Source organism: Amborella trichopoda, chromosome 5 (assembly GCF_054954075.1).
Source record: "Amborella trichopoda isolate Santa Cruz 75 chromosome 5, AtrichopodaSantaCruz75HAP2 v2.0, whole genome shotgun sequence".
Taxonomy (NCBI): Eukaryota; Viridiplantae; Streptophyta; class Magnoliopsida; order Amborellales; family Amborellaceae; genus Amborella; species Amborella trichopoda.
In genome coordinates, this window is record NC_142340.1 from 6,422,205 (window position 1) to 6,494,293 (window position 72,089).

The 72,089-nt window shown below is 33.6% G+C and overlaps 1 protein-coding gene across 1 annotated transcript; it reads right to left on the minus strand.

The window, feature by feature from the left end:
• Positions 1-24,285: 24,285 nt before the first annotated feature.
• Positions 24,286-41,827, minus strand: LOC18443531 (protein BUD31 homolog 2). Its single transcript, XM_011628475.3, has 4 exons — positions 40,802-41,827; positions 34,226-34,345; positions 33,541-33,728; positions 24,286-24,548 (listed from the first exon to the last, which is right to left on the minus strand). Exons 2-4 carry the CDS (start codon positions 34,317-34,319, stop codon positions 24,393-24,395), a joined length of 438 nt encoding a protein of 145 aa, XP_011626777.1. The 5' UTR covers positions 34,320-34,345; positions 40,802-41,827; the 3' UTR covers positions 24,286-24,392.
• Between the last annotated feature and the right edge of the window lie 30,262 nt (positions 41,828-72,089).

Below are 72,089 nucleotides of genomic sequence, written 5' to 3' on the forward strand. Positions count from 1 at the left end.
AGATTACTTGAAAGTACGTGTGTGCGAGGGTGTGTATAGTACTTAAAGTGTTGGCACGAATCAAATCTTATATTCATATAGTATGTAGAATAAAAACTAAAAATAAAATGGCGCGTTAGATCTAGATCAAATAGTAAATGGTTTATTTGATCTAAATTGTATGGCTAGATGGGAGGAAGTCTAGAATTTCCATACAGTAGGAGAAGTATAGAAACATTTCCTTTTATTGTTTGCATAGAGAGAGAGGGGGGCATTTACTCAAATATAGTCATTCATTGTAGTTTAAACATATGGAACCATCTTATGTGAAATCTAACAACTTGAAAACATCATATATTTAGAAAAAAAAGTTTTTTTGAATTTTAAGCTTAGTCAATAGAATTGATACAACTGCCCAATCTCATATCCAATGATGAAGATCAATGGTGACCTTCATATACCAAATATAAACGGTCTCATTACATACTATTCATATGTCTTTTAAATAAATGAAAAGCCTCCCATGGTACCAGTATCTTATAACTGGCATTGTTGTTGGAAGTTGGGCTTTTCCTTTTATCACTGTAAAAAGAAAGTATATATTGTCTATCAAATTAATATGGAATATATATATATATTGTAATCAATATATATGAGAAGGGTAAGTACAATATCTTGTATTTATGGTAAGTTTGGGTATAGTATAGGTATCTATGATTTATTTCTATTTTTTCTCCTCTGTTATTTGTCTATAAAAGATGAATTTGTACATTTATATGATTAATGGACACTGAGTCTCTTCAGAGAAACCCGAGACTCTTCACAATCACTAGAGAAGTCAATGAACTTACAAAACTAAAATATCAAAAATAATTGGAAGTACACATTTCCTTGCTAAATCTCCTAAAGTACTGAGTAGTATAACATAGTTTTATTTGAACTATCACTCAAAGTTCAAATCAATTTTTTTTTTTTAATCAGATACTGTGAATTTCATTCACTCAAAAATAGATTACAAGGAGGTTCAAGAAGAAAATGTTGTAACCACCAATGATTGTTGGTGTACACCAACCTTTGCTAGAGCATCAGCTTCCATATTTGCCTCCCTCAAACAATGAGATACCTCAAAAGGACCACTACTTCAAATGAAAAATATTTCATAAAAATTGAAGTATAATCTCCAAGGAGGATTCATTTCTCCTTTAGCCCAAGCAATGATTTTGCTTGAATCAACTTCAATCATCTTTTCACGCTTGAGATTCTTTACTATCTTTATGCCTTCCAAAAGAGTTCTTGCTTCAACTTCATTCACTGGAGTATGTCCGCATGGCCTCGAGTAGGTGAATTTGTAGTCACTGACTTAGAACTAGAGCGGAGCAGTCCGAGTACCCTATAGAATCTGGACTTGGACCTTACCAAACTAAAAATATTACTTTTATGAGTAATGCTTCACAATAAACATTCTTTTTAGATTGATTTGAGAAATCGGAAACTTGTTTAAATTTTTTAAACCACTAAGATTTAAATTTTATATTTTTTTTTTCTAATTCGCTAGTTCACGCATCAAGTTTCCATCAAACCATTGTTATTATAAGATAAAAGTCGGCTAGTAGTATAAGAAGCATGGCAAGAAAATGTTTTACTAGTTACACCAAAGTCCTGAGGAATTTTTAAATTGTCGTCTTAATGTTTCATCTTTGGAAAAAGTTATATGAGGTTCAGGATTAAAATCATATTTCTCTCCACTATTTCAAGGTGGGCTTAACTTTGATTGTTTAGAACCTCGGCTTTATACAAAACTGGACCTTCATAGTTAGGGTTGAACATAGATTTCTCAAGACATCATCAGGATTCTGACAGTAAAGCTATATTTTGTGGCAAAACTTAGAGTACTAATACGATGTAAGGTGGACACCTTATACTAACCACATCCTTTCTTTTCCTAGGTTTTCCAGATTTGAAACTGGAAACTGTGGGCTTTTGTGATAAACTATTTAATATTTTACCTATATCTTTTGGGTGTAGTTTCCATATGGTTGCAACCTTAAACAACCAAATTAAGGTGTACCCACACACATTGCATGAGAAGCAATTTTGTTGTCGAAAATTCATAGGTTGTTGTGAAAATGTGTTTTATCTCTAATTATAAAAGTTTTATATTTAAAAAATAGTTCAAATCAAGCAGATTTATAAAATGCATGAAAATCTTGAAAATGGATGGTCCAGATAATGTGTTGCGAAAATGTACTATTTTGAAATGATCAATGAGATACATTTCAACAATCAAAACAACATTTTTTGAAGGATTTTAGTGATACACTTTAATTCTACATTTTAAAATTCAACCTTATATAAATGTTCTCCATATCTTTTAGTTTAATTTCAAAATATTCATCAAAATACACATGAATTCAAATAGTTGAAATAGTGTAAAATGTTACCTGCTAGAAAGTTAGGTATATCTTGATGAATTGGTCCCGTTTTTTTCTTTTTTCTTTTTTTATAATTTTTGTCGTACTCTTGAATTGCCATGTTCTTCTTTTAATTACGTAAAGTATTGCATAATTCAAAACGGTTTGAATGATTTAATCATCTTTGCATTATTTTAATGCCTAATTGCTATGTCGCACTAAATAAGCACCTTTGTTCTATCCTTGAACATTTCCATGCCACAAGATGTCGTCATTTCCTCACAACGAGGAGCGTCCTACGTAATGAGAACCCAAAAAAAAAGAGCAGCCTGCTTAATATTGTGACACCAAAATTTGAGAAGATTAAGTAAATGGTAGGCTTCTAGACACAAGTTGCACCTTAGAGCCCCTTCATAAAATGTTGTTTTTGCACCATAAAATTTTTGAATTGATATCTCGATTTTGATTATTATAGATTTGGAAAAAGAACATAAATTTTTAGATGTAGTTTATCTTGTAACACAACAACTGGACCATCTATTTTAGGTTTTTACACATCCGCCAAATCTTCATCATTTTTTGGAGCTTCAAATTTCATAATTAGAGGAAAAAATATAAGCAAATGTATATAATGAGATCATTTACTTTTGATACAAGAAGGTCACAATCGTGATTGATTATGAGATTTGAAATTGACTGTTTGAGGATATGTCATTATTTAGACTCAAATTCCGAAATAAAATTTATTGAATGTTGTGACATACTTTTATCTATTAGATTTCACATCTAATAACTAAAATTGATGGTATCTCCTTATATCAAAAACAAATGATCTCATAATATACAATCCTAGAACAACATGTTCCATAGGGGTTTGAGGTCTGACATTACTTTTTTATCACATAGCGGAGTGCTCAATATGGAAACTACCCTAATTTGGGGGGAATTTTATTTCCATAGCTTAAGATAAATTTCCTATTGCTCTTATAAATGACCAGATCAGCAATTCAAACCTTGATTAGTGCTCTTTTTGTGTTTATTTGTTTATGATAATTTCTTCTTTGCACAGGAAACATTTACAAGGAAATATATAATGCCTACTACGGACATTAGTTGTCTGTGGAATATAATCCTCGTTTTCAACGAAGGATCTATGCTCTTCATCCACTTGAGCTTAGAAAATGGGCTAGGTGGCCAACCATGCTTGGCCTAGCTCTGAAAAACTAGGGGTTTGAGCCGCAAAATGTGGCTTGAGAGCCAAGGCCAAAGCAGGGTCAACCTGGACAAGGTTAGGCTCAAGCCCCTACTACAGGGACCAAGGACATGGTTGGGCTAGGACTAGCTAGGTTACTTGCCGGCCCTAATCCCATTAGTTGTTGAAATCTAGAAGTTTGAAGAATTGTCTATGCATCGTTTGAAATTGTGTTTTAGAATCCAACAATCAAGCTTGGGAATTATTGATCCAGAGTGGGAATCATCCCGGACCGACAAGGTTCCGAGAAGATATCTTTTACAGCCTTATCCCTTAAAAACCCCCTTTCAGAATTTTTTTTCCTTTTTCTTTTCTAACACTTATATAATTCTTTTTTGAGTCCCCCTAAATGCCCACCTCATAACCCTCTATTTAAATTTTATTGTAAATTTTTATTTTTATTATTCTTCTATATCACCGATTCATATTGATCCTGCTTGCCGATCCGATACCGGTGCTCGAGTGGATGATCCACCCCACTTATCCAAATTTTGAAACGCATTTTTGAAACTGAACGCGTACTTTTCTTAATAATTGAGGTTGTTTTAGATATTTACGCCATAACCGAGTGTACTTTCAGAGCTATTTTTCCCTGTCAGCTTTTTATTCACTCGGTGGGACACAGGCCGAGTCAACTCACTTGTATGGCGGCGGGGTGCCGTTACAAAACGCCCCTCTCGTAACGGCGATTTCGTAACGGTTGGTGATGGCCACATGGGCGGCGCTTCCCCAAGATTCGTTAATCGCTAGGTTTTTTTGGTTAATTTAATTCTTTAATCACCTTATTTTATCCAACTTTAATCTATCATTATCAAACCCATCAGATTCCCAATCAACGGCTCTGATTGCCCAAAACCAATCCCAATCAAAGAACCCCATCCATCCATTTTTCTCAATGATTTCCCAACTGTGGTCCCTCAAGGCATCACTATTTTGCCAAAATTTCGTTCTCAGCGCAAAAGTTTGGCAAATTTCGGTGCCCAAAAATGTTGCCAAAATTTCGTTCCCAGCTCAAAAATTTCGGTAAATTTCAGTAAATTTCGGTGCCCTAAATGCTAGCCTTGTTGGTAGTGTGGGTTATAGTCATTTGTATTGACTTTAATGGTCGCTGGTTTAGACTTTTGTTTCCTGCCTCCCCCATTTAGGGTTAGGGTTTTGCTTCTAGTCTTGGGGTTTTTTATTTTCTAGGCTCACACCGACCAAAGAAACTGTTAGTAAAATCCTAGCTTTGATATATTCAATTTTTCCAACTTATTCTACTTTAGTCTAGAGAGATATTCAATGCAAATTGGGTACAATGCTTTTCACCCTAGAAATTGCCCTTTCCTTGTGGAATTTGGATTTCTAAATTCTTCTAAAGGGGCTACTATTGTATCAAGTCTCATAAAGAGTGCTTGCAAACTTCCTTTTCTTCGATACTAAAGAATGGAGAAACAAAAAGGAAAAAAATAATAATATATATATATATATATATATATATATCATGAAGGGTACACGATGTGTCGTAATCGCAAAGGTAACGTGTGTCTCAATTCATGAGTCCACTTAGGTTTTTTTTAGGATGAAGTCTCTGTGCCTAGACTTTATGAAAACAAAATAAAATATCATCTCAAATCCTCGTTTGGAAAGCACTATCAACAAAAGAAATCTCCATGATGGCCTAACAATTAAATTTGAAATCTTGAAGATTTATAAACACCTTTTTTAGGGCGGAATAGACGATCTAGATAATTTGTTATAGTATAAACCAGTGATTAAAAAAACGCCGAGTCGAATCGGGCTCGCTCGGTTCAACTCGAAAATCGACAAGAGGCGTCTCGAATCGTTCAAAAAACTGAGAATCACCCGGTTCTAGAGAGAACCGGGCGATTTTGTACAGTGACTAGCCAATTCACTGTACGGACTAGGCGAGTCTCGTGAAGAACACGGGCTGCACAGTGTTCTTCACCGGATTCTTCAAAATTTGTCATTTTTTTTTATCATTTTTCTTATTTTTTTTGGCATGTGATCGAATATGCAGGCTTTAAACAGCTTTATTCAGCTTTTTCACGGATTAAATGGTTGAGAAATTTTGTGTTTTTGGATCACGAAAGTTGCATTTTTAGGATTTTCGCCTTTCCTTGTGTTTCATGCCAAATAGGGTATGAATCTGTCAAAATTTGTAGGCATTTTGATCGTAAAGTTGTTCATCAAAACTTTCTGTTACGAATTTGTGATAATCGTTGAGAAAAACATAGTTATTTGGAGATTGAAAGCTCGGGTTCACAAAACCAGGTAAGAAGTTTGGGTTCTTTTTTTTTTCTGCCATATGATTAATTTCACTGCATATTTTGAAGATAATGAGTTCAATTTGTAGGGTTTTTAACCTTTATTGTGTCTATTATGATTTAACGCATTCATTTTTTTTTTAATTTGGTCAATTACAGCATGAATTTTTAGATGAACACAGTGATGTCTGTGGAAAAATATTTCTGCTGTTTTTTTTTTTTTTTTCCGCCTTTCGCTTTTTTGTTCATGATATATTACAAATAATGTGTTAGATTTCTAGCGTTTTTAATCGTTATAGTGTTGTTTATAATTAGATGTATTCAATTTGATCTTCACTTTTTAGATTCAATGACTGTTGTCTGTGAATAAAAGAACTACGTTTTTTTTTTTTGCTCAATTTAATCGATTTGATTTGATTTATTGATAATAATGTGTTCAAAATTTACGGTTTTGATTCCTTATATTGTTGTTTATCATAAAACGTACTCAATTGGATGTAATTTATTCATTTAGAGGTAGATTTTTTAGTTAAAATGGCGTATGTAAGATGGCTCTGTGAAGAACATAATTTTTTTTTTTTTTTTTTTTTTTTTGCAATCCATGATTGAATTTTTTGTCATACATGATCGAATTTTTTGTAATCCATGATCGAATTGTTTTTTTTATTTTTTTATTTTAACCCATGATCGAATTTTTTGTTTTTTTGTTTTTTTTTTTTGTAACCCATGATAGAATTTTTTGTAATCCATGATCGAATTTTTTGTAATCCATGATCGAAATGTTTGTTTTTTTTTTTTTTTAATCCATGATCGAATTTTTTGTTTTTTGTTTTTTTTGTAACCCATGATAGAGTTTTTTGTAATCCATGATCGAACTTTTTGTAATCCATGATCAAATTGTTTTTTTCGTTTTTTGTAATCCATGATCGAATTTTTGTTTTTTTTTGTTTTTGTAATCCATGATCGAAATTTATGTAATCCATGATCGACTATTTTGTAATCCATGATCGAATTTTTTGTAATCCATGATCGAATTTCTTTGTAATCTATGATTGAATTTTTTGAAAATTCGTGATTTTTTTTTTAATCCATGATCGAATTTTTTGAAAATTTGTGATTTTTTTTTTTAATCCATGATCAAATTTTTTGAAAATTTGTGATTTTTTTTTTTAATCCATGATTGAATTTTTTTTAAATTTGTGATTTTTTTTTTTTTAATCCATGATCGAATTTTTTGGAAAATTTGTGATTTTTTTTTTTAATCCATGATCGATTTTCTTGAAAATTTGTGATTTTTTTTTTAATCCATGATCGAATTTTTTTTGTAATCAATGATCGAATTTTTTGAAAATTTGTGATTTTTTTTTTTTTTTCAAGATCGAATTTTTTGAAAATTTGCGATTTTTTTTTTTAAATCCATGATCGAATTTTTTTTTTTGTAATCAATGATTGAATTTTTTGAAAATTTGTGATTTTTTTTTTTTTTAATCCATGATCGAATTTTTTGAAAATTTGTGATTTTTTTTTTAATCCATGATCGATTTTTTTTTGCAATCAATGATCGAATTTTTTAAAAATTTGTTTTTTTTTTTTTAATCCATGATCAAATTTTTTTTTGCAATCCATGATCGATTTTTTTTAAAATTTGCTGTACTTTTTTTATTTTTTTATTTTATCCATGATCAAATTTTTTGAAAAATGATGATTTTCCGGAAAGATGTGAAAGTCGTGATAAGGTTTTTATTATCGTGATGTATTAAATCCTTTTTTTAATTTTTATTGTTTGAGTTTGTTGTACTTTTTTCTTTTTTTTTTCCATGATCGAATTTTTAAAAAAATGATGACTTTCCGAAAAGATGTGAAAATCGTGACAAGGTTTTAATTATTATGAGGTATTAAACCATATTTAAAAATTTTATTGTTGAAGTTTTTCTTGAAAAAATTGCGTGTTGATAGATTATTTATGCAAAAAAATGCATGTTATTATATTTTTAATGCAAAACTGTATTTTTTTAGTTTGTTGTTAATGCCTTTTTTAGTTGGAATGACTGATGTTAGGTGGCTCTGTGAAGAATTGTTTTTATTATTATTTTTTAATGCAAAAAATGTATGTTCTTGATAATTGAGTTGTAGCCATGTTTGGAGTTTGCATTTTGTATTATATTATCCTGAATGTTTGTAATTGATATGTACAAAAATATTATTGTCAATAGAGGTATTTTACAATAACAAATAATAACAAATATGACTACATGAACTATCCTAACAGATTATCACTACACATGATGATTATTTTTCTTGTTGAACTGTCAGGTTAATTTTTAACTTTTTACATCTTAAAACAGTTGAATCATGTCAAGATCTGCAGAAGACCCTGCATGGCAACATGGGGTCAAACTTGATCCCAACAAAAAAGACAAAATTATTTGTAATTACTGTCAAAGAGTGATAAGTAGTGGGGTACATAGGTTCAAGCAACACTTGGCAGGGGTTAAGGGAGATGTTTCTGCATGCACTAGTGTCCTTAGTAATGTAAAAAAACAGATGGTGTCAATTCTTAATGCTAAAAAAGTAAAAATATTGTCAAACATAAGATGAATGAGGACATAGCTAGTTTATATACGCCATCAAGCAGGAATGATACAGAAGAGCGATATAATAATGACCTAGAAGAGCAATATAATAATGACCTGGACATGGCCACAAGATTGAGTTTACATGAACAATATCAGAGGGAACGTGGGTTTAGAATGCCCGTTGGGTCTAGCTCAGACATGCATGGTGGGCCTAGCTCAGACATGCATGGTGGGCCTAGCTCAGACATGCATGGCGGGCCCAGCTCAAGCATGTATGGCGGGCCCAGCTCAAATATGTATGAAAGGGTTGGTGGCAATATGTATCTAATTGTATGTTACTAATTGTATGCTTTATTGTAGTCTATGTACGTTGCTATACTTATTCCATGATAATTCTATGTTTATCCTTTTGTGTGATGTAAATTAAATGCTGAATAGTAGTTCATGCAGGGAAAGAACATATCAATATTCACATATTCATGCAAAAACATGAAAATTCTTAATGGAGTACCCTCATTTCTTATTGAATTCCTAAAAAACAATATTTATAATGAATTTTAGTAATTTTTTCGGATTTGTTTGAAGCTTTATTTTGACCGATTCACCCGATTCCCGATCCGGATCGTCGATTCGTCGATCCGGATCGGTTTTTGAGGTGCCCGATCCAGGTCACCGATCCACTTTTTAAACCATTGGTATAAACTATTTTTAGAGCTTGAAATCATTTTTTCTTTCACAACTATAATAGATTTTTAGAGCTTGAAATCATTTCGTCTTTCACAACCATAATGTTCAAGCCAAGATGATCAACGTAAAGATTTTCTAATACTTGAATTGCAATTTTCAATGAGTTATGAGGTGAAGCTCTACTTATTTTTCTAATGCTTGAATTGCAATTTTCAATGAATTATGAGGTGAAGCTCTATTTATTTAATAGGGGTGTAGCCCTTTCAAACCATTTTCCTTTTCTTTCTTTCTTTTTGTGAATGGAAAAAATTAAAATAAAACCTAGAACTTATGGGGAAAAGGAAAGCCTCACTTTAAAGTTCACCAAAAGTACAATTTTGGCACTAAAAAACCTTCAAACATCATCTAGAACATCCATTCTCAAGTATTCACTTATCCACGGATCTGTACCATTTTTTGCACTACAAATTTTAGGATTGGTGGTGGAAATAGACTTTTGAGTCATCATAGGGATTTCATATGTCCAAAGTGTTTTCCAAACAAGATTTAGAAATGAAGCTTTACTTCTTTTTTTCACAATGCCTAGGTCTTATTGAAACTACATTATTTATGAATTAGGATGAAAAATGCATCTTAAATAACTGAAAATACAATATACAATGGATCTATTTGTTTGCCATGCAATTATTGCAAATCCAGTGATATGTGAATAAGTAATAAATGAGGTGAAAAAAAAGAAAAATATATTATTTTGCAATTTGAAAATTAATTCCATAACTAGACCCTTTTAAACCTGCTCTCCCAAATGGCATTACTGCCGATCTCTCATCTATATTCCATAACTAGACCATTGTCTAGAAAAAAACAATAACTAGAAGAAACAAGGTTGTATCTCACTAAAGGAGGAACCACCCAAAATCTCCATGGGAATCACTACTCTACAATAAACAAGCCTCTCAACCTTCAGGAATCTTCAAGAGGTACCATCACAGTGTTTCTCTCCATATGAAGCTTTCTTCTCTCTATTTGCATCTTACCATTCTCATGTGGTGACTCAAATAGGGCAAACAAATTCTTTACACTTTCAACCTATTTAGGGTAGGTTAAAAACCTACCCTACTGAGGAAACTTTTTATAGATGTTACGTATATCTCACAACCAAGAGATATATATAGGAGTCCTAATCTTTTTGGAATTATATTTCTTTTAATAAACTTATCAATATCAATCTCAATCTCAATCCTACATAATATAAGATTTTTTTACGTGAGTGATTTTGGATAGCAGCAATCAAACAATTTTCACATTAATATCAAAATAACCTGCTCACTATACCAACATCCATTGGATAACTTCATAAATTTTTCACCTTTTGCTACATAAATTTTTTCACCATTCTTGCTGAAAAAGCGTGTTTGCCATCAAATTTCTCCACCTTGAACTTTGCATTCGAAACCTTTACCATCATACCAAAAACCCAAACCAAGCTCTGATACCACTTGTTGTAGGGGGAAGCTCTAAACCCAATGGGTTAATTTTTAGCAAATAAAGTATGAAAAATAAAATATGAAACACACATAGCACAAGAATACAAAGATTTATGTGGTTCATCCTAGAAAGGCTTTATCCATGAGCACGACAAACTGAAAACTATTATACCAATGAAAATTACATCAAAAGGTTTTGAAATATAGAGTTACCTATCTAAACCTCGACAAAAACCCAAGTTGAGCAAACTCTTTTAAACCACCTATTCTCTAAAGGGGACCACTATCTATCACTCATCTCTATTCCATAAGTAGAACACTATCTAGAAGTGACTATAACTAGAGCAAACAAGATTTTATCTTACTAAAATTAGAACCACCCGAAATATCCATGGGAACCGCTTTCCTACAATAAACAAGTCCCTCAACCTTCAGGAATCTTCAAAAGGCATTATCACAATATTTTTATCCATTGGAAGCTGTCTTATCTTTAAGAGGAAACCTTGCATCTTATGCACAAGAGGCCCTGCCCTCCACTCTCTCTAGAGGAAGCTACTACCATTCCCATTTGGTGACTCAAATAGGGCACATAAATTCTTTGCACATTCATCCTATATATATAAGTTTACGAATCCACACTAAATAGGAAACATCCTATAGATGTTATATACATCTCAAAACCAAGAGATATATTCAAGAGTCTTAATCATTTTGGAATTTTATTTTATTTAGTAAACTTATCCATATCAATCTCAATCCCACATAATATGGGATTTTCTTATGTGGGTGATTTTGAGTAGCACCAAAATCCAACATTTTTCAACATCAAAAGAACGGCTTGCAATGGATTTTTATGTGCATGCAAAGTTTACACATTATATAAATTATTTTCTTTATTATTTGGCTCTATAACTAAAGAGCACCATAGCAATGTAGAAGATTTCCATGAGAGTTTCATTTTTCTGGGTAAGGTTCTAAGGCGTTTACTATAAAGAGAAACAATAAATACTCTTACCACAGCGTGACTTCTTAAGTTTTTCCACGGATAAAGGGATCCATCTCCACTGAATTAGTAAAAGAAAAACAATAAACACTCTCCATATTGGAAGAGCTAAAGGGAAACTGTTGATTTATTTTAAAGTTCGAGTTTCAAAACAATATCCTTGTTACTTTTTTTTTAGAGTCCATTTTGCTTTTGTAGTACAATGGGACTACCACTCCCTCTTCATCGGTATTTTATTTTGCAAGCATCACGCCTGCATCATCAGCAAGCCTCATGCTTATGTCATCTTCCTCTTCCCTATCCGTGTGTCGCCTTGCTCCATGTAACTTTGGCACCTCTCTTTCTGGCTTTAAAATAATATACAACTCATATAAAAGGGCCTTCTAACATGGTGAGAGAGAGAGACCTTTCGGATTTGAAATAATATATAACTCATATAAAAGGACCTTGTAACATGGAGAGAGAGAGAGAGAGAGAGAGAGGTAGATGTATGAAATAAGAATGTGAGGCGTATAGGAGATAACAGTGAACTCATAGTACAAACCAGGGAGTTCGTAGTATTTAAGGTGAGGCATTAAGAGAAACAATGAATTTATGGAAGAAAACCCGGGAGTTCGTAGTATTTTGAGGTGAGAAGTTAAAGAAAAACTAAGAGTTTGAAAATAGGAGAGCGATATTTCATCTCTTTCAACTCTATTTATATTGTCAGATTGAGCGCTTGTGACTGTGACCAATTTGACGACAAAATCAGTATGTTTTTGTTGTGATTTTATGGTAGTTTCTGAGCATGCAATTAAGATTTTTGTAAAGAGTTTTCTGATCTGGTTGTATCATGGGGGCATATTCATCAGCTACCCTATTACATCTCAAAATTGTATCAAGTAAGGTGTAATCAATATTTCGAAAAAAGCGGCTCCTCTCATACATTCGTTCTCTCTGTGAAACTTCTGAAACCTAATTCAATTCTTATAAGAATTTGGCAGGTATTATGAGAATTTTTATTGTCAGATATAACCTTCGAAATCTATTTTAATTCTCATGGGAATTCGACCGGCACTAAAAATTTTAGGGTATTTTTTTTCTTACACTAAGCCCAGATTCAGGGAGGTGCTACTGAATATTTAGGAATAGGGTGAAAGTGGAAATTGTAAAAACTTAATAGAGCCGGCAAAAATGATTAAAACCTGTTACCATTTATTAGCTAATGTATTGTGCACTTATATCTTCTCTTTGCGATAGATATCTCATGGCATGATCTCTTGCTTTCTCCTTTTTCTCACTCAATTATGTATTACTATGAAGCTACTCTCCGTTAATGGAAATCTCATAAGGGAAAGCTTTTTATACTTCTTTTATATTACCACCCCCAACTTTTTATACTTCTTTTATATTAGCACCCCCACCTCCCCACGCCCACTAATTGTTTGATCTAGATTCGATGCTTCGGAGTATTTTATTATTATTATTATTTTTCGAATCATATGAATGTGAAAGTTTTTAAGTGCTATCAACTCAAAGGGGTGCACCTAAAAAATATTAAAAAATATATTTTTAAAGTAAAATAACCAAAATACTCTTGAAACTTTCAATTTTAGTCCTTTTATTTTATCGATAATATTTTTTTATAGGTGCGAGTTTAAGAAAGAAGGGCACTCCCAAAATTTGGTGTCAAAATATTTTTTAGAAAATTTTTTTTAAAATAAAACATTTTAGAGGTATGATATTGTAATTGGATCTATCTCAACCATCCATTCAAATTGAATGTATAGATAAGGTGAAGCATATAACCATTATACAGCAAAGAAAATATAGAAAGTTTTCCCATCTAAAAATGCCTAAGGAAAATATAGAAAGTTTTCCCACTTTTCAAAGTTATTGATTTACCTTTTTAAGGTCAAAAGGGTAGTTTCCTCCTGCGGGAGCAAAGTGCATGTTTGATCCATCCGGCAATACCTTGGAGCAGTTTTAAGAGCAGAAATTTTGGGGGTAACCTACTCAATCCAGTAGTCGACCTGAAAAAAGAAAGACGAAAAAGCACTGCAATGCACACTTTGGAACATCAGGAAACAACAATGCACTAAGATTGCACATATATCACTTAAATCCATGTGTTTATGTACGAAAATATATGCAATAATACTATTTAGTTTTGATATAAATTGTTAGGTTCAAAATTGGGTGGTTGAAGATGTGATATTGTTTGGGTACAAAGTCTAAAATAAAAATTTTCATATATTGTGACATAATTTTATTGATAGGATTTAACATCTAATAGCTAAAAAAGATTGTGAGTTTTTTATACCAAAAATAATGGTCTCATAATATTCCCTTTAATCCCTTTAAGTACTCAATGAATATGTTTTTTAATAGTTTTATAGAAAAGCACCTGAGATAAGGTCCTCATAATCAACCCAAACTAGGATGCGATATTTTTTATGAATTTTCAAAGTGAGAATTGAAATATGTTTTTTTTTTTTAAAGTTAATCAATAGGTAAAGTACGTCTCGATCCCAAAATTTGGGATTCTAAAAATCCTCCGAGCTAGGGTTTTATGTGAAGTAACATAACTACATTTTGCATTTGCAGGAGTATAGTCGTCTTCAAATTAAAGTTGAAGTTTATGTACAGTGAATTAATTTTGAAAGGAAACATAAAATTGACAAGCTTATATAAGGTTGCAACCTTATATAAATTGTAACCTTATACTATTGAAGTAAGGTGTACCTTAAAAATCGAGAGCGTTTTGGCATTGGATAGCACTCCAATTGATCATCTTTAACTTGAGATTTATGGAAATGAAGGGAAAAGGAATTTTCAAGTCCAAAATCTAGTGCATCATGTAACAAGTTATCTTGACTGTCTATTTTTAAGATTTTCAAGTGCTTATTGATCTGCTCAATCTGTAACATTTTTTTAATTTTAAATTTTATAACTAGGAATAAAAATAGATTTTCAAGTTATTATAAAGTATCGGACAGTGAATCAACATCTCTAAGCAAATTTTAGAGGCGTGCCTTACTTCTACGGTATAAGGATACAACTTTATTATACAAACCTCACCCCTAGAAATTCTAACTCATGATCATTGTCCTTTGATGGAATTTATAGAATTAAATGCAACTTTTTAAAATTAAATTTAAAAATTAAGATATTAAATAGCTTATCTATTTTAAGTATTTTTTTGTAATTCTTTTTTTTTGGTTTTCCAATAACTACATTTAAAGATACTCGATACACAAAAAGTAAAAATTATGTAAGGTGTCTTATATTATAGAAGGATAGGTGCACCTCAAACACCTTCTAAGAAAGGTTATTCCAATGCCGAAAATATTCTAATTGATCATTTCGACCTCGAGATGCACGGGTATGAAATGGAAATGATCAAGTTCCAAAACTAATACATCTTATAACACAATATCTCGATCATCCATTTTCAAGATTTTCAAGTATTTATAGATCTATTCAATCTATGCTATTTGTCAAACTTTAAATTTCATAAAAGGCATAAAAAATATAGTTTTAGACTATTGCAAGGTTTCCATTAACAAAATTGCATTTTCAGCACGATATAGAGGGTCATTAGTTTCATTTGTGCAAATAATCTTTATGGTTAAATGTAGATGTTCTTCCAATGGGGAAAGGTAAATACCAAAATAGCGCAGTTGTTTAATGTAGAGTACAGTTTTGTATAAGATCATTATCATCATCATCAGAGCTTTTTCCAACTAATTGGGATCGGCTGATCTGACATTTTGCTCTATTATTAGTTGTAAAAAGGCTTTGATAATATTAACAAAGTAGAATGGCAGGCCATGATTCGTGTAACTGTACTCTAGATAACCTTATACAAACTGTACCCTAGATAATTGTTTATAATTACTCTTCTTACACATACTCCACTTTTTCATTATTTTCCCCTCCCCCATCTCAAAAACATCTACATTTATCCACAAAGATGATTTCCACAAATGAAACTGACATCATTTATTTTTCAATTTTTTCTCTCTCATTGCCTATGCTAGTTGCCCAAACTTGAGTTCTATGATCTTGTTCGAGAGGGCCTAAATTTGTTGTTGAACATCGAACTATGAGACTACAATACGCAACCTCACTAAGTCAATATGAACCATTAATTTCTACAATGTCTTGCGGGTCTCAAGGGGCAACTTTTTTTCATGTACGTAGCATTCAAAACTAACGCCGTAATGAGTAACTTTCTAAGAAAAAAAAGCCTACGACTCTTGGAGGGATATATCTTTTAGTTATTAAGATATATATAAAATATATAGGAAATTTTCAAATTAGTATAGATTCCTAACCTTATATATATGAGATAAAAGTAGAGAGAATTTGTGGGGCAAGCTTTAAATATTTTCCCTATAGCATAAAACTTATATATTTCCCCTTATCCAACCGCCCATTCTTAATGGGAGGCTAAAATTGCGCCAATCACAATGTCACGTCTCTATACTATTTTATTTTTAATTTTTTTCTATAAACTATTTTGTTACCAAATTTTGGATGTCCATTCCTCTATCAAACTCTCACTAGAGAAAAATATAACAACAATATTTCCAATAAAATAAAATGATCAAAATACCCCTGAAAGATTCAAGGGGTATTTTGGTAATTATATTTTATCAAAAAATTATTTTTAGTATTTTTTTATAGGTGCGTCCCAATGAGAAAATGACACGTACCAAATTTCATATTTATACAATTTGTATAAAAAACTAAAAATAAAATACTTTGAAATGTCAGATCTAAGATCAAAGAGTGGCTCTCTTGTTAAAAATTGGATGGTTGGATGGTAGGGGAAGCATAGATTTTCTATGCTGTTGGAGAAATGTAGAAACCTTGCCTAGAATTTGTGTGCTATATTTGGGTCATCATATGAAAAAGGTGGTTTCCTCTGGAGAGTGAGGTAGTAGGGCCTCATGTGCATAAAATGCAAGGTTTCCTCTTAGATAGAAGATAGCTTCCTATAGAGAAAGAAACATCGTGATGATGTTTTTTTTAGACTCCCGAAAAAAAAGTATCGGTTGCTCTCAAAGTTCTCTACCTAGACAATGGTCTAGTTATAGAATAGAGATAAGAGATCGGCAGTGATGTCATTTGGGAGAACAGGTTTAAAGGGTTTGCTTGAGGTTTAGATATGTAATTCTTTGTTCCAAAAAAATCTTTGATATAACTTTTATTGGAATAGTGGATTTAAGTTTGTTGTGCTCGTGGATGTAGCATTTTTGGGGTAAATTACGTAAACTTTTGTGTTCTTGTATTATATGTTTCATCTTTTATTTTTCGTACTTTATTTGCCAAAAATCAACCCATTGGATTTATAGCTTCCGCACACAACATTCTCTTCCCTCCTCTAACATTCTAGATTTAAAAACCGACACATTCTTCGGTCCACTTATATTTTCTCTTTAAATAATATAAGAGGAGGCAATACTGGATTGGGGTTTCTAGAGACAGAATGCCAGTTGAACCAAAAATGAGATTGGGTTTTTAGAGAGAATATGAAAGGAGGCAAGAATAGGGTTGGGTTTCTAGAGAAAGAATGTAAGTGGAGGCAAAAATAAGATTGAATTTCTAGAGAAAGAATATGAAGCTAAGCAATAATTGGGTTGAGTTTCTAGAGAGAGAATGTGACAGCAGAGAAGAACTTTTAGTTGTTTAGAGAGACAAAATGAGGAGTAATGAGTTGACTTTTTAGAGAGAGAATGTATACAAGGAAGATGAAGGGAATAAATAATTAAAATAAACATAGTAATAAATGGTGAGAGTATATACTTTTCTCTATATCTGCAAGGGAGTTCACCCTAAAAAATATTTATACAATACCTAAATTCTTTACCCAAATCCAATTTTTTTATGTCTATACAATAAGGGACCCTTTAAATATACTTAGAAAAAAAACTAAAAAATAAATAATTAAACCCACAAAAAAACAAAACTCTCTCTCTCTAAAACTTGCGTACATCTCCATCTACCTATTCTCTATCATGCGAAGGCTCCATATATCTTCCTTGTCTCTCTATTTTCTTTCATGTCAATCTCTATTTCTTCTCAAATCCTTCATAAAAGATTAGTTTCTAATATATTCTACAAAACCTCTTAAGACTTAGTTGTACCAGAAATAAATGATTTTACTGTATACTTTTACATGAGGTGAGGGATCCATACACTGTGGTCCTTTTTAACACAAGGTACGTTTTCTCATGAAATGCATTGTCGTCGAATGAACCCACTGTTTCTATTGTCGTCCAACTAATTGATTGAATGATGACTCGTGACCATATGTCCCACAAGGATCGTGATAGTCCTTTTACTCTCTTAATGTGGACAGTCCAAGGCCACCAAAAGTGAACATGCACTGTAAACCTAACCGCACAATGGTTTGAGTTCCTTTTAGAGATCACTTTCTAAAAGTTTAATTACAAATCGTATATGATTTGGTTTATGTTTTCTGGTGGAGGAGCATTTGGATTTGATGAAGTGAAAAGCAGGAGACATAAAGAAAAGGTGACTTGACCATATAAAATGTCTGTTTAGGTGCAGTCACTTTTCACTTTTCACTTTTGAGCACAATTTTCTATTTCAAGCAGGACCACAAATGTGTTCCTATGAAAATTCTCAAGAATAAACTTTTGGAGAAATAGAAGAATGAATTAATTGCCATTAGCTGTAAACAGGGGTGGCACTCTGTGCTGGCCTGAGTCAAGTCTAAGACCCTACAGGCGAATCGTCTCTTAATCATTATCAAACTGGCTGCAATTTTTCTTCTGTCTAGGAGGATCCCACCATAGCCCTTTTAATACGCCATGAACTAGGCCGGCCAGGCTAGTACCAGCTCAAAGGGGCCGTGGCGGCGTTACTATTGCACGGTTGTGGTACTATCATTGGACTAGATGGCCAGGCTTGATTGCATCATGCTTGGCCCTATAATGCAGTCAAGCCTGATGGGCCGGGTTGGACCAAGACTCCTAATATGTGATAGTCCAGCCTAAACCCATAGCTACATTTCAGGCCTCGGGCCAAGCCTCGGGCCAAATGTAGTTGCTTGGGGGCCAGGCTAGGGCTATTCCCAACCAAAGTAAATGAGGGATTTTGATTTGGAAAAATATCATTGAAATAATCAACTTTTGGTATATTGAAATCTAAATGTTTAGGAACTCAAATTTAATTATATTTCGTCAAACATTTAATATAGAGTAATACTTTTGAGTAGATCTTTTGCCTAAGAGAGTAAATACATAATGTACGCCACCGGAAACACATTATTCCTACATTTATGTGTTGAAAGAAAGAGATCTTTAAAGGGGGGCATGCCCACTTTCCAACGATCCCATTATTGAGTGGTAGCTTTTTTAAATTTGCTTTCTTAATCGTTAAGTAAAAAGATTAATAGCACCTGCATTGACGTAAAACAACGAAATAAGAAAAAGATTTGGTGCTCCTGTGGGACTAAAACATCCACAGTGGTTTTGTAGATTCTGCGGCCAAAACATCCACAGTGGCTTGTTAGGAATAAAAAATGGTGCTAACAGGGGATAAAATAGGACAAAAATGAGAAACAAAATAAGTTTCAATCTCTATTATCCTCGGGGGCGATAGATCAATATTTGCTTTCTATTGATAAGAATCAATGTGTATCCTAATCTCACCAGGCAAATACATGGAAGATCGTAAAAACTATCTCCCATATAGAATATGCAAGTACGTTAAATCTAGAGCACCATAGCTGTCTCTTTTTAGAAAAAATTTTTACAAATGCCTTTTACTAGTATGAAAACTCCATACACAAACCGGACGAAAAAAAGATCTCCATACACAAACCAAACAAATCAATTGATATTTTATTAAAAAAGGGAGCAAGACAGTCATTTTGTGGCATCATCTTCTTATATTTTTTCTTTCGTCTTCTTTCTTTTTTCTTCTTACTTTCTTCTTTTTTTTCTTTTTCTCTTTCTTTTTCTTTTTTTCTTTTTTTTTTTTTTTTTTTTAACATATTAATGGTGGAAATAAGAACAGCATATTATGTTGAGGCATCCTTCCCCTGACAAAACACCTAATAAAATAGGCATTTTGCAAGGGCCATGAAAACTAATAACTGAGTCACAAAATGGTGGCGTCTCAAATAGAACCACTACTAACGGTGCTAAAACTTGTTTTCAGGAGGTGTACAAACGACTTCTTAGATCCCTGCTTAAGTTATGCACCAAAGAAGATAGGTGGGAAAATGATTTTATGAGTAAAAAGAAACACAAACTCTTCATAAAATCATGATTTACTTTAATGAAAATAATCTAAATATTAATGAGAGATAAGCTATTTGAATATTTTATTCGTATCTTTTGATTTAATTTCAAAACTTCCATAAAAAACACATGATTATGAATTGTAATACTATTACTAATAAAATTAATGTTCTAAACTTGTAATCTTCTCATGCCACGCGTTTGTCAACTAAACCATTATAAGGTGCCTCAAAATTCAAGTTTTCCTCTACAACTTTTGTATCCAAAAATGCCTATCTTGTTTCTAAAAATACATTTAGGATGCAGTTTCTATAAGGTGTTGGCTTTATGCAAAAAAAAGTAGAGCCTCCTCTTAAAATTTTGCCTAGAAAACACTTTAGACATGGGAAATCTTTAAGATGATTCTAAACTCTATTTTTGCCACTGGTTATGGAATTTGTTTTTTAAAAAATAGTACAAATATTATGGATTTGTAAATACTTGAAAATGGACGGTCTAAATAATGTGTTATAACATCTGCTCTTTTTAGGGCTTAAGATCCTAATTATTTTTCATGACCATAATGATGAAGGTGGACATTTTATCTATAATTGAAAAAAAAAAAAAAAAAACAATTTTCCTCTCTTTTTTTAAACGGAGAAAAAAAAAAAAAAATTTGTTTTTAACATTTTATTTATTTTCCTCTTTTAACATTTTAAGGAAAATTTTGTATAAAACCCTAATTTCTCATATTATTTCATGGTAGACTCTCATTTTGTTTTTTTTTCAAGCGTCATAAGTAAATCCCTAAGGATTTCACCATACCCCCTTATCTCTTATCTCCTTCTTTTATTGACTTTTGAACATAAAAATTAGCCCCAACAAATCTTTTTATATCATTTTATCGCAAAAATATTTTTAACCATCTTTTTCCCTTTCCACTTATTAAAAACATTTTTGGATTGAAATGGTATAAAAAAATTTGTTGAGGCTAATTTTTATGATCAAAAGTCAATAAAATAGGGAGATAAGAGATAAAATAAAGAGATAAGAGATAAAGGGGTATTGTAAAATATTTAAAGGTTTTCTTATGCCACTTGAAAAAAAATGGAGAAAAAGTCTACCATAAATAATACGAGAAATTAAAGTTCTATATAAAATTTTCCCAACATTTTATTTATTTCCCTTTCTTCATGTGCATTAGAAACCTGATCTTGATGCTCGTGAATGTCTTCAAGATATTATGGAGTATTGAGTGAAGACATCCTTACATTTATATGCTGCCATAAATTTAAATATGCATTTTTTTCAAATTACCATTCAAAAAAACAATCTTAAATACGCATTTATTCGTTATTCTGCCAAGAAACTTGTGTAGTCCTTTCAAGTCATGCAAAATCCATTACAATATAAATGCCACGGATAGAACATTGGCATATTGAATTGAATGTGCACCTATTAATCTATACCTAACAAGCAAGAATGAACCAATGCTTCAAAAATTGCAGAAATCACTTTTCCATGTTTAGGGTTGGGAACGAGAAACCACCAAATAATGAAAATGACCTTGGTTTTGTATTCTTAATCCTAAATAATCAAAGGCATTTGAATAATTTAAGAATTTTATTTTCCCAATCTTGAACAACTATCAGTATTTTAATAATTTAACTCGAAGCCGCTAGACAAGATTACCAAAACAGCCCTAGTTATTCAAGATTCCCAACCCTGAAAATGGTTAATTTGGGAATTTGTAAACAAACTATGTGAAGTACTTTTATGAAATAAAATTTAAAATGATTAATTGGATCTTTTTAGTGCTTTTGATTTTGTAAATAATTTAATCCCCTTAGTGACATTTTCCATTTTCATTTCTATTTTGATGAATTTGGGGTATGATATTTGGGGTGTGTGTATCATATGCTTCATGGGAGCACCCTTGCTCCCCCAGGTTCAAAGAGATACTAGGGAGTCCTTGTTTTTCATGAGAAATATTGAGATCCTCTTATAATTTGCTGGATGATTATTTTCCGAAAAAAAAAAAGATTTTGAGTTCTTAAATAGTTAGATTTGACTGTCCAAAATTGGAAGACTTTGCTGAATCATAGGACATACTTTTAGGGCATATTTGGTTCGTTGGATTCAGATTTCTAGGAATCACTTTTTTTCGAAAAGCTGGGCCAATCATGTTTGATACGCTTAGAATTGACATTTCCGTTGGAGTTGATATTACTGTCGGATTTTTTAATGCTCATTTTAAGCCTAAATTTTGAAAATCTCAATTCTACCAAAATATGTTGCTGAAGAACAAAAAAAAAAAATTGAGAGGGAAACTATATCAAATTTTAGATAAAGAAAACATATTAAAATTTTAGATAGGAAAACTACATCAAATTTTAGAGAGAGAAAGCATGTGTAACTTTATTAGAGAGAGAAAATATACATAAAAAATTAAAGAGAAATTATCTCAAGTTTAAAGATTTAAAAATACCATATTAAAATTTTATAGAGAAACTATCTCAAATCTTAAATTTTTGAGAGAGAAAGTACCTTAAAATATTAGAGAGAGAACCTATATTAAATTTTAGAGAGATGAACTACTTAAAAGGTTTTAGATAGGAATCTCTTAAAACATTTAGAGAGAGAAATTATCTCAAATTTTAAGTTTTAGAGAGATAAAATATCTTAAAACTTTAGACAGAGAAACAAGATCAAATTTTAGACAAAGTACCTAAAATTTTGAGAGAGAAACTATTTAAAAAAATTTAAATAGAGAAACTATCGCAAATTTTAATTTTAAGAGAGAAAATATATTAAAATTGTAAATAAAGAAACTACTTGAAAAATTTAGAGAGAAAATATCTTAAAACTTTAGAGAGATAAACTATATCAAATTTTAAATAGAAAAAATACCTGAAATTTTTAGAGAAGGGAACTATTTAAAAAATTTAGATCGAGAAACTATCTCAAATTTTAAATTTTAGAGAGAGAAACTATATTAAATTTTTAGAGAAACTATCTGAAAAGTTTAGAGAGAGAAACTATCTTAGAAATTAAGTTATAGGGAGAGAAAGCATCTTAAACCTTCATAGAGGGTAGCTATATCAAATTTTAGAGTGAGAAAGTACCTAAAATCTCTTAGAGATCAACTATCTTAATATTTGTAAAAAGAAACTATCTCAAATTTTAAATATTGAATATAAAAAAATACCTTAAAATTTTAGAGAGAGAAACCATACCATATTTTAGAGAGAGAAACTACCTAAAATTGTTTAAAAAGAAACCATCTAAAAGTTTTATAAAGAGAAATTATCTCAAATTTTAAGTTTTAGAGAGAAAGCTTCTCAAAATTTTATCGAGAAACTATATCAAATTTTAAAGAGAGTATATAAAATTTTTAAAGAGAAAAACTATCTCAAAATATTTGAAGAGAGGGACTATTTTAAATTTAGGTTTTTGAAGGCAAGTGTATTAAAATTTTAAAAATAAAGAAATAAAGAAAAACTATCTCAAAATTTAAAGAGAGAAAGAAGATTTGCATTTCCAAAAAAGAAGATATTCTAGACAATCCAAACAAAGAATTTACATTTTCTTGACTTCTAGATGGAGATCCAAACAGCATACACCAGATTTCCGGAAATGTCAATTCCAATACATCTCAAGTCCAAGATAGACTTTTCCCAGGATTGAAATATCCAAGGATCCAAACAGAACCTTAGGGGGGTTGAATCCTGGAAATACTCTCAAGGACGTGAAATCTTTTAGCTCATGTAAATAGCAGCTAAAAGAGTGAGGTAACACGGTTCTCTTAGGAATTCATTATCAAAATCATATCCTTGTTTCTCGAATATACAAGCAGGCATCCCCATTATCAAGAAAGTAAATTTAGCTCCAACAAGCTTACCACTTAAAAAAGGCTAAATAGCAAAAATAATTTCAGTTACGAATAACAGTTTAGTTTGTATGAAAACAAGCATCTGAGGCGCTAACAACCCCAACAAATCTCATGCCAAAGCCATTAAAATGCCCTATCAAGCACTAAACAAAAGTGAGGCCTAGTATGGGTGGGGTTGATTGTCCACCCACCAATCCCATGATGTATTGCCGAATAAAATCGATCCGAGTAGGAGACCCAAAAAAATATTCAAAAATAAATAAATAAAAGTAAATAATTTATGGGCTATTGCTCACCAAGATACCTAAAATAACCTTAAGAGAAGCTAGAAATTATGGGGGGTATTTATGAAAGGGCGCATTTCGAGGGGATAAAAACCCACTGGTTCCTTCCCAAACCGGTTCAGTTCAGTCGATTCCCCAGCTAGATTAGGCAATTCCCCCATCCAAACCGCAATTTTAAACTAAATGGTGAGACCAATACACTTCCAAGGCTTGAAAAGTTTCTCTTTACTATAGACATGAAATAAGTGGGCATACAAAAGTCTATATGGTGAGGCAATCAAAGAAAATCATACAATCCTTTCCTTCCAAATTAATCAGTCTCCACTAGCACAACCCCTGCAACCACAGTGGACACATTCTATGACCTTCTCTTCCCTCAAATGCTTTGGCACTCTACAAACACATGTGGTATTGAAATTGTGATCACGCGGTTGAATGCACCGTAAGCAACAGAGCCTTTCATAGCCAGGCTGCGAGCCAAAAAACAAAATCATAAGTAATGATTTTAATGACTTAAAAAGATTTCTTTCCTCCTAATGGGTGTTAATATTCAATGGAGTCTAAAAAAAAGGAAAATTGCAAAAGCAAGCATATGAATCTACGAACCATTTGCTATATATATATATATATATATATATATATATATATATATATATATATATATATATATATATATATATATATATATATAATATATTAAAAATATAAGATATTTCAATATATATGTAGTAAATAATTCATGGCCTCACTGAGGGTATGGCCCTTGATATGGCAGAATGGCTAACCAAGATTAGTGAAGCCAACCCCAATAAAAGGCAATGATGATGATGAGGACATTTAAAATAAGATAATAGGTGCTGTAAGACCTTTGAAAATCACACAAGGGAAAAAAGATGCAAAACGCCGGAAAAGAACAGTTGAGGAAAAAGGCCATCATTGAACCTATAAATTTTCTGATGCAGGTAACTTAGATACATTTGGAAAGCATGAAATAGATTTCAATTGGAAGGAGCTAGCCTTCACATAATTGATAAAAGACGTCGCAGCAAGCTCATCATAAGCAACATGGATGCAGTGTGTTGAAACTTGGAAACTCATAATGGCTCCCTGAAACAAGTTTATCACCTCCCTCCTAAAACTCATCTCCATCCTCTTCCATTCTAAGTGGCTGATGATGATGTTGGAGAGTAGGTGGATTTCATATATAGCATCAATCCCATCATAAGCAAACATGGATGCAGTGAGTTGAAACTCGTAATGGCTCCCCTGTAATACCTTTATCACCTCCCTGCTAGAAACTAGTCTTCATTCTTTCCAACATCAAGTGGCTGCTGATGATGTCAGAGTATGTGAATTTCATTAGTAAATCTAAGGGCGATCAATAAGAAGATTCTTGAAGGCTTTTTTTCAGCAGGCGGGTTGAACAGTCAAGGAATAAACATCCCTTGAATTTGACTTTTATTTCATTTATGTGGTACTTTAAGTATCATTTTCATGGGGGGTCACCATTTGATTGTCAATGGTTTGTTATTTATCTAGTATCATATTTCCTTTCTAATTGGGATTCGCGTGGAAGCCATAAAATCATTGGGATTTTTTGAGGGATGCTCATACTGAACTATAGGAAAGTGGGAATCTGATTAGGCTTGTGATTCCTAGAGGGATGGGAGTCTTTATTGGGAAGTTCACAAGTTTAAGAAAGGGGTTCATCTTTTGTTTGTTCGTCTGTTAAGTTGAAACCTCTTCACCCATGCTAATCTTATTTATCCCTCATCTCTTTCTTTTTCTTTCTAGATTCTAAATGTTTAAAAGATCATACTAGACTACTAGTTAATGATTACAAACAAAATGATTGTCATTATTAAAAAAGGGTACAATATTTACTATGTAAGTAGCAAATCATCACTTAACATTTTGACCATCCAGTTTAAATTTGAAAGTTCATTACAAAAAAAAATGATTTGATTAAAAATAAATTTGTTGCACATGACTGTTAATAAGCCACTAAAAAAATAATATTATACATATTATTTGTGGTCCAGCCCATTTAATAGGTGGGACTTGATCTCACCTCGATGAGCTGAGTACAAATCCTAGCAAGGTGGTTGGATGTTTCAATTAGAGTTTAAGTGTCTTTGTATGTGTGTGTGCCTGGGTGTGTGTGTGTGTTTGTGAGGTCAGAGGTCATATGAGCACAGTTAGGAGAAACCATACTTGCAGAAGCCTTGGGGATAAGGCCACGGTCCCACCTTAGGAACTCGATCCCACAGTTCCTCTTAAGGATCTTAGAAGGAGCTAGGTTTAGAGAAATAGGGATCTTGGTCCCCTATAAAATGGGATCTCGGTCTACATACATGTGATCCCTCTAAGGAGAGGAGCTATACTGTTAATTGAACTCTTGCTCCTGTCCTTGATACTATGAATTTATTCGTTTAGAATATGTGGCTTTGTGATGCATAACACATCGTGGTATACTAGAATTATGGTATTAAAAAAAACTATTGTTTGATATTATAGTAAGCCAATTTAGGATATTATTAAATTGCATTATGGTAGTAAATTGGGGTACCATAAACTAGGGCAATGGTAATAAACTATGGTGTATGATAATGGATCTAGCGGGTATTGATCTCGTTTTATGTACAATGGAGCTTGGATCCCTACTAGTCAAAATATCGATGCTAATGATTTGGGATCTCACTCCCAGGCATCCTAGGATCTAGCTCATTAACTTGTTGAATATATAGACGTCGATCCTAACCTAGGGAGCTTCCACCTCATTGGTGGTTCGGCTTTGCCCGAATCGACCCCGCTCACAAATCCACTCCCACCTCCAACAACTATGGGAGGGACCTTGGATTTAAATAAGGTCGGAGGTCATAAATACATTTGCAGGATAAGGATATCTGAAGTGAAAGAAACTTTGAGAAATATGAAGATAGGAAAGGCTTTAAGACCAGATGGTATCACCAAATCGAAGAACTCTCGCTAAAGGGCGAGAAACATCCAATGCATAGTATATTTGCTTCCAAAACAATGTATTAAGGACAATGTTGCTCATCCCTCCCGCCAACACCAAATCTATAAGAAGGGAACATGGTCCTTCGAGCATCTTTTCTTTTGCATAAGCTTCAAAGAGTGAGAAATGCCATGGAAAATCTAACCACTCCTACTCTCTCTCTCTCTCTCTCTCTCTCTCTCTCTCTTCTCTTCCCTTCTCTTCTCTTTGTAAACTCCTCATCAGGTTTACGACTTTGGTATGACTATACATAAAACCAATAACAAACTTAGCTTTTGAAATCGCCCAACTAATTTTGGATGTCTTACCTACGTCCTCAAGCATGAGATTAAGGCAGTGAGCTGTACAAGGAGTCCAAAACATATGCCAAACACCATTGTCAATGACAATTTATACCTCATGTTCCACCCCAATAAAGTCTACAATCTCATTCATCAACTCACACGAGTATAAAGATTACAGAATCAAGTGACTAGTTTGATGCATCGATAGACATCACAAAAAAAACACCTGAAGGAGAGTTAACAAAAAATTAATGAATGCCTGAGAGTTTCCATCAGACCGTCCATCACACATGACGGTCACCCCATACTTCTCCTACCCTTCTTTCTAAGAAATCAAAATTTTCTTAGCTCTATTTACAAAATATTTCAAAAGAGGCTCCCAAAGCTCATGTAATGAAGGGACTTGAGTCTTGGGGCAAATTGCCCAATTGCAACTACAACATTTACACTATCGAGGTTTATGTATTGAGAGCAATACCAACCTAATAAAACCACTTTGCAATGTATTTTTTTACATTCCTTATTCCTCTTCTTTCTTCTATTGATTTGCAAGTTAATCCTCCCCCCTCTTTCTCCTTTCCTAAACCACTACTTCAGGGTTAGTTGTACAAAATGCATTCATTCGCCCCTAAGAGAGATGTCTTTTTTGCCAAACTTTACCGCCAATAATTATAACCGTCTCCCTTGTAACCACCTATGCTTAATTCAAATTCTTCATTATCTTCATCATCATCCAATAACTGAATTTCCTCCAATATTTCTTTTTGTCTCATTTTCTTCTTTTCTTTTTCTTTTTCAAGGCTGTCCATGTATTTCCTAATCTCCCTTTTAATTTCATCGGTTGCATGTCGGCATGCTCTAGCATTTCCACTAATACCAGCTAGGTGTTCTTTTTGCCTGAAAAAACCACCTATAAATATTTATATATTACAAATAACACAATTTCGATCCTTAAGATTTTTGAGTTTGGCATAAGTCCAAGCCGGATCCTTATTCTTGAAGATGATAAAGACATTGCCCCAAAAAGGAGGACTAGGAAATGAAAACTTAGCAAATAATCAAAAGGAATTTCGATTTCTGGGTTTCTACTCGGCTCTTGAAAATCCTCGATTAGTTTGTGAATCTTCACCCAAACACCTTCAAAATAATGCCCAAGATAATATCAATCAATAACCAAGATAATCTCTTAAAACTCTTTTTCCAAAACTTTGGATTCAAGACAAATCGAAATAGAATTTTTCTTTGGTTTTTGATAATCAAAGAACCACTAAAACTGGTTCTAATAAGGTTTCCAGCGTGCCAGTGGAACAGAGGGGGGGGGGGGAGGGGGGGAGGAGGGGACAACTTTCAGTCACAAGGGCAGGCCACATATGCTGGCACAGAGCTCATTGCGCTATGCGCCTGCATATGCGGGTGATGCGCCCGCAACACATCACCACAAAGTGTATATGCAGCCCAATGCGATGCACCTCAGGTTTAATACCGCATGATGTTGTTGCATAATGCTGCAGGCCACATTTAAAAACAATGTCGACATGCACCACACATGAATGGTACACGTATTTATGAGTGTACACATGTGTCGACACACGACAACAATTTATCTTAAGTATTAAATGTCTAGGTAACACTGCCACAACTGTTTTCTATGTGCATGAAGCCATACAATACGAGTAGCACTAGAAATAGGGATGCTGAACTTCTCCACCAAATAGGTGCTCAATCTCTGTCCTTTCAAGGATGGCTTCCTTTGCCACTTCAATAATCAACTTCCCTAGCACCTTTAACAATTGCACTGCTCTCTCGACTTCCCCTTATACCAAAAATCCATGAAGGAAGCAGTGTTTTCCATCTCCATAAATCATGGGTGAACATACCCCAAACTCATCAACTAGGCAGATGGTTAGCTACAATTAAGGTGTGTTTCTCCTGTACAGCAACCAACAAACCTGCGACAGAATGATTTAACTAGGAACCAACACTTATCACTAAACATAAACCACCATGCTCTCTAGACTTCTTATCCACACCAGATGTATAACCTAGATGATGTTCTGCATCTTTCTTTTCTTTTCTTTTCTTTTTCTTCAAATTAAGAGGTGAACATCCTTTACTTGTAGCAAATCTTAGGGTACGTTTGGTTCAAGTGAAATAGTTTACTGCTGTAAATTTGTTTTCATATTAAAGCAGTTTTACAGGAAAGAGTTTCTCATGAATGCTTTTCCTGTATTTGGTAAATGTCTAGAAATCCCAGAGTAATCAATTTCCTATGTTTGGTAACCTGTATGGTAAACTGTCTTCGAATTCTTCTAATCCTTATGCTGACTTTGTTGTTACCATCTCAACTATAAATAATATTCTTATACTACAATTCCCTTCAAAGTTCATGCTACATGTCGAACTACCAATCTCAATTCAATTAAATAATTCACAAGTTTTCTTTTGGTGTAAGCAAGTAGAAAGGCAATAATGAATCCCTTATCAAACAATCTGTGATTCGAAGGGTTTAGTCTGTGAATTGGGGGGCTAATCGGGAAGTTTTGTAGGTGCAAACTCCGTGCTCTATTCATAGGGCTGCACTATACAATTTGTGTAGCAATTTCAATTTGAAGAGGAGATACAAATGTGAATTGTTTGAAATTGGAGGGAGAAGCTCATATCAGATTAAAAGCGGACCTTAGTGAGGTCTATAATCAGCTTTCTCCAAGGCAAGGACCCAATTGTTGCAAATGGAGAAGAGTGAGTTATGATAATCAAATACGAAATGTCATCATACTCGAACTCCATACCCCATATTGAAACAAAGATGAGACTTACATGTTTTGAAACTAGAGTGAGCAGGTACACCCTGCCTTACTAGAAATGAAATTTCTTAGACATTTGGATTGGAGTCTTGACACATTTAAAGACATCCCTACACCTGATTTCATCGGTTCTTCAAGAGAATTAAGTTACTTAAATCCTTCTAGAGCTGGGTTCAGCGGAACCATTCCATAGCAGTTGGGAAACCTCTCAAGTTTGCAGTCTATCGATCTTATCAATCTCAGACCAAGCTGCTGTCTTAACACTGGATAATTTTGAATGGATTGGTGGTTTTTCTAGCCTTAATCAGCTTCAAGTGAATGGATGGGACTTTTGAATGGTAGAGAAGGAATGGGTAAAATTCACCAGTATCACGGGGGTTTGTTTCGTCTTATCCAAGTTGGATTATCTAACTTTCAACATTTGGAAGAGTTAACTCTAGCTCGATAACAATCGTACTGTCAATTCTTTCAAGCTTTTGAGAGGAAGCTGAACAAATATTCAAATTCTGAATCTTGCATCAAATGTAGCATAGGGAGATACCCCTAATGAAATTGGTAATTCAATTTTGACTTCACTTGTTGAGCTCAACTTTTCAGCTAATCAAATTAAAGGTGGGATCAGAGGAACCATAGGGAAACTTTGCAACTTGACAAGACTTAATAGCATGACTGGAGAAATAGCTGAATTTTATGAACTTATGGTTTAGTAATATTCAGCTTCATAGGAAACTACTTGAGTGGATCTACGAGATGGAGACTCTAGTGGATCTTGAGTTGAGTTATAGTAAGCAGCAAGGCCATCCCTTATTTATAGGGAGATTGAAAACTCTAGACACTTTAGGGCTTGTTGGGAATGATCTTAATGGTTCCGTGCTGTCCGAGTTTGGGGCAGCTTTCCAAGCTTATTCTTTTGGATATCTCTTCAAATCATCCAACAGAATTAATTTTTGAAACCTATCCTGCAAACTTGCACAACCTGAAATTTTTGGATATGTCTCTCGATTCATTGTTTTTTAATGTGACCTCAAAGTGGGTGCCTCCATTTCACGTTACAAACCTTAAAATAGGATAATGTAATTTAGTTTGCCAATTTCCAAACTAGGTTCATTCAACCCCAAAGGGAGGTCATGTACTTGGATCTCTCAAATAACATAAATTCTGATACCGAATGGTTTTGGGATATCTTTTCCAAATATTTCTGCAAATATTTCTCTTGTTTTACCATCATCATCATCATCAAAGCCTTTTTTCCATCTAAATGGAATCGGCTACACAAATCCTGGTCTTCCATTATGCTCTATTAAGGGCCATAACCTCAATAAAGTCATAAGCCCTCATATCTTTTCTCATTACTTCCAAACATGTCTTTTTGGGCCTACCCCTTGCACTTTTTGAGCGTTCTAGTTGAACTAACTCGCACCTCTTAGCAATTATACTGGGTTCTACGCCACACATGGTCATCCCACCTAAGTCTACTCTCTCCAATCTTATCATCTATTAGTACCACACTTAAATTTTCCCGAACGTATTCATTCCATATTCTATCCCTTCGTGTCATGCCACTCATCCATCTCAACATCCTCATCTCCACTACACTCCTTCTATATGCACATTGTTTTTTGACCGCCCAACATTCTGCCCCATAGAGCAAAGCTGGTCCACAGTTGTCCTATAGAACCTGCCTTTCAGCTTCATTGTTTTACCAACGATAAAATAATTATGGGGAAAAAACAACTAAAACAGCACCTTCACAGTTAAAATTATATATTAAAAAAAATAAAATAAAAAATAAAGGGGCGAAGAAAGTACTCCCTATTTGAAAACAGCACCTGGAAAAACTAGAAAATTCTCCAAAAAAAAAAAAAACTCATAACTTTAACCACATTAGCTTCCCTATGCCACAAAAAGCTCAAAAAAAGCAAACAATTGCAGAAACCATGGAACGCTACCTAGTAAGGGAAAACAGAGAAACCCCATACAAGAAAAAAGAGCTGATACAGCTACTACAACCCCAATATACCTAGATCTAATTAGTAATTCAGAGGCTAGTGGACCATGAGCTTTGAAGGCAATGCTTCTCTCCTTTAGAAGGTTGAACTTAAGCAAATGCTTCTCTCCTTTAGAAGGTTGAGAAAGGGTTTTGGTCAAACAGATAGGAGGAAAGAAAAAAAGTTTTGGTGTGAGAGAGGAGAGAAGAGAGACGGTTGAAAGTTGCATAGAGACGGTTTGTACTTATCAAAACAAAGGAGCGAGAGAAGGTTTTCTGTGAGAAGAGACGCAAAGAGAGAGGGGTTTGGTGAGAAAAGAGGAGTGAAAAATGTTTCAGTGAGAAGAGAGTGGCACTTTTTGTTTGAACGGGAGGCCTCTTGGCCTCTTAGGTAAATTTAACTTTTTAAAATCATGTCCAAACTCCAAAGGGAAAAGGTTCTCAGAAAGCGTTACCTTGTGATGTGGGACCCACTTTCACACCTTTTCAGCCCTTTTTTAGTAAAAAGATTTCACACAAGAATACCTTTCTTTGGAAATTCACAAGAGCCAAACATGAGTAAATGCCAATTTCATATGAAAGCAGTGGTTGGGTGACCCCTTATCATTGTATTGGTCACCACCTTGCACTTAATCCTCAACGCAAGCCTTAATAGCAAAATTTTCGATAAAATCCCCCTTGTTAACGATGTATTATGCTATGATACGCCATCAGCTTGCAGTGAGATCACTTTCCTTTCGTTCTATTCTTTAATCCTAGCATACAATTAAAATCCTTGCAACAATTATGATAACTATAAACCAGAAAACCATTATCATGGTGTTCATGAGTAAATCAAGTATTCGATGTTCATTGTTACTTCATCTGAAAGAAACACACATTAAGGTTAATAAGACCTTTACCAATTACCAAATGAGAAGTAAAGAAAAAGTCCTTTCACTATCTCCCCATAGTGATGATTGAAAAAATCCTTCAATAAGAATGTCAACCACAAATTTGCTTAGCATGCTCTAGCTTCTAAAATGCTTAAGGAATATACATGGAACCCTAATCTGTATAATCACATATGTCTTTGAGTCTCATCCTTGGCAGAGGCAACGATTTCACTGCTTCATGTAATGATGAACAGGGAAAAAAACTTAAGATTGTGATTTTACACCTACACTGTCAGTATTAGCAGCAGATAACATCCACATATTTAAAACACCATATGCTAAATGCAAATAGAATATTGACATACAAACACTTAAATACTATATTTATAAAAGAAACATGTGAATATAAAGTAATTCAATAATACAAACTATCCCATAAACAAATCAAGAAATAGGAACAAGGTAGTGATATCAAATGAGAATGAAGACTAACCTTTTTCCATTTGGCAATCAGATTGCGGTCCGCATAACCTTGTTCCAAGCAGAATTCATATAACTCCTTAGATATTTCCTTTCTACGATAGTAAAGATCGTATATGTAGCGACTCTTCTGATGAGCTATTCGAAATATCGGCCACAGGCCCTCACACTTTCTCTTACCATCATGAGGATCATTCTCAGCTAAATATCAAAATAAAATGCACATCAGATTTCTGAGTGTAAAAAGCCGTAAGTTACAAGATGCAAAATCTCCAAGAAACATTAAGGATGAATCAATACATAGGGCAAATAATACTATCTTTTTGTGTTCAGTAACAGGATTTTTTATTTTATTTTTTTTAAAGTGTTGACAGTCAGTAACAAGCTTTTCTTAATAATTAGAAGAACACAAGTTACAATTAGCTACAAAATTGAGAGCATAATGGGGTGCCGAGACAGAAGGGAAGAATTACTAAATGGGTTGTGGAGAACTGTAGTACATTGGAGTCATTGCCATCCAGTGAATTGAGGGGGAGTGAACCAACACTGGAGTAACAACCTAATCCGGTGGGTCACACTCTCTCCATCACCATCCATTCAATGGCAGAGCTCACTCCAATGGACTAGTTTATCATAATCCATTGCATTATAATATAATTTCCCTCATAGTTATGCAGCACAAATGAAGCAAGTCCAACCTTCTCGCATCTTTGCCTCTATTTCACGAAGAGTAGGTTCAATTAGCTCCCATCCACTAGGATATTGGACACGATTTGTCTTTATCTTTGGCATGGTTCCAGCCCTTTGTCTGTTGTCCTCTAAACGAGTAGAAAATCAAGTCAGTCTAAATAGCAACTTGCATTGCCACCCCGGAAAAATATACACCCAAATTAAGTAACCAGTAGTGAAACTTAAAATATAATGAACTAATAGAAAATACACATCTTTCAACCTGAAAATTTAGAATGTCAAGATCATACAATACAATACAATAATCAAACTTTGCTCCACAAACTTCCCACTTCACACTTAGATTACAATTAAAAAAAATCACCCTTTCACTATCTACCTTTTCATTAAATGATAAGAAAGATAGAATCCAATATGGAGAAAGTCCTATACTTTCTTTTCCCCTCTTTGAAAGAGATAGAACATGTCCAATATTTCCGTGGAAATCCATTTTTTCCAGGTGATACCCTCAAGTCATGCACTCCACCTATTTTCGTCTAACCACACCCAGTTGATGACCATAGTAAACACTTGAGACAAATTTATTTTAGAAAAAAAGAAGTGAAACCACCCCTCATTAACCTAAGCCCAAAATCACAAGTCAAATTACTGAAACAAGTAGCACTTAACTAGGTGAAAAAAAATGGTAAAATGGAAATGCGTTGAAATGTTAACAGCGACACTTTTGAAATCTATAAAGAATGTTTTGGCAATTCAGGAATGATACGAACACTCAGTATAAGTTTTTACTGGGGGCTAAAATTAGAGAAGAAACAAAGATGGAAATAGCAGGGATTGGAACGTTGAAAACACAATTTTCAAGATCCACTGCTCTTGACTGTGATTCCTTCACTGTCATCAGATGGTGTAGAAGAGATTGGGGAAGTGAATTCTCTAGGTAAATTCCTTAGAGAACTGCTTGGCCAATAAAGAAATGGATAGGGGGAGTTTGGAAATGTGTGACTTATTAACTCCCTAAATAATCACTTTAAAAAAGATCCCTAAATAAGGGATTTATGTGGCAATTGGTTTTCTCTTCTTATCTTTGTTATATTGAAAACATATCAAGAAAAAATTTGACATTGCTTTGCAATATAAATTTCTGGCATCCAACCTATGCTAAAAAAAGTTCTACCATCCACAAGAGAGAGAGAGAGAGAGAGAGAGAGAGAGATGAAACATCTTGGGTTAAAAAGCACTTAAAAGATAGAGAAATTGAGATCCAGCATCCAAAAACCAATAAAAAAAACGGAATTTCCCTCTCTCTCACTCTATCTACCTCACAAACAATGACAATTAAAAGACGTATCAAATGAGGGAGAAGAAAGAATAAATGATGGCAGCTTCTTCCTTTCTTCTTTGTGATTTTCAGTGTTGGTCTGTCTTCACTCACAAATGATTGAACTACAAAATCATTTTTCTGTTTTGATTTTTGTTCCCTCCCTCCCTCCATGTAGTTTTTACCAAAGAATCAAAGGCATCAACCAAAGAAGAACTTAAGTGGGAAGCTAAAGTAAATTTGGGGTATGATAATGCTCCATACTTAAACATGCTCTTTCCAAGACATACTAGACTACTAATCAAAAAAACATGCACATCCAGAGAAATATGACTAAACTATAAAAAGAAGATTAAAAGGATAACTTAGAAAGAAATTGAGATGAAAAAAAAAAGCACAACATAAACACCATCATAGAAAAAGCATTAAAGAAAGTAATGTACCCTTGGGCATTCACTTATACACCTCCAAGAAGTTTTCTATTTTTTCTTGTTTTAGAAAAGTTGATATCAAAGTGAGGGAAATTTGATTTGGGTTTTGGGGTCAAACGGACCCTCAACTCTGATGTTCAGCCCTAAGAACCAAATGTATTAATTGGTAACAGAGGGCCAATGTATTTTTTCCCTAAAAAAAATTACTAAGAAGGCATGATGCTTGGCTCATGTAAATAAACGATGGGACTCTACTTTATATGCTATCTCAATAAAAAATGCTCGTATGTTGCTACATCTTCACTTTCTATAATAACTATTGGTAATTTCAGTTAGGCTAAGAATGCTTTAAATCGAGCTTGGGCTTGAGTTGTTAGCAGCTGACAATTAGCAGCACTACATCTCACATTCAATTCCTATCACTGGACTCCCCAAAAAAAAGGATACTTGGAAGGTTAAGATGCAGCTGCACATGCTCATTTTGTGAGCATCTTGAGACAATAAGTGGTCCCACTTAATTTCCTGAAACTACGTTGTCTTTAAATCTTTCAAATTAGACTTCCTTTGGATACAAATATCTATACTTAACTGGTCTCAAATATATGCCCAATTAATCTAACATTGAATTGGGGAACATATCCAATTCCTATTTTGCAAGCCTTGAACAAAGGAAATCCATTGGAGCAACATATCCAATTTAAAAAACAATAAAACAAACTTATCAAAATTTCACATTGAACCCGGACTGTCAAATAAATCCCCACAATGTCACCTTTTCTATAAACTATAGCATAAGAAAACCCTCTGAAAATCAGTGATCATATTGCTAAATTTTATAAGCTCTTATATATTTGAGTAAAAGTTTACAGAAAAATCAGACATTTCTTAGCAAATTTTTTTTTTTTTAACTAGCCTTGACCAGGGTACTCGGCCCTTGGCCGAGGCAAGTAACTAGGTCAAGTCCACTCCGATTTATGTATTGCCCCAAAAAAAAAATCCAAAAATTAGTTTAAGAAATTGTAAAAATAATAGTTCAAAATCAGAAAAAACAGGTAATAGCAAAAAATTAGAAAACTAAAGAAGAGGATTGAAAAAGGGAAAGAAAAATGAAAGTTCCCAAATCGTCTTTAAAACTATCACAATCATCTAAAAAACTTAATTCTAACTAATACAATGCTGTTTACTAATTTTGTGTTTTTCTTACATTTATTTATCTTTTTACGCCTTTTTTAGAGGTAGAACTTTGGATAGATGCTCTAGAATCTAAAAGTTTTAAAATTAATCGGACTAAGACAAAGTATATGGAATGCAAGTTTAATAACAATACAAGTAGAGACGAGGAAGTAGTTAATATTAACAGCCAACAAATAACAAAAAGAGCACATTGTCAATATTTGAGGTCAATAATCCAGGAAAATGGAAAGCTCGAGGAAGATGTCCCACATAGAATAAGAGATGGGTGGGCGGAGTGGAGATGTGCAACTGGAGTTTTATGTGATCGCTGCATATCAATGAAGCTAAAGGATAAATTCCATAGGACAGCTGTGAGACCAGCTTTGCTTTTTGGGGCGGAATGTTGGGTGATCAAGAAACAACACACCCATAGAATGAGTATAGCTGCGATGAGGATGTTAAGATGAATGAGCGGCAAGACAAGAAGAAATATAATCCGAAATGAGATGAAAGAGCAGCAAGACAAGAAAGAATACAATTCGAAATGAATAAATTCGGGAGAATTTAAGTGTGGCACCAATAGGCAATAAGATGACAGAAAATAGACTTAGATGGGCTGGTCATATGCAAAGCAAACCCAATACAGCACCTATTAGGACATGCGAGTTAATTCAAGTGGAAAGCTCAAAAAAAGCAACAAGTAGGCTCGAAAGGACATCATTAGAAGCAATGAGAAAAGGAAATGGCCTCACTAAAGGTATGGCCCTTAATAGAGGAAAATAACATACCAGGATTCGTGTAGCTTACCCCAATTAGTTGGGAAAGAGGGTATGATGATGATGATGCCTTTTTTAAGGGTTTCTTTAGTTTTCCTGGAACTTACCCTAACGCGACATGGCCAAGACCCAATGGACCTTGCTGAGTTCTGAATCAATGTTTCTCAAATTTCAATAGAAAAACTACAATAGTTATTCTAATTATTATTATCGATGGTACCAATTTTACATTAAATTTATTCAAATGTAATTTCAAAATAAAACTTTGCACCGAGAAATCACAGTATTCAGAGAGAAATCAAAAAATGTTTACAGTACATAAAAAACTTTGGCTTCTCTATAAAATGCAAAGCTGAAACTAGGAGAAAGACACGGTTATATCATCCATTCCAAAATAATAACAGATAACGTCATCTCGATCATACAAAAATCGTGAACATGAAAATTTTCAGAGCTTTCAAAAAAATTACAAAGAATACACTGCCTCAATTAAATTATTCATTTAGATATTTGTACCTAATGTTAGAACAGTACGGACCGTAGGGCTTCTTTGTCACAAAGAGGGCTGGAATCAGGCAAAGAGAGAAGAGAGAGGGCTTAAAGAGAGTGGACATTTCCCATTTCTTTCGTTTAATTTTTGTTGGGAAAGAGTTTATATGGGAGAAGGAAGTTGTACTACACCGTCCAACTAACCGTCTATTCTAATTGGACGGCCTAGGTTGGACAATATTATAAAACAAACGATGTCATAGACTTCCACCATGTACGAAATCTATACCATTCATTTGAAATGGACGACGAATAACACCGAAATTTTAGATAGCGTTTGATAACTTTCACTGCAGCGTCCCTAGGGGCGTTTGATAACTTTCACTGCAGTGTCCCTAGGAATCACTCCTACTGCTGACTTTCCTAGATTCTGGGATGCATGTGAAAATTGATAGGCTGAAAACTGGAAACCTTGTTTGATAAACTGTGTTGCTGGTAATTTCACCTGGTTGGCAATGGGAAAGCTGGAAACTGCCTGTAATATTGTTTATTATATATTTTATTGATATGATGTGCAAAATGCAGTTTTTTAAAACATTTTGTAATTAAATAAGGTTTCCATGTCTATTTTTTGAATAATAATACTAAATAAAAAAAAATCCAGGTCTATTGACATACAATTCCTAAGAATGCATTGAAAATCAAATCCTAGTCCACAAGAATCACCTCATTTTGAGCCCAAGGCAACAAAACAATGGCCAATACACAATCCCTTGGTATAAATAAGGAACTATATAAAATTAATCAGAGGAACATTGAGAAGAATAGAACCCTAATCAATGGAAGAAAGACACATAAGAAACTGCTCTTGCCACAAAAACAAAAAACCCAAATCATCATGTAGGGATTCAAATGAACACTGATCTACTACCGTTATTACTTCAAAAGAAGACAAATAATAACCAAACATCTATTCTTTATTAAATGCTGAACCAAACAAAGACAAAAGAAATAATAAAATCAAAATCTCAACCAGATGAAACCATCAGGGTCAGAATAAGAAAAAAATCAGCAAGAGTAATCAATGTATGATTGCTTTACCCGAATAGAGATAGAGTAATGCTTACTGTAAGGAAACAAAAAGAGTAAAGAGATGCAAAGCTCTGAATAAATCCATGGCAGACTTATAAAAGATACGATAAAAGCATTCTTATCAGAACTACTCAAACAGATAAAATAGAAGGAAATAAATATTCTGTTTCCAAGATAGAAATGTTTTTTTATCAGATGCATTACACAACACACAGTGCCAAGGAAAAACATTTTTTTATAAGATCCAGCTGCATAATATTAGAGACAATGCATGCAAGCACCCTGATTTCAAACAGAACAAAAACATCAATTAAAATAATACGGCCACTCTTAACATACCATAAAAATGCACAGAAAATACATATAGAACCTAAATCATGACATAATGTACAGTAATAGACCATAACATCAACTCGGGGACCAGTTCCAAGTGAAGAACATGCCTAAAACTATTGAAAATCAAAGTAAGAAAACATGGATGTAAACAAAAAACGAATAAAAATCCAAGGATTAAAGAACAAAATAAGCAAAAAAGGCTAATAAATTAATACTTCCATCCAGTTGAAATATATGCAAGCATCAGATTAAAAAATCAACCAATAAATAAATATATATTTTTAATATGCATCAATAAATAAATATAATCCCAATCTACTGTAATAATGACTCCAATAATCATCGCAGACCCCTGATCAACCACCAACAAACATCAAAACAATAAAACCAATAACAAATATATGATAATCATATGGAATCAAAACGACCATCTTCATGCCAGAAAGAGCTAACCACCAACAAACATCAAAACAATAAAACCAATAACAAATATATGATAATAGATAGTCAGATGGAATTAAAACGACCATCTCCATGCCAGAAAGAGCTAAGAGAAAGAGTTAAGAGACTGAGAATCCACCAAACCCACCAGCAAACCCTAATTTCCTAAAGCCTAAAAATAGTATATAGAATTGCAGAAAAAAAATTAATTCTTTTCAGTTGAGTTAAAAGTAGCAGCAAAAACAAAAAAAAAAACACACTAATTTGGGGCTTATCAGCAAAAAAAAACTAACAACAAAAAATAATTCACGCATACTGATTTAAAGATTCTCTGAACTCAAACCGTTTGGATTTATCGACAAACAGCAGCAAAAAAAATAATAATAACTCAATGATCTTCGGATTTATTAGCAAAAATAATAGTAAAAAAAACCAAACTGATTTGAGGTTTATCAGAAAAAAAATAAATTTTAAATCACTGCTTTAAGGTTTATGGTCATAATAAACAATAAAATAAAACAAACTCACTGATTCGTGACTTCAATCTATTCAAGCTCTGTAATAATGGTGATGGAGGGGTTTCACGGGCTTTCTCTCGCTCGAGGGACGCAGAAGAGGTACAGAGATAAGAAGCTCAGAGGGACTTTTTGAGGGGTGAAAATCGGGAAACTTTTCAAGTTGCGGTTCACCGCATGGAATGCGCGGTACGTTACATTGAAACTTGAAAGTGAATATTAAAAACGACGCGGGACAACGTTTTTAGGGGCGAAAGTCGGGCGACTTTTAAAACTGCCGCTCGCTCATGGATGCGCGGTTGGCATGTTCACTTCAAAGTACACAGTTTTTAAAAAAAAAATTGGGGGCATACGGATGCATCCGCAGCTGTAGTAGAGGGAAGGTGCACCTTCAAATTTTATTATGGTATATAATTTTGATATAAAATATTTTTAAGATTATCTTAAAATCTATTTTTATGGTTAATTATAAAACTTTAAATTTTAAAAATGGTTAAAATCAAGTAGATTTATAAACATATGAAAATATTGAAAATAGACGATGTCGATAATATATTGTAAAATGCACTATTTCTAACTTAAAGTGTTTTAATTTTTCATGGTCCATACATCTCGATGTCGAGATGATCAATCAAAAGGTTTTTCAACATTAAAACTACCTTTTCCGATAGATTTTTGGGGTCCTTATATAAACTTTTTCCAAAAAGAGTGTAGTTAGCATACGGATGCATCCGCAGCTGTAGAGGTAAGGTGTACCTTCAAATTTTATCATGGTATATAATTTTGACGTAAAATGTTTTTAGGATTATCTCAAAATCTATTTTTACATCTAATTATAAAATTTTAAATTTCAAAAATGGTTAAAATCAAGTAGATCTCTAAACATATGAAAATATTGAAAATGGACGGTGTAGATAATATATTTAAAATCTTTTAATTTTTCGTGGTCATACATCTCGATGTCGAAATGATCAATCAAAGGGTTTTTCAACAATAAAACTACCTTTTCCAATATATTTTTGAGGTGCACCCATAGTTCTACATTATAAGGTTACATCCTTATATAAACTTTTTCCAAAAAGGGTGCAATTGGTAAGGTGCACATTCAAATTTTATCATGGTATATAATTTTGATGTAAAATGTTCTTAAGATTATCTCAAAATCTATTTTGATATCTAATTATATTTTAAATTTAAAAAATGGTTAAAATCAAGTAGATCTATAACCATATGAAAATATTGAAAATAGACAGTGTCGATAATATGTTGTAAAATGCACTATTTCTGAGACTTAAAATATTTTAATTTTTCATGGTCATACATCTCGATGTTGAGATGATCAATCAAAGGGTTTTTCAACATTAAAATTGCATTTTTCAATAAATTTTTGAGGTGCATCCTTAGTTCTATATTTTAAGGTTGCATCCTTATATAAACTTTTTTCAAAAAAAGGTGCGGTTGGCGTACCGATTCATCTGCTGCACAGGTAAGGTGCATCTTCAAATTTTATCATGGTATATAATTTTGATGTAAAATGTTCTTAGGATTATCTTAAAAAAAAAAAAAAGTGTTTCAAATTTTTTTTATTTTTTACTATTTTTTACTATCAAATGCACTTAATATATTGTTTTAGGGGAAACTCATATACTACACCCCATTTCGCGGTTATGAAACGTTGTCTTAAGTGGTATAAGTTTTGCACCCTTAAACAATCACAAGTACCAGTGCCTACAAACTTTGTCGTGAGTTAGAATTTGGTGTAAAAAGTTATTAGGATGGCCCAAAAATTTGTTTGTATTTTTAATTATAAAAGTGTAAACTTTAAAAATAGTTCAAGTCCAGTATTATTTATAAATAGGGTGCAGTTGGCATACGGATGCATCCGTAGCTGTAGAGGTAAGATGCACCTTTAAATTTTATCATTGTATATAATTTTGATGTAAGATGTTCTTAGGATTATTTCAAAATCTATTTTTATATCTAATTATAAAAATTTAAAATTTCAAAAATGGTTAAAATCAAGTAAATATATAAGCATATGAAAATCTTGAAAATGGATAGCGCAGATAATATGTTGTAAAATGTACTATTTCTGATACTTAATCTTTTTATTTTGTATGGTCATACATCTTGACGTTGAGATGATCAGTCAAATTTTCAACATTAAAACTATATTTTTCGAAAGATTTTTGAGGTTCATCCGTAGCTGTAGAGATAAGGTTGCAACCTTATATAAACTTTTTCCTTATAAATATATGAAAATCTCAAAAATCGAGAAGTCCAAATATTTTATTGCAAGATGTACTATTTTTATGACTTAAAATCTTTTTATTTTCTGATATCCATACATCTCCATGTCAAGATGATCAATTGAAAATTTCTCCAACGTCAAATCAACCTTTTTCAATGTATTTTTGTCGTGCACCATAATTTTACAACCTTACGTAACATTTTTCGAAAGTTTTCATGTACATGAAAATAAATTTTTCAGGGAATAAGATCTCATATCTCATCTAGGAACGAAAACATGAAAGACTATTTATAATGGAAGATGGAGAACATAATAAATCTTAATTGTAATAGAAGCTATAATTAAAACAAATTTTTAATAGCACATTTATCCCTAAATCAAGTAAATCCCTAGGTGATCTAAACATCTCCAAAAATACTGAAAAACTAAGATTCATAAAAAGATCCTAAAAATAAACCTAAGAAATCTTAAATAAGTATTATTGGGTTAGTGTTACCATTAAAGGCCTTATAAGAGCTTGTAATAAGAATTTTATGAAACTTAAACTGAGTAGGAGTGTGGTTGGAATATATCTCATTGCTTATTATATCACGGATATTGCCCCTATACACCATATAATTGTGGTTGGATCATGTCTGTGTGACTTTAGAGTTGTGGTTGGATGCATGCATATTTTATTTTATTGCCTATTATATCACAGATATTGCCCCTATACACCATATAATTGTGGTTGGATCATGCCTATCTCATTGCCTATTATATCACAGATATTGCCCCTATACACTATATAATCGTGGTTGGATCATGTCTGTGTGACTTTAGAGTTGTGGTTGGATGCATGCATATTTTATTTTATTTTTTCAAATTTGAAGATATCCTTAAGATATGAGAGTTAGTTATTTGAAATAAAAAGATATATATTTTGAGGTATTTAATTGGTTAAAGAAATATAAATTTATTAACTAGATACAAGTGTCTGATATTTAAACCTATCTCTTATTTGATGGGATAAGAGTTTAGATTATGGGAGGAATGGATGAGTCAAATCTCTCACCCACAGGTATCCAAGATCAAGATCTATATCCATGAACCCCATCCCCCTCTGATAAACCATATAAATAGCGGTGACTCTTCTCCCATTCTCTACATGCCTCTCTCTCCACTCTTCTTACTTTCTCTCTCTAGGGGCATTTCCCACTCTAGGCTCTCTTTCTTCTCTCTCCTAAATTGTCTCTCTCATATATTAAATTGTAAGGGGTGGCGCACCCCACCATGATAGCAAAGGTAGGTACACCCCATTTAGGTTGAAATTTATTTTATTATGGTTCTTAAGCTCTCATATTCTAAGGAGATAACCGCCAAAGCTTTCATGTTAAGATCCATATTGATCTTAGGTACACCCCACTTAGGTCGAAATTTATTTTATTATGGTTCTTAAGCTCTCATATTTTAAGGAGATAATTGTCAAAGCTTTCATGTTAAGATCTATATTGATAGTTTGATCCCACATCCCGGAGGAGGAGACCCAATATGGAGTGTGTGAAATATCGGTTGAAGTAATCCTCCATTGTTCTTATTTTTTATTCATGCACTCTATTATTTTTTAGTCTTGTTTTCCTCTTCTCTTTAGTTAATAAAGTTTATTGTTCTTAGTGCCAGAAAGTGAGAGCCGTCTCATTTATTTTATTTATTTATTTTGAGTTGAATCATTGTAAAGGACCATTATAAGTGTTCTAGTTGGTGTGATTAATATATATATACCTATTCCCAATGCCTATAGGCAAAAATGAACAGTGATTTCGTCTACTCTCATCACCATCCAAACTTTATCGTACGGTCACATTTGTCCGGTAGTATTTCAATTTTTATTTTTTTCTACAAATGCTCCAAATTTCAAGTAATTTGGATTTGTAGAAAAAATGAAAAATGAAATACTACTTGTAGTATCTTCCAATATATAGCGTACTAGATCACCTTAGTCCTACTTTCATTGGTATTAGAGCGAGGTTTCTTGTTGCTCATCGGATTTTTATTTTCTAATTTGCTATTTATTTTGGAAAAAAGAGAATAAAGGTTGCACGTACATTCATCTCTGAAATCTTGAAATCATGAAAATTGTGAGGTTTGATGGAACTAACTATGTCTCACGGAATCGCAAAATAAAATATGTCCTCTATGAGGAAGGTTTGGATCAAAGCTTGAGGAGCTCATCATTCTACTCAAAGGGAGGAAGAAAGAAGGGTTGCATGCAAAGCACCAACTCCAAGAGAGGCAGTTCATGTGGTAAAATCTAAACCGTTTTTTAAATTCAATAAGGGGAAGAAGATGAACAAGAATAAGAACAAATGAGATAAAAAGAATAAAGAGAGATAACCTAAGGAAAGAACAAAAACTAGAACCTGCTATGTATGCAAAAATGTAAGCTACATAGCAAAGTTTTGTCGGTTTAAAAAAAATACTGGAACTAACAAAGAAGTTGCTTTTGTGGTATTTGAATCGTTGCTAGCCGACTCCAATGGGACGTATTGGTGTCTTAACTCGAGAGCTACAGCTCATATCACAAACACTAATGATAATTTCCACACTTTTACTCATGTGGGGACGGATGAACAACACATATATATGGGAGGAAACTAAAAGATTGAGGTTCTAGGACTTAGCGACTATGCGCTAAAAAATGAAGAATGGAAATATTCTAATCCTAAAGCAAATGTTTTATGCTCCTAAAATGAGAAAGTAATTGGTTTTGATTCCCAGAACTGCTAAGGCCGGATTTATTACCACTTTTTATAGTGATAAATTAGTTGTGAAAGACCACGGTGATGTACTTCTGACCATTCAACTTGTGAATGGCCTCTACTCTATCGAAATAAAGGAAGAAGTTGCATATGTCTCGTCTTCAAATGATTTTGATGTTTCCCTATGGCATATGCGATTAGAGCACATACGTTACAATAGAATGGAAAGGTTAAGAAAATATGGGATTCTTCAAAATTATAATAGTGATCTTTCAAAAGTGTGTGAATCATGTGTCCAAGAAAAGTTGACAAGAAAAAATTCCACCGGGGCAAAAAGACCTTCTAACCTATTAGGTTAGAAATCATTCATAGTGATATATGTGAACCTATGAATGTGGAAGGTATTTCACTATCTTCATTGATGACGACTCGTGATATGGGCATGTATACCTAATACACATGAAATCTAAAGCCTTAGAAAAATTCAAGAAATACAAAATGGAGGTGGAAAACCAAATCAACTTGAAAATCAAAGTCCTAATAACTGATAAGGGCGAAGAATATTCCTCTGATCTCTTTAGGGACCTATGTGTGGAGCATGACATTATTCGCCAATATACCAGGCCCTACACATCAGAGCAAAATGGAGTTGCCGAGAGACGGAATAGGACCTTAGTAGAAATGGTGAGAACTATGATGTGGCATGCAAAGCGCTCCTTAGATTTCTGTAGAGAAGCAATATTAACGGTGGATTATATTCTGAACCAAACTCCCACAAAAGTAGCTCATCTTACTCCTCACGAGATGTTCACTGATCATGCTCTTTCCCTTGATCACCTAATAGTATGGGGATGCTCTGCCTATATTCTAATCCCTCACCAAAATATGACAAAACTAGATCCCAAAACTGCCAAGACTATATTTATTAACTACCCTGACTATGGTAAGGGTTATCAATTCTATAACCTTCAGAATGGGGCGGTTATTGAGAGTCGCAATACCATTTCTTTGAAGATGAGTTCCTTGAAGCGAGAGTTAGTCACAAATAAGCCGATCTTTTTTAGGTAGTGACATGGTTGAGAATCGAGATCTTAAACCTAAACCCTAACCTAAAAGAAATGATCGAGTCTCAAGACCTCCTATGTACCTTGAAAATTTTGGGTTGAAGCCATGAATAATAAATTTTCTTTAATAAACAAAACCCATATTTGGGAGCTAGTACTTCTACCTCGAAACTGCAAGGCAATAGGATGCAAATGGATATTCAAGAAAAAGTTTAGATCTAAAGATAAATTAGAAAAGTACAGAGCTAAGCCAATAGCTAAGGGATTCACCCAAAAGGAGGGGATAGATTATGAGGAAACTTTGTCTTATGGTGCAAAGTTTCCATCCATTAGAATCCTAATAGCCATGGCAGCCCATTTTGACATTGAGGTCCATCAAATGGTTGTAAATATTGCTTTTCTAAATGGAGATCTAGAAGAGAAAATTTATATGAAGCAACTCGAAGGATTTGAGAAAAAAGGAAAAGAAAATTTAGTATGCAAACTCAATAAATCCCTTTATGGATTTAAACAATCATCGCGTCAATGGTACATCAAATTTTAAGAAACCCTATCTCTGGTTATATTTACCTCGAATGAAGAAGATTACTGCATATATAAAAAAGTTCAATGGGAGTGATGTTGTATTCATCTCCCTACATGTGGATCATATGTTAATAGTTAGTAGCTTGATTGCCTTTGTGTCGGAAACAAAAAAATTTCTTGTACAACACTTTGATATAAAGGATCTAAGGGAAGCCTCTTATGTCTTGGGCATAAAGATAATAAGAAATAGAAGAGAAAGAACCATTCAACTTTTCCAAACAACTTACTGCAAAAAGATACTGGAAAAGTTTGAAATAGATAAATGTAAGTCCATGACAATCCCCATAGATAAGAAGACAAAATTAAGCAATAAGATATGCCCTACTGAAAATGAAGATAAGAAATCCATGAAAAGAATTCCATATAGAAGTGCAATAGGGCCATTCATGTACGTCACGACAGGAACAAAGCTTGACTTGTCCTTTGCCATGAGCATAATTAGTCGTTTCTAAAGCAACTCAAGGATTGAGCATGGGAAAGTTAAGATAGTTCTTCGATGTTCAAAAGGGACTGAGAACTACGGGCTTGCATATGGAGGGGGAATGAAAATAGCGATTGAAGGATATTCTGATGTGAGTTACCAAGGAGATCCAAATGATACAAAGTCTATATCCGGATATATGTTCATGCTTGGAGGGGGAATTATTTCTTGGTAGTCAAAGAAACTGGATGCGGTAGCGTCGTCCACCACGGAAGCAAAATATATACCGTATTGCATGGCAGCCAAAGATGCTGTTTGGATTAAAAAGTTTCTTAATCGACTAGAATTTGAGCCAATACGATGTGAGTGCATGAGGATCTTATGCGACAACACAACTGCAATTTTTTGTATCCAAGGAGCTGCGATTCCATAAGAAGTCCAAGCTTATAAAGCCATGTTTTTATCATCTACGCAATGAGGTGCGATGTTGAGAGATTGAGATCAGTTACATACCCACAGAGGTAATAATTGCAAACCTCCTAACAAGGAGCTTGCTGGAATTTTTTTTGTAAAGCATCTAAAAGAGATGGAGCTGAGGGAAAGTGAGGAAAATAGATGGTAAAGCCTTCAAAGGCCAAATGAGAGAATGTTGGGTTAGTGTGGGTATTAAAGGTATTTATGAGAGCGCTTGTAATAAGAATTTTATGGAACTTAAATTGAGTGGGACTGTGGTCCCATGTGGATCATGTTATGTAAATGTTATTTGTCATAACTCAGACTAAGCTTTATGTGCTAGGTCAGTCGAGTCAGAAAAACCTTGATTCCTGGACATGAAATAAACACTAATGAGGGTTGATGGGTTATCTCTTGACGAGGTAGGAGTTGCCTAGATGAACGAGTCAAGGGATTGTGTAACCTTTGTGTGTGATATTTAGCCTTTAAATACGACGATCAAAAGCCTCATCCCTAATCCATCACACAGCATGTGCATATGATGGCCGTATTGAGAAAATAATTCATCATTGAGGGTGATGCATGCACATGTGCGAGAGATTACTCATATGCACCATAGAGTTGTGGTCGCATCAGGTAAGTGTGCCATTAGGAATCATATCTAGGGGAGAACCTACAATCCATAAACTGATATTATATCCTCTTGCCTATTGACGACTTTGGCAGCCTAATCATGAGCCTCTGCATTGGACTATGGGTCATGGGTACTACTGGGTCAATTTGAGAAAATAAGTGTGGATTATAGTCCACCAATAGAAAATGGAATGGTCCACAATAGAAGATGATTCCTAGACCTTAAGGATCGTATTCCCATCAAATTTATTTTCTTAGATATTGATTAATTTTAGAATAATTATTTTAAGATTTTGAATATTTTATTTTACTTTTTTAAAAAATATATTTATTAAAAATAAATTAACAAAAAAATAATTTTCTTGTATATTTATAAAATAAAATGTATGGACTCATAGGGGGGCCATTGGACCCATCTATTTTGCATGGGGGCTCACTATGTGACCCTTAATGGCACGTCACTTTTAATGGGACCATAGGGTCACGCCCCACTTTGTGGAGGCTTCGTATTTTTATGAAGCTTTTTAATAGGCGCTAAGGGGAAGCCACGCCTCACTTTTAACAAAATCCAATTTTTTCAAAAAGCCGCACGCCACTTTTTGAGGGGGCAATGGGGGGTTACGTACCATTCCATGGGATCCTTATTTAATGGACATTTTGTTTTTTATTTCAAATTTGAAGATATGCCATTGAATAATATATATATGTATATATATATATAAGAGATTTAATTGGTTAAAAAAATATAAATTTATTGACTAGATACAATGTATCTAATATTTAAGCATATATCTTATTTGATGGGATAAGGGTCTAGGAACTGAATAATAAGGCTTTGGCCTGTTCATTTTGATCATGATGGTCGATATGAGATATTGATGGCTCAAATCTCTCACCCCACAAATCTCCAATATTATGATCAAATTTTGTGATGACTATCTCTATGAACCTTATTGCCTTTGAGAAACCCTATAAATAGGCCTCTTCTCCCATGCACGCCTCTCTCTCCTCTATAGGGGGTCTCTCTCCTAAATATTCTCCCCACTAGATAGAAAGGCGGGTACACCTCACTTAGGTTGAGATTTATTTTATTATGATTATTAAACTCTCATATTCTAAGGAGATAGCCAAAGCATTCCAAGTTAAGATCCAGATTGATCTTTTGATTCCACGAACCAAGATCCAGATTAATCTTGTGATCCCATGCACTATTGGAGGTGGAGACCTGGTGTAGGGGTGTTACAAAGACCAGTTGAGTTATATTTCTGGCATTCTTATTTTTTATTCATGCGATCTATTATTTCTTAGTCTTGTTTTTCTCTTATCTTTATTTAATAAAGTTTATCGTTCTAGGGTGTTACGAAGACCGGGTGAGTTACTTTTCTGGTGTTCTTATTTTTTATTCATGCAATCTATTATTTCTTAGTCTTATTTTTCTTTTATCTTTATTTAATAAAGTTTATCGTTCTTAATGGCAGCAAGTGAGAGCTATCTTATTTATTTTCTTTTGAGTTGAATAAGAAAGTCTAAAAATCAAAGGCATCATATATTGTCAAGGGAGAGGTTATCTATTAATTTTTTAGATTATATTTAGGTTGAGTTGGGTTTCGGGTACAATAATCGTAAAGTTTGAGTTAGGTATTCAGTTATAAAGTAAGGATTGTATATTATAAGATTGTTTATCTTTGATATAAAGAGGTCACAAATTCCCAAGCCATAAGAAATGAGATAAGATAACTTGGGGTGTGTCACATATTAAAAAAAAAAAAAATCTTTGAACTTTGAACTTGATCATTCAACCCATCTGAATGCACATCCAACAATCGAGGATGATTGACCTCCTTGTATCAAAGATAAAGTGGTTTTATTGTAACTTATTCTTATAAAATAAGCCAAAAGATATTCTACACTCTTGGGAGTATATAGTCCATTTTCTCCCTGAGAATAACCCCATCTAGGATTAGTTTGAGGAACCCAAATTTTGGATATTTTGTTAGAAAACATCTCAATTTGTGGTATGTGGATTGTCCAATATTAATATAAGGATTAGTGATAATCATCTCCTCCACTTTCTCTTAAAGATAATTATCTATGATAGGTTAGGATAAAGGAAAGAAACATAACAAAAAAATGATATAAGGTGACGGTCCCCACTCTCGCTCATTCTCCAAAAAGAAGCTTTCCATCAAGCTTGGACGATAAAAGAGGAGAAGCCCAATTCACCCTTTTAGAGATTAGAACAAGAAGCCATTTTCTTTTATTGTTGGATCATGGAAGGTATGTTAACATCTACTGTTTTATTCTTGTTTTTCGGTAATTATGATCAACAATTCAAAAAAGATTTACATGTTTTTCAGGTTCTTAAATCTATAAATCTCCTGTTTATTTTTACATGTGGTATCAGACCTGTGATTTTTTGTTCATGGATACCTAAAACCATAAAGTTTTATATGAGCAATTTTTCTATGACGGTTGACGTAGGGCGTTACTTTCTTTTCCTCTATGAGATGTATGCGAAGATTTTAATTTTCACGGCTCTCTCTCAGACTTTTGTCTCTTTGATTTTTTTTGTTTTTACATACACCTTTTCTGTTCTGGTGTTTTTTCTTTTTACATAGACCTTTTTCCTGAACGTTTCAAGATATTCCTTGAGAATTCGTGGGTAGTCTAAAGATACGTTCACTTAAGAAGAAACTTTTCTCCTGAGGCATGCTTTTTGTGTGAAAGCAAGAACCCAACTGTTTTATGTAAACCTTTATTGGACGTTGCACTGTTTATTGGCTCGTCCCTAAAAACATTTCTTCAAACCTTTATTATGCAATTTCTTCATGCCATGACCTTCTCCATGTTTCGTTAAGATCATGGCAGTTCAGATAATTATCTCTAAATAGCATGATATCCCCACCTTATGATGGAAGGTCCTCCGGTCTAGTAGTCGGCAACCAATAAACAGATAAGTGGGATTAAAAGAAGCGTAAAATTTTTAGAGAGATAGTAGTAGAGATTTATAATAATTATGTATAATGTTGTTTTTTTTTTTATTATAACAAAAAAAAAAAAGTTTCTCTCTTTAGACTTGGTGTGCATATGTGTGTGTGATCTCTGGTTTTATTCATGTGCTTCCGATTTCACACATAGTGCATGTTTTGAGCGCAAATTTTTTGATTGTGCACATAATGCAATAGAAAAACAAAAATTTTGATTGTGCGAATTTTTTTATTGCATTGTTCATGTTGTGTTGGGAAATAAGTAGCCCATGGTTGAGAACATGCACCGAGAGCATCTCCTCCTGTCGTAGGTTGGTTTATGCTTTTAACAACTATGTTGTAGGTTGGTTTATGCTTTTAACAACTATGTTGAAGTGTTAATAGTTCTCTCTGGCATTAGCCATTTGGTCTCTTTAATTCTATCTTGGGTTTTCCCTTTTAAAGGATTCATGTGTAAACTATGAGTTTCTTACATGGTTTCCTTAGTTATAAGATATCAATCGGTATTTGGGTGGTACTGATATAAGGTTCCTTCTGTGGGATGTCCAATCTTAATATTTAGAAAATGCGTATTTACATTTTAAAATGGATTGCAAATTTATTTCTATTATTATTTATTGTACAATCTCTTATCTTTTAGCATACTGATATTTGCTTATAGTAAATAAATAAATAAAAATTCCAAGTTAAATTTGTTTAGTCTATTAAGGGTGGGTGCTCCTTATTTTAAACCAAACATGTTGTAATGATTGTGTAATCACCAAAGTGGCGCAATCACGACAACTTGGATCGTATTAAAATATTTGATGATTCCTAATAATGATTTTTGTTGTGATTTATTTTGACTAATTTTTTTTTGTGTGTAAATCATCAAGGAGCACACAAATTGGGGTCGAGCCGGTATAGATAAAAATTAAACTCAAAGTGACTTTTTATTTTTACAAATTAGAGGGAATAGGGTCGTTGGTGTGAGCATTGTAGACTTATACGATGTTAAACCCAAATAAGTAACGTCTTCATTATCTATAATGTTTATGATCAACCAACCCTATGGTGGACATAAGCATTAGTTGTTCACTAACAATAGACCATTTGCGTATCATAATCTCGGCTCAAAAGAAGGGTTGTGATGATGCATCAATTTACCAAAGGTATTTGATTTTAAAATAATAAAATGTTAATTACTTAGTTTTATTGTGAGCATAATTGTTTTAAAATCCTAGCAGCTCTAAATGCCTCTGCACTTACTGAATACTTAGCCAAGATTGAAACTCTAAATGGATCTAATTTCTCTGATTGGAAACAAAAGATTGAGATCACTCTAGGCATTTTGGATCTTGATTTAACCTTACGTAAAGATGAACCTCCCACGCCCAACAATGAGAGCACTAATAAACAAAAAGCTAAATATGTGAAATGGGAAAGGTCTAACAGGATGAGCCTAATGATTATGAAGGGGTCTATCAACAAGACTATACAAAGTGCTATTCTTGGTGAGGATAATGCTAAGAGTTTCAAGAGCGAGGTACATGAACAATTTATAGGTCGCACTAAAGCCATGACAAACATCCTTGTGATGAAGTTACTGACCATGAGTTATGATGGCAACAGCTTTATCAAGTATCATATTATAAAAATTATTGATATTACAAATCAGTTGAAGTCTATTGACATGGATATCTCGAAGGGTTTTTTGGGGCAATTCATTCTCCACTCTTTGCTTGCAAAATATGATTAGTTCAAGCTTGCTTATAGTATTCAGATTATGTATCTTCAAGAAGAAGAATGATTAAATTAAAATAAATTAGAAGTTGCCCATTTAGCAGATACTAGCTCAGGCAGAAAAGGAGCCTTTAGAGCATCAGAAAATAAAAGTTATGGGACACATGCAAATTATCAATCAAAAGGGACTATTCCTCATATTTAGAAACAAAATATTATGAAGGAAAAAAATACTTATTTTGCAGAAAGAAGGTGCATTTGAAGAGAACTTGCTTCAAATATAAGAAGTGGTTGGAAAATAAAAGTATCCATCAGCAATCAGAGACTCATTGATGGATAATGGAGTTGAGAAAGAAATAAAGGCAATATGAGTAGTTAGGTTAATTCTATATGGTAATTTTGTAATAGACATTGGAGATACTTTTAATATGTCAAATGTTGAGCATAATCTTATATTAGTATGAAAATTAGATATTTATAGTTTTATTTTAATTTTAGCAATGAAAATTACTTCTTATTTCATAATAAATGTATTGTGGCTTCTGGAAAATTATGTGATGGTCTCTATAAATTGAATTTGGATTTTGTTTTTTGTTGAATCTCTTTTATCCTTTCATGTGTGTAATGTGAACCATGAAAATGTGAATGAAAATATTTTATGTTGTGGCATAGAAGGCTAGGCACATCCCAAGAGAAAAGTTGTAGAGATTAGTCAAATAAGGAGCATTATTTGTAACTTAAATTTACATGTTTCTCTACATGGAGCCCTGAAGATTGTAGTTTATATAGTGAATCATGTTCTTAGTAAAAAGCTATACTAAAGACCCTATTTAAAGTCATGGGCTTGTAGGAAGCCTAGTTTAAGATATTTGCATGTTTGGGGATGCCATGCAAAAGTTAGATTTTATAATTCTTTTGAAAAGAAATTAGATTTACGGTTTATAAATTGTTACTTATAGGTCTTCTGGATTTATAGATAATCTTGTGGACGAATGTATTTAATATCAAGTTCAGTGGGAGCAAATTTACTATTTTGGCTCTATATGTAGATGACATTCTACTGCCAACAGTGGTATTCATATGTTGCATGAAATAAATATTTTTTTTGGACTTGGGTGTAGTTTCATGTGTAATTAGCATACAAATTCTTCGAGACAGATCTTGAGGGATTCTGGGACAATCACAACATGCATATATTGAGAGGGTGCTCAAAAGGTATAATATGCAAAATTATTCTCCATGCTATTGCACCTATTATTAAGGGTGATAAAGTCAACAAATTACAATGTCACAAATATAATTTAGAGAGAAGAATATGAAGAATATTTCTTATGCATTAGTTGTAAGAAGTTTAATGTATGCTCAACAGTGCACCTATCCAAATATAGCTTTTATGGTCAGTATATTGGCTGGATATTAGAGTAACCAACAACTAAAACATTGGAAAACAGTTAAGAAAATAATGACGTATATGTAGGGAATAAAGAACATTATGCTCACATAAAGTAAATCTGATCATCTTGATGTGATCGGATATTCGGTTATAGATTTGGCTGCTTATCCATATGATTGGAGGTCGACATCAGGTTGTATCTTCATGATGGCTGATAGAGCCGTTCCATGGTAGACTCATTGATTATGGTAGCAAAATTGCAGCTTGCTATAAGGCTACCAAGTAAGCTTTGTAGTTGCAAAATTTTATCTCGGAGCGTCGGGTTGTAGATTTTATTTCCAAGCCATTGAGATTTTTCTGCAATGATTCCACTGCAGTTTTCTTCTCTTAAAACAACAAGAGCTTGGACTTATCCAAGCATATAGAAATCAAATATCTTGTAGTGCCCATTGAGCACATCAGTACAAAACTGATGATTGTTGATCCATTGACCAAGGGTTTGAATACCAAATGGTTTGTAGAGCATGTTGCTTATATGGGTGTAATAAACATATGGCACGCACTTGGTTAGTGGGAGTATATTGCTAGTATATAATACGTGACACTTATTCAGTTTGACTTATGCATATTGGATGCATCAAAGTTCATGTTTTATATGTATACATAAGGATAACATGATACAAAGTTTTGGACCATTTTTAGATGGGATATGGATTTTATCATATCATAAAAAAAAATTTCCACCATAAAGGTTACATGTTGGAGACTATAGAGAGTGTCGATGCTAATACTATAACCATGGAACCGCAATGTGTCATTTATATAATATGATTATCCTTCAAGATTAATAGTTTCACTTGTCAAAGTCTTGATTTGAGAGAGCATTTTGCATTTGCTTAAATTGAGGATGTACTTTTAATTATAATTATTGTTAGCCCAAGTGGGAAAGTGTTAGAAAATATCCTCAATTTGTGGTCTAACAATAATTATATAAGGGTACTATTATTCACAATTTAAGTGAGTCGATTATCCAATATTAAGATAATGATTAGTGATAGTCATCTATCTCACACTCTCATAAAGATAACTACATATGATGGGCTAGGATAAAGGAAATAAATAGAATAAAGAAAAGATATGAAGTGACGGTCCCAGCTCTTGCTTATTCTCCAAAAAGAAGCTTCTCATCAAGCTTGGACGAGAAAATATGCCAAGGCTGACTCACCCCTTTAGAGATTAGAACAAGAAGCCTTTTTCTTTTATTGTTGGATCATGGAAGGTATGTTTACATCTACTGCTTCATTTTTGTTCTTCAATAATCGTAAACAACGTTCCAAAAAAGATTTGCATGTTTTTCAAGTTCTTAAATATATAAATCTACAGCTTAGTTCTACATATATAACCTTTTTAACACATAGATTAACAACAATAAAAAATATTTCCTAATCGCACTCGCTAAGTACTTGAAAAAAATAATATCTCAAGATTGAATGGAAACCATCCAATTTTTAGAGGGTGCGATTTGATTGTTAGAAAACTCAAATTTCAATTTATTTTATTTATTTTTTATTTTTTATTTTTTTATAGCGGTCATCTAGTGATTCTAAGGTGGTTACCAAAATTTCATATTGAAAAATCTCCAAAGTAGGTCATCTGACTGAGGGAGTAGAAATAAATTATGCCCCCGATGAAGTATAGTATACATGCTTGTAAAATAATAGCATGCAGTTTCATTATATGTGAAATTGTTTTCTAGAAATCATTTTTATGTGAAAAAATTGTCTCATGGGGTTAAGTATGGGAAAATATTCATATCAATTGGTCTTAGTACATCATTTCACACCAATTGGTATTAGGGGGTATTAGGGGGTGACTCTAGAAAATGCTAAACTATGGGTAACAACCATCCAAGCGCGGACTATTTTCAATATTCAAGGAAGAGGATCCTCCTGCATGCTCAGTGATCAGCAAATCAGAAGGATCAACCAAATTTCCAGTGAATGGATGGTTTCATTGGCCTCAATGCATCTCACGTCAATCAGTTATTTAAAAAATGGATCGATGACTTTTATCAGGTACCGGAAAAATTAGTCCGGATCGCAGTTTTAATCGGCCAAAAAAATATGTGAAAAATAGTGAACAGGCAAAATACCGGTTTGAATCAGTGAATCGATAATCCAGGTCACCGTTTTACTGTGGAGAATTATTGTTTTATTGTGTAGAACTGCCGATTCCTTTCTAGCATATATATACAGAACTAGAATGTGGTGACCTATTCCCAGGTCGGACCAAGTGATTTTGTGCCAACCCGGTGTTTTTAAATCATTGGTTTCAGTGAATGGAGAGGACGATTAGGGTGATGAGTTGGCATCAATTTACGCATGCACTTTGTGTACTGTTTGGGTCATATGAGTAGGCAGATCAAGGGGGAGCACTTTGTTTGGATCATATGAGTAGGCAGATCAAGGGGGAGCACTTTCCAACATTTAGAAATCCAAATTGGTAAACAAGTATCAATCCAGATTCGAACATTTGGCTTCTCATTATCGGGGGTGGCAATGGGCTGGGTGGCTCGCGCACCGAGCTGGTTAGCCCGACTCAAAGAAATTAAAGCTTGGGCCATGAAATATTGCTTGAGGGTTGGGGCTGCCATGGCTCAAGGGTAAGGCTAGGCTGGGCCAGCCTAGGCCAAGGTTGGCCCGGTTCAACTAGAGCAGGCTCTCTTTTTTTGTTTTTTCTTTTTCAAATTTATTTGGCCCAGCCGGCCCACGCACCGGCCATTTTGGCCCGCTTAAGGCTAGGCCAGACCGACGCCAGCCCTATGGGGACTAGGGTCAAGGTTGGCCTCGTGTCCAGCCCTGCTGTCCGATTTGAAAGAGGAAATGCATGTGGGGGTTCAAAAGCTACAACATGTAAAGGTGATTTAGGCCTCAGAAGTTAGAAGTTGGCAAGTTGTAAGAAGGAAATGTAGGCGTACAGGGTCAAGGCAAGCGAGCAAAGGAGGGAAGCACCGTTTGGTCGAGCATTGCCACTGATCAAGAATCGAACACCAGCTGAGATGCAGAAAGGAGAAAGTATGCTTTAATTGCAACAACTTTGCCCCTGGCGTAAACCCAAGAGACAACTAGTCATAACCATGGAATTTGAATTTGAAGATGATGATAAGGGGAGGGAAATGATACAACCCTTTTTCATTCTTTCTATTTCAGTTTTAGCTCGATTTAATGTAAAGATGGAGATAACGAGAGTCAGGGTCTATCTATCAATTGAAAGGACATCAACTCAAATCTTGGATCTTCGAATTGAGAGAGATCTAGAATTCTCACTATTAACATGAAATCTTTTGGCTTTATTAATGTTGTGACATCAAGTTAAAGCGACAAAATTTTATGCTCATGCGGGACCATTTTCATAATTAACTACCTTGGGCAAAATCCATTTTAGAGGTACAACTAGCAATTTTTTTTGAAATGTAACCTCTTCAATCCAGCAATATGAAACTCACTATAAAATATATATTCTAAGATTAAATACAAACTATCTTACTTTCATTTAGTCATATTTAACTGTTTAAAAACTCAAAATCCAATTTTCTTCATAAATAATCTGTGATGATTCAGAGGTGGAACCCAAAATTTGGTAAAAATCCTCTTAAATAACTCTTTGAACCTAGGGGAACTTGTACATATGCTCCTGCAGGAGCATGACATGGGAGTCTGCAAATTGGGAAATTTATTAAAACACATATAAGCAGCGTTTTAAAAAACGCCGAGTCGAACCGGACGCCGGTTCGACTCGGAATTCGCGAAAAGGGACCGGATCGGTTGAAAAATCGGAAATCGTCCGGTTCTAGAGAGAACCGGACGATTCCACATAGTGACTCGCCGATTCACTCTACGGAATCGGCGAGTCCGTAAGGTTGTTTTTTTTTTTTTTTTTTTTTTTTTTTTTTTTTTTTTTTTTTTTTTTTTTTTTTTTTTTTTTTTTTTTTTTTTTGTAATACTTGATCGATTTTTTTGTAATCCATGATCGAATTGTTTTTGTTTTTTTGTAATCCATTATCGAATTTTTTGGTTTTTTGTAACCCATAATAGAATTTTTTGTAATCCATGATCGAAATGTTTGTTTTATGTTCTTGTAATCCATGATCGCTTTTTTTGTTTTTTTTTTTTTTTTGTAACCCATGATAGAATTTTTTGTAATCCATGATCGAATGTTTTGTAATACATGATCGAAATGTTTGTTTTTTTTTTGTAATCCATGATCGAAATGTTTGTTTTTTTTTTTGTAATCCATGATTGAATTTTTTGTTTTTTGCTTTTTTTGTAACCCATGATAGAGTTTTTTGTAATCCATGATTGAATTTTTTGTAATCCATGATCGAACTGTTTTTTTCTTTTTTTGTAATCCACGATTGAATTTTTTGTTTTTTTTTGTTTGTTTTTTTTTGTAATCCATGATCGAATTTTATGTAATCCATGATCGAATTTTATGTAATCCATGATCGAATTTTATGTAATCCATGATTGAATTTTTTGAAAATTTGTGATTTTTTTTTTTTAATCCATGATCGAATTTTTTTTTGTAATCCATGATAGAATTTTTTGAAAATTTGTGATTTTTTTTTTAATCCATGATCGATTTTTTTGAAAATTTGTTTTTTTTTTTTTTTAATCCATATTATTCAAAGAGAAAATGAGAGAGATGATGATTCTGAGGCCACCCTATCCCAGCCATATTATTCACATATCGAGTCCCAACAGCAAGAGTGTAGGGATGAGCACGAAATACTGTAAATTAAATGTTGAATGGCGGTTCATGCAGGGAAAGAACATATCAATATTCGCATATTCATTCAAAAACATGAAAATTCTTAATGGAGTACCCTCATTTTTTATTGAATTCCTAAAAAATAATATTTATAATGAATTTTAATAATTTTTTCAAATTTTTTTTAAGCTTTATTCTGACCGATTCACCCGATTCTCGATCCGGATCGTCGATTCGCCGATTCGCTGATCCGGATCGGTTTTTTGGAAGCCCGATCTGGGTCACCGATCCGTTTTTTAAACCATTTCATATAAGAGATTACCTATTCAGCAAGTTATTTATATATTCTGATTAATTTCAAAATATCCCTCAGTACCCATAGTCATGAGTTAGAATAATTAAGGAAAGGATAAACTCTCGAATTGTTAAAATATATTAAGTGTATTTTAATCAATTTTCATCTATATAATGAATAAGATAAGGTAAAAAGTGGTGGGTACCCAGTGTTTGGTACGCCACTAGTGCATGGTATACAAATACGAAAGGATGAATGATTGATATGGGAAGTAACGACTAGTGTTGTGTCGCTATGCCGGTGTCGTTTGTGTATCAAATGTATCGTCGCATGTTTTTTCTGGTTGATAAGATGGAAACAGGTTTGTATCTTAGCAGGCGTCGGGTCTACACATTGCAATTCCTTTGGCTTTTTCCTCTCAGGACACTCTCAACACTTGTCAATCGCTCCTATTTTTAAAAATGAGAAAATAAAATTTGAAATTTTAATATAGGGTGTGATTTGTATAGGTTGCAACTCTAGATAATCAAAGTAAAAAAAAAAAATTTCTCATGTCGAAAATTATTAAGATCTTTTGAGAATTAATTTTAATTTCTAATTATAAGATTTAAAATTTTAAAAATGATTCAAATTAAGCATAGCTCTAAACGCATAAAAATATTGAAAAAATTGATAGTTCGAAATTTTTTACACTTAAAATATATTTTTTTCATGTCGATACATCTCGTTGTTGAGATGATGAATTAGATGGTTTCCAATGTCAAAACAACCTTTTTCAATAGATTTTTGAGGTGTATATAGGTTGCCAACTTTATAAAAACCTTTTCATTTTAATATGAAGTTGAAAACAAGGAGAAAATAGTGTTTTGAGTAGAAAATATTTCAATTGATCATCTCGACTTCGAGACATATAGACATAAAGAAAAAAAATTAAAAATTAAAATCAAACATCTTGTAACAAATTATGTAGACTGTTTATTCTCAAGATTTTCAAGTATTTATGTATTTGCTTGATTTGTACTGTTTTTTAAATTTTAAATTTCATTATTAGAATACAGATTTCCAAATCATTGTAAATTTTCTAATACTAGAACTATGTCATCCAAAAAAGTTTTATAAGTACACCTTAATTATGTAGTACATGGGTGTTCGGTACAAGCTTACTGAAAAAATGACGAAAATGGTTTCATAGGGCTGCTGCCCTAGCAAAATAGGTAAGGCCTCACTTTATTATTCATCGAAAATTACAATTCAAGTATAGGAAAACTTTTACATCAATCATCTCTGCTTAAACATTATGGTTGGGAAAAATAGTTAGGATTTTAACCTCTACGAGTAGTATATATTGTAACAAATTATCTAGACCTTTTATTTCGCTCTAAAAATAAGTATTCATAAATATATGCGAGATCTGCATCTTATTTTAGTTTCAAATATTATTGTTGCCGTTGGAAATTGATTTTTAGGGTTGAAAGTGCTTTCCAAAGTCCAGAAAAGGATTTGAGGTGAGGGTTTATTTTGTTTTCAATGAACCATACTGCTTCTTTTAACAAGAGCTCTCTCTTGAAAGGTTAAATTCTACTCTCACTGCTTCACTCTATTGCGAATGACTAAAACTCTCTCTCAACATGTGCGTAGAAATTGTTTCTCTCTCAACCAGTAAGGAAAACACGACTCGGCCCCATAACGTGGCCGTGGGCCGAGTTGTAGTAACCCGATTTGAGTTGGGTAGGTCATCTCCATGCCAAAGAATGTTAAAAAATAAAATATAAAAAATCTCAAAAAATATGAAAAACAAAGGCGGTTAAAAAAGTAGTAGAAAAATTATTGGTCAAAAAAAAAAGTAGCAGAAAAATAGATTTTGAAAAAAAATCAATTTGTCACCATAAGTATTTTAGAAATAATCTAAAACTAATGAATAATGGAAAAATAATTGCCAAAATAATAAAAAAAACATAATACAAATAAATTCCTTATTTATTTATTTTTAAGATCCCAATTTTGACCACCAAACTAATATACTCAAGCGAGTCCGGGTTGACTTGCTCGAGTACTCTTGCCCAATGTTATCAAATTCACTTTACTTCCCTTTGACGGAAGCCTTCGGTTTTTAAATATAAACTGAAGCGAAGAGAAGTGTGGTCCTACCACTTCGGCCAGATTCGGGCCGCGATGGACTGTTTCGGTTAGATTCAGGTATGCTTCGGTCAAAAAAGAAATACCTATGTAAAAACATTTTTTAAATTTTTTATTATTTTTATATATTTATATATAAATATCTATTTTTTTAATGGAAAAAGCTGATATTAGCCTACTAGCTCATATGAACATATGAGTCCAATGGCTCAGATTGAATCTGGGACGATCTGACGATCACAGATGTTCGAAAGTGTTTGAATTTTAATTTTTTTTTCTACAAATCCAAATTACTTGAAATTTTAAAAGTGTGTTCATAAAAATTAGTTGAATCTTGGAAAAATATCAAACAAATATTTTACATGAAATAAATAGACCAAAATACCCCTAAAAAGTTTTGAAGGGTATTTTGCTTATTTTTTCACGAATTTTTTTATTTTTTATTTTTTATTAAGTACGCCTTGATGAGAAGAACACATGTTTAATTTGGATTTGTACAAAAAATTAAAATTCAAATACAAAATGATGTCGTGACTGTCAGATTGGTCCAAATTGAATTTCTATATTTATATGAACTAGTGGGCTAATCCGAGCTCTCTTTCTTTTCTTTTTTTTCCTTTTTTTCTTTTTTTTTTTTTTTTAAAAAAAAAAAAAAGGAACTTTGAAGACTATGTTGCCGCATCAAAAAATCCAAAAACAATTTTTGCAACCCCCTCAAGAGGATTGTTCCCCAACCTATATCGCCCTCGCCCCCTTGAACCTCTTTCTCGCTCACGCCCCCTCCCCTCTCTTTCTATCTATCTCGCCTCTCGCTCTCCCTCTCTCTCTAATTCTAGAGCCAGAGAAATCCTAAGATACCTTGATGGAAATTATGGCCCTGCCTTCATTGAAATGGAGAAAGCTATAATCTTCGACTTCAATATCACTCTCCCGTTATCGCCTTCGCTAGCGAATTACTGATCCTTATACAGTTTGAGAGACACATCAAAGGAGATTGAAAGAGGAGCAAGCCGCAGCTGTGATGAATGCGGCGAGGGCGGAGATATCGGTGGCCCTGAATCAGATAAAGAGGGAGGTGACTGTGGATTTGGAGGTGAATATGGCTACGGCGGAAGAAGGTGGAGACCATAAAGGCCATTGACTCCGAGATTATGGCCCTCAGCTTGGAGATTATGAAAAAGTGTATGGACAAGAAACTACTGGTGTCTTGTGACCGGTTTGGTGCTTTCTTCTTCCTCTCTATAACTGGTTCGTGAATAAAGGGTGAGGCTTTGGCAACCCATGGTTGAAGAAATTCACAGGGAGGAAATGAAAACCAATCATATTCTCAAGCCTAAAGAGGACTCCTGACCCTGCCACTAAGCTTTTGGGCCATACCTAAACCCCTCTGCACCTAATGTCTCTCTGAAGATATAAATCTCAATGAAAATTTAATGGGTTTACATGTCTTTCTTTGTTTTGTCCCTCGATTAATGGAGACACCATGTGTGCTGCTTCATCACACCTGAAAAAGCAATGGAAATCTGCCATGGAAATTTGGATAAAACCAGGAGTTGTAGATTAGAGAGAGAGAGCGGACGAGTGAGAGTGTGAGAAAGGTCCAGGGAGAGAGGATGTGAGAGAGATACAGAGGTGGGCCCATGGGAGAAAGAGGGCGTATGAGAAAGAAATGAGATGGATGGTGGGTAAAATGAGAGAGATAGGGTGCATTTAGGATGCGATCTGTATAGAGCTTAGGCTTTAAACAATCAAATTAGAGCCCACCTTCAAATAGTATCGAGAAATATTGTTTTGATACTGGAAATTTTTGTGATACGTTTAAAATGTATTTTTTTTTTTAATTATAAAACTTAAAGATTAAAAAATAGTGTAGATCGAACACATCTATAAAAACTTGAAAGTATTAAAAATTGCTTGTCCAAAAATGTGTTTCAAGGTGCACTATTTTCAAAACTTGAAATCCATTTTTTTACTGTCTATCTATCTCAATGTCAAGATGATCAATTTGAAGATATTTGAGCATCAAAATAACCTCTTTTAGGGAAATTTTTTAGGTGGTCTCTAATTTAATTGTTTAAAGCCTCGGCTCCAATTATAAACTTTTTTTTTTTGGGATTTGGGACTTTATTTAGGATAGCAAAAGCAAAATATTATTAAAAGCTTCTAAAAACTTTAATGCTGCAAGATTGTGTTTAAATTTCAGGGGATGCCGCAAGATTGCCTTTAAAGGGGATGCCGCAAGATTGCCTTTAAAGTTCAGGGGACATCGAGAACCTGTTATAAAAAATAGGATCTACAGAGATTTTATTTATTTATTTATTTTAAATTCAAAATTTTCCTTTAAAAGTGGAATTGTTTCATTTTTCTCACAAAAAAACTCTGAAAGCTTATCTGAGGACATAACTCTCACCAAGAGCGCTCTCTCTCCCCAAAAGGGTAAAATTCTATTCTCTTTCCCTGTGAATGACTGAGACTCTCTCTCTTCAATGCTCTCTCTCTTATTGAAAGGGACCAAAAGAGTGCCGACTGAAGCAGCCAAAAGCTGATACATCAGGAGGCAAAATATTTTATTTAAAGAACTTGCCACGGGTGTTGACAGAGGAAAAAGTCATCGTATTTTGTCTGTGGTATTAGACCTGCACTAACATGTTAGGATTCGCAGGATCCCTCTAGTATGTAGCAACGGATTTTTTTAACAAAAAGATACTACAAGGATCATGTATTTAATTGAGTGTAAATCAAATACAGCATCAGGAAAAGAAATAAAATAATAAAGTACACACACATTGCAAAACTAAAGTACACACACATTGCAAGAACACGAGATATGAGTGGTTCAACCTAGTGTAGGAACAATCCAACCGGAGCGTTAATTGAACATGGGGCTAGAAGTGGTTCAATCGACTTAACCGATAAACTGGCCGGTTCAACTAGTCTAGTCGGGCAAGTCTCGGGACGGTCAAAAAAATGTTAAAAAATAAAATAAAAATCTAATAAAATATAAAAAGTATATTTAATACATGATTAAACAATACACATCCAAATGAAGTTGAAAATTAGAGAAAAAATAGATTTTAAAGAATCAATTTGTGTCCAGGTGTATTTTTAAAAAATTTCAAAAAAGATGAGAAAATGTAAAAATAAGTATTGACGGCCAAAATAATTTCCAATCTATGCCAAAGTGATGAAAAACGTTAAAAAGTACATTAAAAACGAAATCCCTTATTTCATGGGATTTTATATAATTTTTTTGAATTTTTTAAATACCCAACCAGTTTAGCCAAAACTAGAACCTGCCACTGGCTTGTTCCTATCTAACCAGGTCTAACCGGACCATTAGAATTTGAACCGCCTGATTAGTCGTATACTGGTTCAATCCACAAGAGCTACATCCATAGATATGGCAAGATGAAAACCACTATATTGATGAGACTCACATCATAGATTTGGGACACAAGATTACCTCTCTAACTCTCGACAAAGCTCTTTTGTGTAGCTGTTTTAAACCAACTCTCTTGACCAATATCACTAGCCTGTCTCACGTCAACTAACCAATATTAGTGGCTAGTCTTCCATCATTATTCCATAACTAATTATTATCTAAGAAGAGAATCTTGAGAGCAACTAAGACTTTCTCTTGTTAAAATGGGAAACCTACTATCTACATAAAGGACCACTTTTCCATAACAAACAAACCTCTTGTTGGAATTTGGCCTACTAGGCCCTTCTATCCCAGGAATTTATTTTTCAATAATGGTACAAAAGCCATATTGTATAGTATATGTGAAATCCCATGTGGTTGACATGTGAAATCCCAAAATGCATTGGGATTCATTTTGGAGCTTTTATAGGATGTTGTACTGGACGGAAAACTCAGTGTTAGTGGAGGGAAAACCAAGTGATGTGCTTGGATTGTTTATAAGAATTTTTTTCTATATTATAGATGTACAAAATTATTTAATTTCTAAATATCTTTTATCAAATTGTAAGAATGCTTTAATGACATCCTATTATGTGAGTCATTAGTATACTAATAACAGGTTTAGTTCATTTCATAAGATTAAAAGTTTGGTGACAATTTGTTAATCATAATTGGCTGCACTTAAGGGAATTAAGGCATGAATTATACTTGGATCTCAACTCTTATAGACCATAAATGTGAGAATACCAAAATATAGTTCTCTATAAAAAGATGTTAACCCCTTAAGTAAATAGAGATAATGATGAAAAAAGGGTAAATGAGATTCACCAAAGATAACTCTCAAGGTAACTTGTCACTAAATGGCTTGGTCTATAGATTTTGACATGCAAATTTAAGTCCCTCGTATAATTTAAGGACAGATCCGAGTAAATCAATTTTATTTTACTTATTTATTTATTATTATTATTTTTATGGGGAGTAACACCTCACACTTTCACAATCATAGTATTTCTCTCTCTAGGAAACTCACACTTCTTTGTGTAGAAGTCCATGCCTCTCTCTCTCTAAAAGCAGCCTCGTTTCTCGTATTGTTACCCCAAATAGGCAACACATTTTCATTTCCTCACTTATTATATTACACTCCTTCAAAAGTATACTGCCCATTTATTCCATTAGGTAAAACCCTACTTAGGATTAGTTTTAGGACCTCAGATTTTGGGAATATAACCTCTTTAATCAAGTGATTAGCCTCAATAATGTACTTGAAAAAAATAATGTCTTAAGACTGAATAGAGGTCATTTAATTTTTAGAGGGCGAGAGCTAAGTGTTACAAAACTCAAATTTAAGTTCTTTTTTCTTTTGAGAATAATTATTAAAAATGATTTTTACATGGTTCTCAAAATTTTAAATTGATAATTTTTAGAAGGCGAGAGCTAAGTATTACAAAACTCAAATTTAAATTCTTTTTCCTTTTGAGAATAATTATTAAAAATGATTTTTACGTGGTTCTCAAAATTTTAAATTGAAAAAATCCTCTTTAAGTAGGTCTTCTAACCGTAAATGTAAACCCTGCTCTCAAGTGAGTATTGTATAAGTGCCCAACTTCAATGGGCCGGGCCTACTTAGGTACTGTAAGACTCTAGACATGTGAGGAAAAAATTTTGCCAGAAAAATTCTTGCCATCTTGATATTCGAGAACGTTCAGACCGTTCAGTTCCCTCCAATCGATAGATGCAGTAGATCCTCGCACGAGCCTTGCACAGTACTAAAATGAGTGTAAATATCTTAAAAAGTTATTTAGTGCACTACTGATGATTCAATTACTAATTAAGTTGATACGAACTTACTGCACTAATTTAATTGTAGCTAATTGTGAAGTGATAGTTGCAAGGATTTTCCTGCTTGAGATTGTATGTTATAAGATTATATTTATTTTTAGTACGAGGAGGATACAATCATTTTTAGCTTTCAGATATGAATCGAAAAACTTAGAGTTTGATATAAAATTAAAAAAAAATTCTTTTGAATTTAGACCGGTCAAAGGCATATTCTCAACGGTCAGATTTCACATTCCAACAGGCAAAGTTGATTTATGACCTCCTTATGTATATCTAGATAAATGATCTTATTGTACACTTTTCATTCCTATGGGGGGCAATGGATCCGGACCCGATCCATGACCCGAGGGGTAGACCCGATCTAGGTTTGGATATGGGTCCACAAATTGTTACCGGTGGGTCGAGTCTTGGTCCAAAATTTTGATCCGAATACTATTCCAGTCTGGGTCTGGATCCAATTAGGTACGGTAATATTTTTCAGGTCCGAATATATGAAGTATATTTAAATATAATTAAATTCATAAATATTTGAATTTTTAGGTTAGGTCCAGGTCTGATGAATTCCGATCTAGATCCGAGTCCTATATCTTCTGTTCTTGTCTGGCCGGACCTGACCCTACCCGACCCGACCCGTTGCCACCCTAATTTCCTTCCTACGTATCCTTGCACCTAAAAATATTTATAGTAGGATAAAGAGCTGCATGCCGTGTCTATACATGGTAACATTCTCAACCATATATTTCTAAAATGTGTAGGAAAATTCCTATGGGTATGATCGTCAAAGTGAAATTAAGCAACCCTTGCAAACTCTTTCATAAGAGAGTAGGGGAATCCCACCGTCCATCACACCAAATGTGCGTTATTTTACAAATTGGACGATGGGAATCCTAATTCCTAAATAAATCGGATGGCTAGTATCGTTCAGCATCTGATCATTGCCCTTCATAATGGATCGGCGCCCCCTTAAAGGCGGCAACAGGCGGGGCTTGGGCCAAGCCAACTTTGGCCCTTCTCCTATATGGCTAACAAGGCTCAGCCTTGGTCTGTTATGGCTGGGCCGAACCAAAAAAAAACATTAAAAAAAAAAAAAAGAAAAAAACGTGGCTGGGCTGGACTGAAATAAGCGGCACCGGCCCTAGCCCCACCCTCAGGCCACAATGTGTGGTCTAGGCCCTACTTTTTTAGGCGAACCCGTCCATTACAGCCCTAAGCACCCCTATACACAAAGTGGCCGAATGCTAAACATCTAAATTTCATAAATATAAGTAATAATTGATTGTCTAATTTCTGGCACCAAAACTACATTTTTGGGCAGAGCAGGTGCATTTTATTTTGATTGTTTAAGGTTTAAACTTTACATAAACTAAACCCTTTAAATATTAGAAGATTTTTAGAAATGTTGGCGACATTACTTGTAGCAGTAAAACTATAGTAACCTATACCATTCATTTTACGTAGACAATGAAGTTTGACAATGGTTTATAACACATGCCAGATTTTGATGTTGTCTTATCAAACTAAAACACATATAGAATACCACAATGTAACCTCTACAAGTAAGGTTACCACTTTGTATTAACGACAACTGTAAATTTTATCTCTTGCTTTATAGTGGTATTTAAAACTATTATTGGCAAGGTGAATTGGCCATAGGAGAAACCTGGCTGGATCTGCAAATTTTTTATGCGAATGACCAATACAAACGAGAGAATTGGCCAAATAAAAATAAAAATAAAAAATTAAAAAAAATATAAATGAAAAAATACTAAAAATAAAATGTGGAACTAGATCAATTGGTTCTTTGACAGAACTATCCAGTCTTATTAAAAACCGACGGCCAATTCCCTATATATTCAAGAACCGAGATGCCCCCACCAATTCCCAATTTGCACGTCCAGATCCAACCTCTGCATTTTTTAACCTTTGCTTTATAGGTTTCACTTGATCACTTTTGAATCTCTCCCTAAAAAGAGGAAAATCGTGAGATCACACTTTTTTTTACTCGAGAAAAAGCGGGAAGAGTAATTTGAAATGATCCTACTTTTTGGTGAGAAATACTCAAAAACTTTTTAACAAAAAGTTAAAGCGAAACCAGACCAACAGTACTCCTGCTTAGGACCTAACCATATCTTAACCTTGCATTCATGAAATCTAAATAGAAAGCGATGGCATGTACCGTGCCGACCTGGTGTTTTCTAAATCCCTCATTGAAACAAATATCTTCTCTGTATCGTTCTAATTTTATTGGATGTCTCTAATTTTATTGTTTATACATCTCTTTCGAGCCCTCGATTCTGGGAGGACTCGGATAAGGTGACCTTCTGTTCTTGTTCGACTAGGACGACTCTGAGTCAAACCAGCAAATTTGGGGCAAAATTTGAAACCAGTTGTACACATGTACACGACTAATGTACCATGAACTTTTACATGTAGAATTCTCCAAGTGATAATGGATTGAAACCTTAGTTTGGAAGGGTCAATGTGATGATGGCTCAACCATAAAGAATGCATGTGTTTTGATGGGAAAGCCTCCTACTCTATGAAGAGATAAATCTTACCCACCAACAATGTATTCAGGTGATCAAGATTTCGAGCACGATTTATAGGTTGAAGGCCCTACAAGGACGTGATAATACCCACCATTGGAGGGTCCCTCTAGCCAATACTAGCCATAGAAGATAAAGGGGAGAGAGAGAGATGAAAGTCAGTAGTCCAAAAGTTTCTCCATCAATTGGAGTTTGAAAGGCTATATTCCTTGGCCTTTTTGGCCTATTGTGCTTACAGGCATCATTACTATCGTCAAAGCTTTTTTTTAACTAATAGATGTCGAGAGATATATATTTTTTTTATAGAAAAAAATATACAGAAAAACAATTAGTTTTAGTACAAGAAAGTTACAATCGCTCTTATCTGTCCTATTTTAATTGAGACAAATAGACTCAAAGTTGAAAATAATATTTCTTAAACTTAGTAACACACCCTTAGCCATCCAATTTGAAATCTAATGGTTATGAGTGATTGTGACCCCCTTGTAATATTATTAAATGGTCTCATAGTATACAACCCCTTGTTTATATGTTACTATTTTTTATAATTCATTTATATAGTCTCTCTTTAGATGTTTAAATTGGCATTTACTATTATCATAAGGAGGGCACAATCAGTCGTAATCATTAGATGTCAAAATGGATGGCTTAGGGTGCGTCATTAAGTTCGAGAAATTTCATTGAGTCTAGTCAATGACAATCATTCAATTTAAAATCTAATAGATAAGAGTGATTATGACCATTTATACTAAAAGTAAATGATCTCTTGGTATACTTCTCCATTGTTTATATACCACCCTCTCTCTCTGTGTAAAAATCTCTCACTCCCCCTGTGTTTCTTCCCCTAATCAATCTACCTATTTGATAATAACATTACAACTTGCGAGAGAGAAAATTGTGCACCTGAGAGCCATGTTGTCAAATTCATTTCGCTTCGGCCAAAGTCTTTGGATTTTCGATCTAGACCGAGGCGAAACAAAGCTCCATTACATTCGCTTCGGCTTGCTTTGGGCCGCTTCAGCCTACTTCGGTATAATTCAGCCTCTTCGACCGAAGCACAAAGTTATCTTCTAAAAAGGCAATTCTGCAATTATGTGCTTCGGCCCAGTTCCGTGTGATTTGACCTCTTCCACTGAAGCTCCAACCCCTTCAGCCCAAGGATAGAATTGTCCTTTTTTTTTAAAAAAAAAAAAATCTATTATTTTAATATAATTCTATATATAAATATAAATTTTATAAATATTAAATTTTAAAAAAAGATTCAAATTCTTCTTCTGAATCGGCTGAAGCACCGAATTGCTTCGTGTTTCTAACTAATCCGAAGAAAGCTCTAAAGCGAATCTGACGAAACAATGCCTAAGTAAAAGAGGAGGAGAGAGAATATCGCATGATGCAGAACTACACAGCTGATGAAGTCGGGCAAGAGGTGTGCAGTTGAAAGAGAAAGATAAAGATGGAGAGAGATTTTACTTGTCCCTTGGTTCAATGGAGAGACACCCATCGTTTCAAATGGATTGACAGTTCGATATTTGTCTTTCTGTGAAACCAGATCACCTCAGAGAGAGGGAGGGGGGGGGGGGGGCGGGGTTTCCCTTGCTCTTTTCCGGCTTGAGATTTCGTTCTCGTTTCTTTCACTTTCTCGTCTCATCTTTAACAATTTTTAGTTTTTTACATACCCATATCCTCAAGATTACCCAACATGTTCAGATCTAATCAAGAGTGGGACTATCAAATTTACATATTTCCAAGATTAATGTTAATCAAGAATGAGAATACCCATGATGCTATAGAGGAATTTGTATAAGGTGTCAATCTTATACTGTAGAAGTAGGACATCAAAAACTTGCTAAAAAGGGTTGTTTTAACTCTAGAAAACCCTCTAATTGTTCATCTCCACCTCGAGATGCATGGGTATAAAAAAAAAAAAGGATTTCTCCTGAAAGTAGTGCATTTTATAGCATATTATATAGACCGTACATTTACAAGATTTTCAAGTGTTTATGGATTTGCTTGATCATTACTATGTGTTTGAGCATTAAATTTTATA

Bases quoted from the DNA above. Each gene is read 5' to 3' on its own strand.
- LOC18443531 (XM_011628475.3), bottom strand. From the start codon at position 34,319: ATGCCAAAGATAAAGACAAATCGTGTCCAATATCCTAGTGGATGGGAG. The intron at 33,729-34,225 runs GTTGGACTTGCT...TTTGATATTTAG, and splicing joins AGAGGCAAAGATGCGAGAAG to CTGAGAATGATCCTCATGAT. The intron at 24,549-33,540 runs GTTAGTCTTCAT...TTTGGCTCGCAG, and splicing joins TGATTGCCAAATGGAAAAAG to CCTGGCTATGAAAGGCTCTG.